The 69,318-nt window shown below is 40.7% G+C and overlaps 1 protein-coding gene across 5 annotated transcripts; it reads right to left on the bottom strand.

The window, feature by feature from the left end:
- Positions 1–23,349: 23,349 nt before the first annotated feature.
- Positions 23,350–68,487, bottom strand: CD47 (CD47 molecule). Of its 5 annotated transcripts, none has more exons than XR_013998862.1 (11): positions 68,243–68,487; positions 54,431–54,781; positions 48,495–48,584; positions 36,018–36,125; positions 34,802–34,894; positions 33,669–33,767; positions 32,269–32,361; positions 30,313–30,359; positions 27,277–27,308; positions 26,038–26,062; positions 23,350–23,522 (listed from the first exon to the last, which is right to left on the bottom strand). XR_013998862.1 is itself a non-coding variant. In XM_081138217.1 (11 exons), the coding sequence occupies exons 1-11, from the start codon at positions 68,286–68,288 to the stop codon at positions 23,518–23,520; spliced, it is 975 nt and encodes a 324-aa protein (XP_080994343.1). In that variant the 5' UTR covers positions 68,289–68,487; the 3' UTR covers positions 23,350–23,517. The 5 variants fall into 5 exon arrangements, 4 of the variants coding, with proteins under 4 accessions (XP_080994343.1, XP_080994344.1, XP_080994345.1 ...); XM_081138217.1 differs by lacking the exon at positions 30,313–30,359 and adding an exon at positions 25,355–25,387; XM_081138218.1 differs by lacking the exon at positions 30,313–30,359.
- Between the last annotated feature and the right edge of the window lie 831 nt (positions 68,488–69,318).

The raw sequence follows: 69,318 nt of genomic DNA, 5'->3' as shown, positions 1-69,318 counted from the left end.
CCCTTGGAAAGCTTCATCAAAGAACAATTCAGGAATTACTGCTGAGTTAGTTGTTAATTGCCCATCTCCCTCATTGGATGAAAGCTTTAAAAAAAAATCAGATATTTGCTGGGTACCTACTGTATGCACGGTGATGTGCTGGCTATTGGGGATTCAATGGTGAACTAGACAGATTTGGTCTCCATCTTCATGGATTTTCTTTAAAGCTAACAAATTAAAAAGTGAAAATAACCTTTTGGGAGCTCTCATGAACTGGAAATAGCTAAAGAAAATGAACAGTATTGGAAATTGTATCCCCACTAAACTGAGACAGAATAGTGAAGTTATTTTTACAACCAAACATAAGCTAACACAAGTATTTCAAGTGCTCCAGGTAACATACCAAAGAAAAAGGTTTTCAACACGAAATACCACTTTCTTTAAGCTAGATTCTTCTTTCAAAGGCCAAGAGTCAACATTTACTCATCTTAGTTGTCTAAACCACTCTAATGCTTTGTTTTTTCCAGCTGTTTGTTTCATAAGAACAACCTAGCTCCCTGTTACACAAGAGGCATGAACCCTGAGCACCTGAGCGGTTACTTTCTTTTGTAAACCAATCTGAGAGCAAACAAAACCCTTCATTTGAAGGTCAAGACTATCCTTCATCCTTTACTTAAAAAGAAATCAAGTCTTGTGAAATGACACTAAATTATAAGCACACAAACCACTTAGAGTGAGACTAGTAATTTTATAGGCTTCTGATTGTCCACTTACAGAAACCACCTTCTGCTGGTCTGTTTGAAAATACTCTCCTTAGAGATTACCATGTTTATACCATCCTTTGAAAGTTAGGTTTCAGTTGGCATTTCTGCTTAGTATCTTGTAGGCAACTTAACATCAACAAGCCCCAAATTCGCCCAGCCGGGTGTGGCTCAGCGGTTGAGCATCGACCTGGGATCCAGGCGATCAGGGTTCGATTCCTGGTCAGAGCACATGCCCGGGTTGCCAGCTCTATCAATGACTCTCACATCGTTGATGTTTCTATCTCTCTCTCTCCCTCTCCCTCTCCTTTCCTCTCTCTGAAGTCAATAAAGATGTATTAAAACAAAGCAAAAACAAAAAAAGCCCCCAATTCACTTATGACCCAGTAACTCTTTCTATTCTTACTGTTAATGACACCTCTAAACCAGAAATCTGAGATTCAGTCTCTTATTCAAATACAAATCCCTGCATTTTTAACCAGTCATTGTGACAACCAGTCATTGTGACACACATTCTCAGACATACTCAAGTGCCGCTCCAGCTGACGATCCCCACTAAGAGAAAAGTCCATACTTCTTAATATGGTCTACAAAGTCTTCCTTACCTCTACCTAGACTGCTGGCCTTCTGCCCTCCTCCCACACACTTGGTTCTCTGTCAACAGTTACTGCTGAGCTGTGACATCTCCTCCAACTTCCTCACCCAACGAACTTCTCATCCTTCAAGATTCCCTTCAGGGTCTCCTCCTTCCAGAAGCCTTCCTCGGATATCCTTCACTTTGTCTCTCTTTGCCCCCTCCTCTTGCCCGCGCTTACTCCAGCACTGATTGGACCAGTGCTTCTCCTCTGTGCACATCGCAACCTGGAACACTATCCTAAGACTGATCAAATTACAATGACCTGTGCATTCTTTGCCGCTCCACTAATGTTCCTTGAGGACAGTGTGGAAGAGACAGACAGCTGTACTTCTCAGGTCTCCCTTCAGGTAAAACTTGCTGTCTATAGTAGTGTATTAAGGCTGCTGAAACAAATTCCCAGGAACCAGTTGGCTAGACAACAGAAAGTTCTTGTCTCATAGTTCTGGAGGCTAGAAGTCTGAAGTCAAGGGGTCAGCAGGTGATGCTCTCTCCAAAGGCTCTAGGGTAGGATCCTCCTTGCCTCTTCCAGCTTCTGGTGGCTCCAGGTGTTTCTTGGTTTGTAGCTGTGTAACTCCAATCTCTGTTTCTGTCTTCACATGGCCTTCTCTTCTTCTCTGTCCCTTCAGCTCTTTTGTCCCTTATTTGGACACTTGCCATTGGATTTAGAGTTTACCTGGGTAATCCAGGATGATCTCACCTCAAAACCTTTAATTATATCTACAAAGACCCTTTTTCCAAACAAGGCCATAACCACAGGTTGTGGGGTCTAGGGGGTGGGTGTACCTTTTGGGGGGCCATTGGTCAACCCACTTTACTGTCCAACTGTGAAGAGTAGATTCAGCAAGTAAGTAGACTCTGGCCGTCAGCTGCTTCAGGGGCCGAGGGATCAGCTCCATGAAAGAGCCTCATTAGACTGATTGTAGAAAACTGGGGTGGGTCACTGAGAATTAGGTCACCTGGCCTATGACAGGATGACTGGAAATATCCACAGCTAAATTCTATCTCCTTTACTTTCATTCCTTCATACTCACCACGACCCACTTTCTCTAGTTTCTTTCCATGCAAGGATTTGTCCAGAGCCTTTTAAACTCCTCACTGAATGAGACGTTGAGGCTGCTATAGGAGAAGACTAATAGATTCCCTTGTCCTTCGGGAACCAACCCTCCTAATAAAGAAGATGGAGCAGTAAGAACCAGGCAGGGACAATTAAGTGCCAAGATGAATGGTAAGGAGAGGTGACAGCTTCAGAGAAGAAGCAAGGCTAGGCTCTGTCAGCCTCAATTTCCTGAGCTGTAAAGAGGGCTGCACTGAGGCCTAAGTCTTTTCAACACACCGTTGTGCTCTGTGAGTCTCCACATGTGGGCTGAAATTACCCAGGAAATTCTAAGAAGGCCTAGGGACTTAAACTGGGATGCGAGGGACAGATGGAGCTTAAATAGGGGGAAGAAAGTGGGAACAGTCCAGCCTGAACTAAAGCATGGGGGCAGCAGGGGCATGGGCATCCTGAGGGAGACGGAGAGGATTTGCTGCCCTTAATGGCTCAGGATTAACAGAAAGACAGTCAGGGTCTGGGTGGGAAACAGGAGATGAGGTAAAGCGGGCGGGTGTGCAGGCCCTCAGCTGAGGCCCGTCTGTTAACAGTGTGGTCACGGAGCCATCGAAGGAGCTTCAGAAAAGGGAGGCATGGGGGTTATAAAAGTGGTATTTGTTTTTTAAGAAAAGTATTGGAGACACAGTATAGGTACAGAAAGGTGAGTGACCAGAAACTGGACATCAACACAGGCCACTGTGGCGGTTGCCCAGGTGTGTGGCGTGATGGGACTTGGAATGAAGGCAGCAGTCGTATTAGAGACCCATCTGAGTTGTTGGGTTATTAATGTGAACTTTGAAGAGAGAGAGGAATCTTAAATAACCCCGGAGTTAAGATCCTGGGAAACACCTGGAAGTAGAAACACTTGGGAGTCAAGATTAAAAAGACCATGAGCCTGCTTTGGGACACTGAGTTGCAGTAATGTCAGGACATTCAAACAGAAATGTCCAGCTGTTTGTTAGAGATGCCTCATTGCGGCCTGTCACTGCCGCGGCATTGTCCTGTCACAGTCTGTCCTAATGGGCTCTCTCCATCGCTGCTGGGAAGACAGCTCCAGTTAACTCCACAAAGGCCTTCTCTGTCTTATCTTGAAGGTGACCTTTTCCTTAATTTACGATATCTACTCCTGCATCTTTTGGTGTGTTAGCATCCATTTCCCACTCTCTAGTGGCTGAGAGCCATGAGGGGCGCAGGACAGCATCTGATTGTTCACTGAGCACCAACTTTGTGCCAGGCACTGTGCTGGGCACTGGGCATCTACAGTGAGTAAAATAAACTTGATCCACTTCGTGGTGGGGAAGATAGCTGCCAAATGAGGGTGAGAGGAGTGTAAGAAAGGGCAAGACTCTTAGGATATAAAACAGGAAGGTCTGAAGAAACCTGAGGGGCTATGGGAGGCTTTAAAAGAAACCACTTTGAAGTGAAGCCCTGAAGACACTTGGGAGTAATCCAGGGCAGGGCTGCAGGGCTGCATGACCCCAGGGACACCTTTCCCACTGCACTCTGGAGATGTGGAAGGAAAGGATCCAAAGGCTGGCTGGGAAATGTGGTGGGGGTGGGAGGCAGATGGTGGGAGGAACCCCTGAGCCGATCAGAGTTTAGATAGTGACTCATGCTAACTAAACTCATAAGGCATTAATAAATATAAACCAGCATAGCTGTTTGCTAATTTCATGAGAAATTAGAGTGTATGTCTGTCACACAGACTAGAGATTGACAGCCTTGAGGTGCTGACTCATGCTAACTAAGTTCCCAAGGCATTAATATATGCAGGCCAGCATGCCAGTTTGTTAAATTTCTATGAGAAACAGTGTCAATGTGTCAGGCAGACCACAGATTGACAGCCCATCCTCTCCCTGCGTGGGGGCTCCCTGGGAAGCCAATTATCCCAGGGTTTCATGGTGAGCCTGGAATCAGAGGAAAGAGCAGTCAGTTACACAACCTGAGGACTCAAGGACTTTGGGCTCTGTGTCTGATGTGTCCAGCTCTTGTTGGGGACAGGCTCAGTGGATCTGTCAGGGGAAAGAGGCAAGGTGAGGGTCAGCCCACCATGACCTCTTTAGACTTCTCTGCTCCAAAGCTTATTAACATTCCCGATTCTCATTCCCTTCCTTTAAATTGTGAATGCTACCTGCAGTTTGGGATTAACCCATTTATTGCGCAGCTTCATGCAATCATCCGTATGTGTTGATTTTGGTCATTGAACTCAAAGGGCACTCCCATTGTTCAGGTTCTTGGCGTCACCCTTCTGCTGTGCTCTACCCACTTTTACAAGCTAACTTGGTATCTTGGGTCATTGTAGTAACAGGTATATCTATGGTTTTAGGGCTAGCTGAATGTAAATCACCCTTCAACCAGGTAAAAAGCAGGATAGCTGTGGGGTATAAGTTAAGTCGTCTTGCCAACATACGAACTCACACCTCTTGACTTCTGTTTCACCCTCTCCCTGGTCCCTGTGCAGCCCTGGCTAAATGCTGCCTTGCCACCAGGCCTGACCTTCACTGATTCCTTTCAGTCTGGATACTTAGCATGGAAGGCAGAGTAATGCCTCCCCCTGGAACTCGTGGATATGAGCCTTCCATAGATGTGTGCAGTTAAGGATTTTGAAATGGGAAGACTGTTGTGGATTATCTGATCCCAGTGTATCACAAGGGTCCTTATCAGGAAAACAGACAGGACAGTGAGAGAAAGAGATGCAATGACAGAAGCAAGAGGCCAGAGAGAGATTTAAAGATGTTATTCTGCTGACTCTGAAGCTGGAGGAAGGAGATACACGCCAAGGAATGGGCAGCCTCTAGAAGCTGGAGAAGGCAAGGAAACAGACTGTTCCCTAGAGCCCTTAGAAGGAACACAGCCCTGCTGACATCTTGATTTGAGGACTTCTGGCATATAAAACCAGAAGGTGATAAATTTGTCTTGTTTAAAACCATTAAATTTTTATAATATGTTACAGCAGCAGTAAGAAACTGATACACTCAGTTTCTCCTACTTGGCAATGCCCATCTTGCTCTCTAGAGCCTCACCACTCCAGACACACCAGAGAGCCTATTGGTGGGAGACAAAGTACCCAGTGTTTATGCAGGGTGAGAGTTATGTTTGTCACAAGCAGTGCAGCATTAAAATCTTTCTTCAGCTCCTGGCTGCATACGCATATATGGTGATTCCACGCCCTACGCCCAAATACAGGTGCATTGTCGCTGCCTGCGCTGGTGCACAGCCCTCCTAGGGTGCTGATGAAGGTGCTGGCTTACTTGGAAGCTAGTCATTCAGATCAGCTCTATAGGGGCCTCGAGCAAGATGGGAAATAAGTCCAAGATTCTCATCATGATGCAGGTTTCGTATGAAAAATGCACAATCAACCGACTGGAACAGGAAATAATTAATCAGAACATTACAGAGCAGTTAAGTATAATTAATTCATACAAAAGAATGTGAGTGTGCAGTTTTAGCTGCCAGAGTGATTTTATTCCCCTGCAAATTTAGTTCAAGATAAACAAACATCAGAATAATCTTTTCAGGTTTTCATGACTCATAGGTTATTTCCTCCTTTCTAGTTACAAAAAATATCATTAAGTGTATGAACTAACAACTCTAAGTTGATCATATTCTTGAGAGAGACCTCCTTGCTCCCGAGAAATGGGAAATTAACTCTGTCATATGTCGCTTTCTACTATGTGTGTGTGTGTGTGTGTGTGTGTGTGTAAGGAGGTGGTGCTGAATGAAAGCTAAAGGGAAATTTTATTTCTGCCCAAATATCTTTTTAAAAAAAATATTATTGATTTCAGAAAGAGGAAAGGAGAGAGAGATAGAAACATCGGTGATGAGAGTCATTGTTTGTCTGCCCCTTGCACGCCCCCTGCTGGGGATCAAGCCTGCATCCCGGGCATGAACCCTGATTGGGAATCGAACCGTCATCTCCCGGATCACAGGTCAATGCTCAACTGCTGAACCACTTTAGCTGGGCCTGCCCAAATATGTTAAAATCTAAGCAAAATGCATAAAAATTATATTGTGAAAACACCATCTGAGAGAGGGACTTAACTCAAGGGTAAACTCATTGATACTGGTGGGTTTTCCTTTCCTCTTACCTTTTTTCCCTAGAGCTGGGAGCTCTTTATAAGGAAAGAGGTGGAAAATGTAAGGCCACCTGAGCTGGCTGCAGCAGCGGTGTTATTGCTCTTCTCTCAGTTCCCCCACCAGAGTTGGGATATTCAAAAGGCCAAAACTACAGGCCCCTTATGTTGAGGTGGAAAAAGTCATCACGCAACAGTGGTGGGGAAATATTTTCTCCCCTTTGTGGTTCCACAGAGCACAGTGTGCCCTGCCAAGCTAGACAAACAGAGCTGGGCTCATGTGATGGATGCTTATTGTTTTGAAGTCCAGATCCATCATGAAAACAATGGGAGAGGAAGGGCTCCCCATGGCCTGCAGAGGCCGCTGGGCTTCTGTCTCTCCTGTTAAATTTCCTCCCCAGATAAACCTGATCACAAATTACAACCATAGGGCTGTCTGATCACCTAACATTGACATCGTTCTGTCCTACTATGTGGCAGATATAAACATGCTTCGATTTCTGATCGAATTCCCAGCGTAATGACACTGCCGTCTCTTAAGAGTTGCAGTTCTTGCATTTGGAATCGGTCTAGCTCCCAGGACTGATACTCCTCAATCTCCCGCCTTCACTGCAGGGCATGGTTTTCAAGATGAACGTTATGACCCGCCACTGGGGTTTGAAATAAATTTAGTGGCTCACAACCAACATTTTCTGTTTTTACAAAAAAATAAAATAGAAAAGAAAATATCAGGATATGTCACATGAAGCAGGATGATAGTGCATGAGACTCAGTCTGAATGACAACCTGTCTGTGTGTCTGTGTGACCGCGCACAGGCCCACCAGCACATCTCCATGCTCGTGTGTACTTGGTTATGATGAAACTTTATCAGATGGGAGCCAAAAGTGTCTGGAAGCCTCTGCTGTGTGTATTGGGCTTTCTAATGCCTGACACACCCACAGAGGCAGGCAGAGTAAAGCGTAATGAAGCTGGTCTATACTGGAGGAGAAGTGAACAGAGCCAAACAGGTGGATGCACGCCAATAGTGGCTACCCTGGTCCCTGCCCCTGCCTCGGACCCAGCTGAGGTCTCCGGGAGGTCTGCTCACACCCGTGGCTCTTTCTCCGAATGCCCATGAGACCCGTATGTCCCTTGTTACTATGCGTGCACACAGCGTGAGTAGATAAATGAGACCTAACATGATGGATTAACTAGGGCACATGTGCAGACTCTTACGATCAATACAGAAGTGGATTGTGTGGGCAGTGAGTGGGAGAGACCTGTTGCGTAAGTGTCCCAGCCCCTTCGTTCTGCTAAAAGTAATGAGATGTGTGGGAGGTGCTGTGCCGGTGACGGCCTAGGACATGACTCTTGAGCGAGGGCGAGGCGGACTCACAGCGGCATGGTACCGTGTACGTTTAAGCATTCCACTCTACTCTTCAAACTATGAACAATGATTTTGTGATAGCCTTTCTTACAGCCCTCATCCTCCCTTTTTTACTGAAACACAAGTTTGTATAATGCTGTTTGTTTAAGGGTAGGTTACCTGGATACATAACTCATATCACTGTAGACGACTATACTAAAGCTTCCTGTTATGGGGAAATCCAGGGGAATCACGCTTCCTTGTAACCAAAAGACCTATAACTGAACAGTTACCATTTCCAACATCTCAGATTTATTATTCTTTATGTATTTTTTGGTAGTTTCGTTCAATGGGGCAGTCATTTCAAAAGTATTGGTTATGGCCTAAGCAGTCATCATCAACAGCTAGTAACATTCAAAGACAGAGAAAACCAAGCATTGTTTAGCTCCTGACAGAAGTTGGAGGGGAAAATCCAAACTAAGTTTGCAGAAAAACCTCCAGCTTTAATTACCACTTTACTGGAAATAGAGGGGGATAGGAGTCATATTAAACAATGTCAACAATGTCATGGGGATGCCATCAGCAGAAGCCAAACTATGGGAAACTCTACCACACAAAGAGGTCTGGTTCCTTCAACAACATAACAAACAGGGGGAAAGAGTATAAACCTTATTTGGATCCTAAGGCAAAAGAAAAGGGGAGGGAGGAGAGAGAGAGAAATAGAGAGAGGAAGGTTATTTATAAGATGATCAGGGAAATGTAAATACTAAATGGATATTGGACGATATTAAAGAATTATTAGATTGATATTAAGGAGGTATGATAATGGTTTCATTGTTTTTAAAAAGGGTAAAAATAAAAATAAAAAAAATAAAAAGGGTGGTTTCTGTTTTTATAAGTATACACTGAAACACTTAGCAGTGAAATGCCCTGGCATCTGGGATTGGCTTTCAAATGATCTGGGGCAGGGAGGAAATGAGGGAAGAAACAGATAGTCCTTGAGCTGAATATACTGAAGCTGGGTAATGGGAGTTCATTATAATAGACTCTGTACTTAGGGATGTGTTTGAAATTTTCCCTAATAAAAAAAAATCATATTTATTTTATTGAAGTATTTGTCCTTTTAACAAACATATTGAAATCATATTGCTCTTACACGCTAGGTGTTGGGGATATAAAAACAAATTAGTGTTTTCTGGTCAGATTTCTGTTTTTAACTTTTTTATTTTAGAGAGAGAGAGAGAAAGATCAATATGTTCCACTTCTTTATGCATTCATCGATTGATTATTGTGTGTGCCCTGACCAGGGATCGAACTGGAAACCTGGGTATATTGGGTCAACACTCTAACCAACTGAGCTGCCCTGACAGGGCCAGGCTTCTTTGAATTTCTTCATATTTCTTCTTTCTAAGATGCCATTGATTTTCAGATACACCGTCGTTTTAGCTGCACTTTTTGATGCTTCCTGATTTGAAGGTCAGAGCTCCAAGCTCACTTGGGGTGGGGGAGAAGAAGAGAAAGACTGCCATATTCAAGTCGCACATTGATTTTTAAACACATCCTGATTTCAGGCTATCCAAACTATATCTTAATATCAAGGAAAAATGGCAATTCTTATTTTCTTTTGGATCTATAGTAAATATTTGGTTGCAAAACCTGAGGGTTTCCTAAGAGGAAATATTATTACATTCAGTGGAACTGTGGGGTTTGTCCTTTATGTACTTTTTTTTCCAGGTGTCAGAATCCAGTCATCAAGTTGAAATAGGTTAATCTGGTCACCAGCAAACCTTTCTCAGTCATCTGGAAGAAGATACTGACACAAGAAGGAACTATGGGTACAGTCCTTAGAAACTATGTCTGCAGCTTGTTTAAAATGCTTCCAAGGGTTCAAGGTGAATTCAACAGTCCGAGACCCAGAAAGCTTTCTCTAGCAGAGCCTCCCTGGGCACAGCTGCAGAGAAAGGAACTGGGGCTTTAAGCCAGAGGAACTGGGTTGAAACCTGGCTGTATCAGTTACCAGCTGGTGAACTTGGATGTGTTTCTTACCTTCATGGATAAAATCTCTAGAGAAACCTACTGTAGAGTGTTCTGAGATTTAAATGAAATAATGACATACTTAAAAGCCCCTAATGTCATGTTAGGTAGGACGTAGTAGAAACTCGAGTTCTTCTTACCATTTTTTTCTGGAATCCAGGCCAAGCACATACTCTGGATGGAAGTTTTTAGCCCAACCTTCTGACTGGTACCTGCGGTTAACTGGTCATTCTATGAAGTGGTCATTTGCCAAAGGATTGAGTTTGGGCGATATCTTAGCTTGGCTGGGTGGCTTGAACGTTTATTTCTTAGAGTTCTGGAGGCTGGAAGTCCAAGATCAAAGTGCCTGAAGATTCGGTGTCTGGTAGGAGCCCACTGGCTGGTTTGCAGATGGTTGCTGCCTTCCTCTTTTAAAAGGTCATTGACCCCATCAGGAGGGCTCCATCCTCATTACCTAACCTAACCTTAGTCACCTCCCAAAGACCCCAAACACCATCACATTGGGATTAGGGCTTAAATACAGGGTGGGGCAAAAGTAGTTTTACAGGTGTTCCTAGGGAAAACAATACAAGAATTAATAAACAATAATACAAGACTAAACTGTGTTTTGCGTACTCACAACAGTTAACCTACTTTTGCCCCACCCTGTATATGAATTTTGGGGAGACACGTTCAGTCCATAGCAGGTGAACTGGCGGCTTTCACACTCACTCGGAACCTCAAACACAGAAGCCTCGAAGCTTTCTCAGGATTTTCTCCAGATCTCACTCAGGCTCAGCAGACAAATTCCTCTGTGGGTTACGTGGTCTTAGCCAAAGATGCAGAGGAAACTATGTGTTGTCTAGGTACCTGCCACATAGCAGGTGCTCATCAAATTGGGGTTGAGTGAGTGTGGCCAGAGAGAGGTCCCCCTGAGTCCATATCCCAGGCTGTGCTTTTGCCCCACCAACACCAGCATCCTTTTTCTAGGATGTTTATATAGCCCCCATGCTTCCTGTTCTTACTGATCTTGCTTCCCTGCATCTTGGCAGACGGGTCTCAGTTCCATTTCAGAGCTAGTATGAGAGTTTAACCCCTTCCGCATGCCCTCCCTCCTGAGAACCAGGCAGCACTGGGCAGCTGTGGGTAGAAAACTGGGAGAGCTGCTGGCCCATTCTTACTGAGGGGCCAGGGGCCCTGCTGAGGACTCCAGGAGCCAGCTCTTTGTGATCAGCCTGGGCTGACAGTGGCTGGCAGCAGCCGTACCATGGGCAGCAGGCCCACAGCATGCAGACGCCAACTGGCTCCTCTCCCTGCACCACCCCATCTGCTACGGGCTGGGAGGAGCTGGCCAGCTTACAACCTGAGGGCTCCTGTGTGCACATATTGCTCGTGTGCTGGGAGAAGAGGAAGGGTGCTGTGGGGGAAGGGCACCTTGCTTTTCCCAGGGAAAGAAGCAAGAAAATGTTCCCTTCCGAATCTCCTTTCTACACCAGGTGTGCTGGAATTTCACCTCCTAGTCACCTGTCTGAGCCTGAATTTCTCCATCTATATGAAAGACAGAGATCATAATAGAAATTCATCTTATTAGTACTCCAAGGAAACAAGCTCAAGGTTAGTTTCCCAAATTCCTACCTGCCTGAGGACTGATGGATGAGATTTGTTAAGTTTGCTGCAGGTGATGAAGGCAAAGGGCCAAAGACAACAGAGATCCTGCCAAGGTCAGGTGCCAAGGCAATCCCACTGTGACCTTGGGTAGCTCTGGAGGAGGAAGGGCTGGACAAAAGTTACAGACTAGCTGCAGATTTCCAGCCTTCCAGTTTTCCAGGGAGAGGAAATAAAATTCAATGCCTTTAAGAGCCAGGCAGGTAATGCAAATGAGTGGCGCATGCCAGGGGTTTGCATAGCCAACATTAGCCATGTCCCACCCTTCCAGAAAGATGCTTTCCCTACTTGTTGGTACAACAAGCACTCTGCTGGATGTGTGATCTGCTTTCTCACTTTTTGTGGATTCATGAGCACAGAGAAATTATTTCTCTACCGCAAACAAAATACTAAAATACAGGCTTAAGTAGCAACCGTGGAAGGAGCTATGGAGACCTGGGGAGCGTGTGCTCCACCCAGAGACTGCAGAAGCTGTGCAACCCCAGCTGGTCACTGCGGGGTGGATGTGGGCCCAGGGTGGCCAGACCTCCTACCTTTCTTTACCTAACAGAAGCTTATGATGGGGATGGGGAAGGAACATTTATTAAACATCTAGTTATCTTTCACTAGACATTTTTACATTCCTTATTTCATGTAGTTCTCAAAACATTTCTGGAAGCAGTGATTACTTTATTTATTTATTTATTTATTTATTTATTTATTTATTGTGACAAATGAGGGGACCAAGGCTCAGAGAAAGCAAGAAACTTACTAAATATATGCACCAGCTCGTAGTGTCTGGTGCTGGCTGTGTTCTTACGCCCTGGTACAGTGCCTAGCACGGAACAAGTGCTCAATAAATAACTGCTGATAACGTTATTTCCCAGGGTGAAGGAGCCAGTGAGTGATGAGACCTTCACGAAAGATGAAAAAAGACCTTGTGGGATGAAGAAGAGGCTTGCATAATTAATAGTGAACTAAGAATGATTGGTATGTCACACCATCTTTCTTCCACGCGTTTGGAGGTGTTTGACAGTTAGCTCACTTGTCTTGTTACCATCCTGGCAGTATTCCTGCCAAGTGAGGGGACATGTGGCACAGAATGATTCAGTAAGGGCCAGACTCACTGTCCACTCGTTCTGCACCCCTGGAGACTTCAGGGCGCGCTCTCTCTCTCTGCAGGCACTTCTAGGGAGAGGGCCTCCCCCCACCCGTCCCCATCACTTAGGAGGGACTATCATTAAACTCCTCAAGGACGATTAAGTAGAATATCACCTTGGGCTTTTAGTAACTGCTGGAGTATTTAGACAGCTTCTCCCTGCGTGGGGGGCTCCCTGGGAAGCCAATTATCCCAGGGTTTCATGGCGAGCCTGGAATCAGAGGAAAGAGCAGTCAGTTACACAACCTGAGGACTCAGGGACTTTGGGCTCTGTGTCTGATGTGTCCATCTCTTGTCGGACACAGGCTCAGTGGGTTTGTCAGGGGAAAGAGGCAAGGTGGGGGTTAGCCCACCATGACCTCTTTAGACCTCTCTGCTCCAAAGTTTATTAACATTCCCGATTCTCATTCCCTTCCTTTAAATGTGTGAATGCTACCTGTAGTTTGGGATTAACCCATTTATTGCGAAGCTTCATGTAATTATCTGTATGTGTTGATTTTGGTCATTGAACTCTAAGGGCACTCCCATTGTTCAGGTTCAGTAGGAGGTGCACAAAAGACTCCTAAATACAGCTTTGCCACCACCTGTCTTAAAAGCTTGTATGGGACACAGAAGTCTTGATTAAATGCTGATAACAAGATGTCCTGGGCTGATTTTTCTCATTTAACGTTAGACTTTCTTGATATAAGCAGCTCAGTAAGAAATGAGACATAAATGGGTCTTGCTTTTAATTAAACAGATGTATATTTATCTACTAGATCCACTGAGAAATTGCTTAATTTTCATCCATGCTATTGAATCCCCCCTCCCCCGTAGAACAGCATTCTTGTTAACCTTGCTTGGATGCAATTAGTTGTGCTGCGTTTATCTTCCTGTTTCCACAGTTAATTCCAGTGTAAAGCCAATTTATTTGTAGTTTTCACTGCTCAGAACATCCTTCCCACTGAAAATTCATCGACAAAGCCACGATTCACGGCGTACTTTTACATTGGGTGGAAGGAAGCAAGGGATTGGTTTGGAGAAAGAAAAGAGAGGGAGGTGTCCATAAAATGCTCTTCATTAGGTAGCATGTCTTAATGAAGGATACAAGTGCCCACACTTTTTGATATAATCAGTGCTGTGATTGGCTCTCTGCATCTCTTTCTGTGCCTCAGGAACAGGTGACAGGCTAAAAAAAGACTGGTATAGCTGCGGCATCTCCAGGCTCCCAACAAAGACAAACAGTGAATCATCTTTGAATGGCCCGTGACTTACTGATTCGCCGTGCACCCCTGGATAAGCTGGGAGTCAGGAGTTAGAACACCCACATATTGGACAGTTCAGATTTCCTCTCTATGAAAAATATATAGAATTGTAAGCATTAAGGCTTAATAGAAAACCATGCCTTCAGAGGAATTCGAGGCTTTCAATCAGCACCCTCTACTGCGGGCCCGGCACCAGCTGGGAGGCCTGAGGCCAGGCAGCCCCGCTTGCCGTTTGATTCCCGCTCGAACCCGCATCAGCGGGGCCACATGAGCAGGTGGGCAAGAAGTAGATAGAAGCCACTTCCAACTCCCAGCATGTCTCCTACTGCCTTCCCCCCACACACATCCACCCAGGAGGACTGATGGAGCAAAGACTCATTTTAGAGAAGAGAGCAGCCTGATTATAACTTAAGCAAAACCCCTCGACTGAAATACTTCCATTTGTGAAATATTTACCGGGCCTCAATATATTAAATATCCATCTTCACTCCCATATACTTGAATTTAGTTTCTGCTGGTTATTAGCCTAACGACAGCGATACCTTCATAATCGAATTCTCTCTAGAGTGATTGGAGGGCCTGCTCTTAACACAGTTTGGAAGTTTTAATAATCAGTCGCTGACACGAATGAGTCAATAGGTGAGCTGAGTGATGCTGGCTGGAGAAGTGAGGATCCGGAGACCAGCCCTTTCGCTTCCATCTTCTTTGCCTTCCAGGAAAGGGTAAATAGGGTTACTCAGTGCCTTTCTCTAATGTCAGCCCCTGTCCTCTGGTGTCACTGAGGGAACCAGAGGGTGTCCTAACAAGAATAGTGTGCTTGGAGTTAGTGAGTCTCCAGTGTAGCTGCCCTTGTCATACTATTTTACACTCCAAGCCATTTTATGTTCTGCTTGCTGCTTTGGCAATAACCTAGCACAGGAAAATACGTATTCGAGTATATGTCATGCTTATCTCTAGATGGCCACACTAAGGTTTTCCCTCCTTTGCCAATGTTTAATAAGAATTAAAAAAAGAGAGAGAAAAAGCTTACAGTTCCCAAGTGTTTACACTGGGCCAGCCAGGCTCTGTGCTAAATACTTTGCATGTATTATCTCATTTAATCTTCCTATTTAATCTGCATTTTACAGACACAGATGGGAGGCACACAGAGGTCAGGTTATTTGCACAGGGTCACACAGCTGGTGAAGCGCAGGTGCAGGCGCTCCGACCCTGCGAGGGCCTCTCCTCGGAGCCCTGCACGGAGCCAGCTCCTGGTCTGCTTGGTGCAAGGAAGAGCTGGTATCTAGAAGCGCATGCAGCATCTCTACTCCATAGAAACTATTATCAGAAAACAGTGAATCTCTGTGCCTTCTTCCCAGGGTAAGAATGAATTCGCTCAGCTAGCCTTTAGGGCACTAATGACGGCTATTATTGTTTTCCGTCTGACACTTAGCGGGTTCTTTCTCTTCTTTACTTTCAGGCTAATAATTAGATTTAAATCCCTGACAGAACTCTAACCATCACCCCAGGGGGCTCTAGGTTTCTTTACGATTGCTTGCAAAGATTTTATTTTTAAAAAAGCCCTGTGAAACTATAAGTAAGTTACACTCAGCAACAGCTTTTAAAAAATCTATTATCTTGTGGAGTCTTTTGAAGAACACACGCTGCTCTCTCTCATCTCCCCTTGAGATATCAGCTCTTATTTTATCTCCAATTTGAAGAATAAAAATGCCCAGGAGGACCAGAGAAGGTAGACTCATAAAATGTTGTTTTCGCCAGCACCTGTGTCACGGCCAGGTTCATTTGGGCAGCATCCAGGCACCTGAAATGTGTCGATGCTGGAATTTTGTTTTGTTTTCTTTTTTTTTCCCCTAAATTCGTTTTCTACATATAGTGAAAATTATTGTGGTGGTTTTGCTTCTCAGGGGGAAAAAAATAAAGAACTGTTCTGTCTATGAATAAATTAATCTCGGCCTCCGTGCCGAGCTGCTTTCAGCAAGGCATTCTGAGGCAAGGTTTTGCATAGAGATGTTTACCCACCATAGCTCCACTGTCCTTGGACACCCAGACCTATTTGTGACAGCATTAAAGTGGCTGTAATCATGGAAAGCAGATTTTCTCTGTGTGAGAAAACTCAAAACGGGCACTTTAAATCCTTTGAGGAGCAAGACAGAGTGGTATAAATAAGTACCTGGCTCAGGTGGAGATGCCGGCCTCATTAACACCTGCTAAAGCACCTGAGTGGCCTCCCAGGGGACTCGGTCACTCAGGAAAAATCTTCTCTGAGCACTTCTCATCCCTTTACATGATGAATCCTCTGGCGAATCCCAGTTGCTTTTGAGGAGGGAGGCCAAGAGCTTGCTGGTCTCTCTACTAAGTCTAGTCTATTCATGAAGAAAACAATGCTGGCCAGAAGGTCCAAGGATAGGATTTGGTAACTCTTCCATGCAAAACCTTTAGCTAAATGATTTCCAGGAGATTGTATTTAATATTTTTCCAGGGACATAAAAATAATACAAGAGTATTTTATTTTACTAAATGTAATGCTTTTGAAAAAGCTGAAGAAAATATTTTTTTTGTATAATTTCAAACAACTCCTTCAGGCAATTATGCCCTACAGTCTACCAATTAGCTTAAAGCATAAAGAAAGATTCCATCACTTTCTGATAGATTTCTTTGAATACAGGTGAGAAAAATGGATATATGTTGATGTTTTCAAATATACTCCTACCTAGAATCCAGAGCAATATTTTCTCTTCCATTTAGTAATAGTTGTTACCAGAACAATCCTTGTTGATAGCTTGGCATATAGCTCAAGATAGGAGACTTGGGCCCTATTGAATCCATGATAACCAAATCTTTAAAAATCCAAGATATATACCTAACCAATTCAACTGTGAGAATTGAACACTTGATAACCCTGTAATAAAGAAAGGTTTTTTCGGGTAACCAAATATATGTATCCTCTCACTTGTAAAAAATGAGGCTTATGAACATTACATTCTAAAAATGTCTAGAGACTCCCTGGGGAGTGAGAAGCGTTCCTAGAAGAGCTGCCTGGGAGGTGGGGTTGGAGGTGCTTCGCCATGGGGCTCTCCCCCAGGTGCCTGGGCAGCTAGTCCTACTAATGCTAGAGAAGGTGGGGGGAGAGAGAAAGTTCCAGCGAAGGTTTCGCACATGTAAACTTAGTGCTCAGAGGGAAATGAAGTTTGTTACCCTGAGTTATGGATAATTGGACTGAAGATAATGTTGAAGACGGCTCTGTGTACTGCATAGCAGTGAGTGGACCTAATGATCAGAACTCGACTTAATAGTCATTTATTTGGCCATTGGACCAGGAGGCAGCAGCTTTTCAGCTCTGATAATAGGCAGCTGGGGAAGAACAGGTATCTTTTCCCAATTTGTACTTTAAGAAATGCTTGGTAAGGAGCCCAGTTTGGAGAGAAATGGTTGGTAAGTGCACACTGCAATCTGGAGTCAGCATGCGAGAGACATCTCCCCACAGAATGTATTACATAGACGATGGTGGGTTTGTACGTGAAAGTTCATTTCACCTATCCTGCAGCTTACCTACATCATCCCCAAACAACGCTTTTAATAAAAATGACTAAGAAATCCTTTATGGATTGATTGAAAGAGCTAAATTACTATTTTAAAAATAAGTAAGTAGGTAACTAAATAAATAAAATAAATAAAAAGTAGAGCATTTCCATGGAAGATACTCTCCATGTGTTGAACAAATACACTTAAACTTGGCAAATAATCCATTTGTTTAGGAACACCATCAGCTTACTGTTGTCAGTTTAACCTTGAGGAATTTCGCAGGCAACTCACAGAATATTAGAAAGCAGAATGATAGTTGTCCTTTTTTGGAAGGCAGGCCTATGATCAAACAGGACTATTTTAAGAGGAGGATCCCAGAGCCAGTGCCTTGGCATGGTGTGGGAAGGTCTGTAAGAGAACCATGGCCACAGTGTGGCACATCTGCAAATCAGCATTAGGACTGTGTGCACACTTACCAACTGTTTCTCTCCAAACCGGACTCCTTACCAAGCATTTCTTAAAGTACAAATTGGGAAAAGATACCTGTTCTTACCCAGCTGCCTATTATCAGAGTTGCAAAGCTGCTGCCTCCTGGTCCAATGGCCAAATAAATAAATGGCTGTTAAATCGAGTTCTGATCATTAGGTCCACTCACTGCTATGCAGTCCATAGAGCCGTCTTCAACATTATCCTCAGTCCAATTATCCATAACTCAGGGTAAAAAACTTCATTTCCCTCTGAGCACGAAGCTTACACATGCGAAATAAACACTGGGCATCGCGTTCCAGCAGTCTCACTCCTCACACCAAATACTGTCAGTGGTGCTTAAATCTCGGAGCCACCGGTGAAATCATGTCATACATGGATGGTGTTACTATAATCCATTATTTTCTAAAGGTGTCAGGCTTGAAGCCTTGGGCTGGAAAGGTGCCGCAAAGAAATGAAATCCAGTTGCATTTGGAAGCCTGCACCATCATGGGAGCTCTCATAAGACAGAGGAAGGTACTGTGGCACATGGAACAGCTTTCTATGCGGGAGGTGGGCCATTAAATGCTTTCTGAACTCCATTAGTTCCTCCTACTCAGGCTGAAAAAGTCCTCATAAATGCGTGAAAATTAAATTGCCTATGAGTAAGGAATGAGATAGTACTTGACTGTCAAAGATTATTTTCTGTTCAAATGGTCTACAATCACTCATACGATGCAGAATCCGAGCCCATACCTGCAAGGAATGCAGCACTGACTAGGAATTCCGTGCCCCCCAATCTAATGACATCTCAGCATCTGGTAGTAATCCCTCGATTTGGCCTCAGGTTAACTTCGCCTCAGTGGCCCAGCACCACTCCAGGTGGAACCCACCACCTCCATTCTAGGCTAGACCCAGGCCTCAGGTGGGCTCAGTCACAGCATCGGAGATGCCTGGGCTCGGTGATCGAGTGGGGGAAGCACATGCCCCAGTCGAGGTGCAATCCCGGGTGGATGGGACTCCTGAGAAAGGGAGAGCCACTTTCTTCTCCCCTCTCCTCTCCCTGAACTCGGGAGAGAATGGGTCTGGGATTGCAGTGAGCCCTTTGCCCTCAAACACAATCTGGGAAGAGAGCAACAGGGGGGAGAGGAAAGCTGAAAGCTAGTGAGACACTGAGTCCCCTGAATCCAGTCGTACATCTGAATTTTCAGTTGTATTAGCCAGTAAGTCCCTTTTTTCTTAGAGTTTCTTTCACTTGCAATCAAAATGGTCCTAATTGATAACCAACTAAAATGGAGATGCGTTTGGGTTTACAGTTGTTTTGGAAGAGGCTTATCTCCTCCTACAGAGGGACACTGAGACGAGGGTAGGTGGCTCGTCTTACCTGCCGAGCTCCTCTGCTCGTGAGCACCATAGCCAGGACTAGGGTCCAGTCTCTCGCTTTCTTATGTGATGTTTTCACGCTACTGTGGGAAAAACCAACAAGTTGGACTTGTTTAAAACTTTCAATTAAAACTCTGCTCCAATTAAAAGTATATTTATTGTATATTATACTTTTAAAAAAAATTATAAATTAATATTTTTAAGTCGTCCTTTTCATTGTTACTAGGAAATGAACTTGAAAATACATTGATAAATAAAATTTCTCAGAAATGTAGTGTGTGTGGTCTGTTGTAGCAGCAATAGAAATAGACCAACAAAATAGCTTAAAGTGTTTTATTAAGTATATGTAATATTACAGGGTAATATTTACAAAGTTATGCTTTTTTAAATAAAAAAGTAACCTTGGCAAAGATTGCAGATATTCAAAGCTTCAACAGTGATAAATTGATTTAATACATATTTAAAAAAAACAAAAACTTTAACGGTAACACAGCTGTAAAACAACTTTGGTCTTTAAATCACTGCGAAAAACGGCTACTGACAAACAGCACACCTTTAATTGCTATGGAAAAAAGCCCCCAAGAGAGGATCTCGCACATAGCAACACTGGAGTTTTCTGTACTTAGAATGGTTAATGGATATTCATCTGGTATGGGATCTAATTCTCAACAATGGCTTCTTGTAAATAATGCTCCATTTAATAAAAACAAAAATGTTTCCCTCTCTCGCCAACCCTAAAAACAACATGACTAAGATTCCACTGATGTTACCTTACAGAGAAGCTTATTACAAATGCTCTCCTTTTTTCAAAAGGCTACATTTATGGGAAAGCTGGTCTTAAATAAGTAGGAGCTGTCACAAACCAAAGGCAGGAAAACTGCCCACTCACTGCTCATCTCTTGAAAGTTACCTGGGTTATCCCCGTTAGCCATGGAAAATGACAAAGGACCCCAGTGGCAGATGGCAGTTACTGATTTTGAAAATATGACACATGTAAAACTGTTTCTCAACATACCATCAAATAAAACACAGTAAGAAAATAAAGGATTGCCCAACAATCATTTCTCTAGTTTCCAAGAGTAGGTAGACAAGGAGCTATGTATTACCATACGTAACACCGCAGATACCCATTTTTGAGTACTCGTTTTAGAACAAGAGAAATCTAGAAGTGGTATACAGCTTAATTCTTTTTGAGATGGAGGAGTAAACTTATCACTTTTGAGCTTTATTAATTAAGCCACAATTTGTTTGGTCACTTACTAAACTGACTACAGCTTTCCTAAAAACAACCATCCTTCCAATGATGGGATAGCCTCATCATTTGAATTCTGACATTCTCAGAAGTTTTAACAGATTGAACCTGGAGTTTCCAGGTGAAAAATTATCTCCTTTGAGGGTTTTCAGAGTATGTGAAATTTGTCAAAGAAAGAGAAAACTCTCTAGCTCACCCTATTAAAAATAGTGGGAAGTCTACATACAGCCAACTCGCAGTCATCAAACATATACTGAGTATCTAATGTATGCAAAACACTGCAGGAAGAGACAGGAACAAAATAAAGGCTCTTGCTATGGAGGACTTTTCAAATTGAGTGACAGAAAGCATGACAACCAACAGGGCTCAGCAGAGACACATGACGTACCAGGAAAGGTGAGTCGAGATGAAAGTGGCAGCGAGGCGGGTGGGGGCGGACTGCAAAGGGGAGCCAGCGGGGAAGGGAGAGCTGAAGGATAATGTTTTGAGGCAGAGGGAAAATTTGATTTGGCCAGGAAGGTTGAAACGGTTGTTGCAAAAATGACAAATGGCATCACTCTGAGGACACACAATAAATAAAATTGAATAGAAGAGTCAATGGCAAAAAATCAGATCAGTGAGTAAAAAGCAGATTATGGAGGGGGGGGAATGATATGTGATGCCCAAAACAATTTTAATTAGGTGTGACAGAAAGTTGGGAGCCATTACAAGTCTGACTGAATGAGAAAAAACTGGCCCAATGATGCCCAAGCAAGAGGGTTGCTCCCGCTGTGGTCCCATTACCAGAGAAGCTGACAACTAGGAAGAGCAGGAGTTGGTGTCGTCTGGCCTCTTTCCTGCTCCCTCCGTTGTCCCGTGCAGTGAGTGCCTCAAAAGATAGGCAGCATGGAACAAAAGGATGGGTAAGTCCCAAGACTGCACCCACATAAAGGGGAGCTTACTGCGTATTAAGGGCACGACATTGGTTTATAAAAAAGTTCAGTACAGAGATTTTCATGCCTGACTCTTAATAGAGAAGAAGAGTTTGGATGTTTTATTTCAAGCCCATCTGCTTTTTCCCTTTCATCAAGTATGAACAGTAACAAACGATATTACTAAAATATAAATATTTTCAGAAGGAAGAAAGAGCAGCAGGAGCCATGCGATTTGTATAAAGGAATACAGCTCCCTCTACATATGATAATATTTTGGACAGCAACACAAACAGGGAAATACTAATTTCCTTTTACTTATTTTTTTCCAAGAAGCGCTGTCTTCATAGTGTGTTCGGTTTTCTGAGAGGCATCCGAAGATCATAAATTCTGGTTTGCCCTGGGCAAACCGCTTGGTCCCAACATGAAATATGACAATCAATTTGGCATAAAAGAGGCACATGGGCACACTCAGTGGACTGAGAAATAACTATTCATAATATAACTACAAATATGCAAGTCTTATTATTACACAAGCAGGGCAAACCACTAGTATTTTTAGAGGGTATTGGTGAGCAGTCAAAAGATTGGACAAATTACCTAGAAGTTTTAAAAGTTTTAAGTGATCAAATATTCTCATCCAACATAATCCCACCCAATAAAGATCTTTGTTTTTAAATGTTTTTGCACACAGCATATATGAGCATTTTCTCTCCTGCAGGTACCCCACTATCGTCCGTACAGAAGATGCATGTGCCTACCTTATACATGTGCACACACACACACACCCACAAAGGAGGAAACAAGTGCTAAGAATCTAAAAGTACTCCAGGCGATCACAGCTGTCAGAATGTTAATTTTCTTCTAACGGGGTACAAAACGTGGGGGTTGTGTTTTTTCAATCTTGGAGTCAGGGGAATACGAGGCAGGACTACAGGAGGAAGATGATGAGTGTTCATCATGCAACATAGATACAATAGCGATAAAACCACCCTTTCGAGGGCCGGCCTATTGGCCTGACAGTGACACACAGAATGTTGCCATGCAGGGGACACATAGTTAAAAACCTCAATCTTGGTTTTTCATGCCCCAAATCAGAAAAGAAGTGAAGAAACACCGTAGATTGTGCCTTCAAATCCGAGGAAGGGAATACATATGTTACAACCATAGCTATTTTTGCTGAAAAGTGTGAACAGAGTTCTCTGAGAACAAGTCTGGCTCCTTTCTGCAATGATGCTAACCATGTCACTAGACCATGTTCAAAGAGGAGAAAAGGTGCTACATCTTGCACAGCAGAAGCAAATAACAGGAGGACAAGACAGGGTTTAAAGGGTTGTGTGAGTAAAAAGAAAAAGACATCCATCAATAAAATTACCCTAAATCCGCTGAAGGAAGAATGTGTGAATGGCAACCTCCAAGAATGAACACCATGATTTCCATCAGTATCACATCACATATAAGCAAAATACAACATGTTTCCAACCAAATTCCTATCCCTACTTAATTTTTGCTATTCCCTTGACCTAGAAGTGGCAGACACATTATTCAGCTAACACCATAACTGGCAAAGTGGCTGTGAACTTGAGCTTGCTAAGGTTCAGTGGAAGCCACTGTTTTTCAGCGATATCTCTGAGTAACCAACAGGTTAGTGCCAGGTAATTCTCACGTTGAACCAATTTACACTGGTGGGACCTAGAGTCAAGAAGTCCTAGGATCTGAAAGGCATCATTCTTGGAAGTTGACCACTCTACTTTTGCCCTTAATTGAAGAAAAGTAACAATAAAAAACTGGATCTCCATTGGGCGCACAACACATCATGATTCTTTTATTAACTAAATCACAAAGGGTTTGAATAAAAACTTAGCCATAATAACCATTTAAAAGTCCATGATTTATTTTCTCTTATGATGACAGTCAATTGCTTTTCTTGTTTTCTTCTCTTGAACAGTGGGTGAATCAAGGCCATGATGCTTAAACACAAGTGCATTCCTTTCTTGTTTTACTACTCTCTGAATCAGAGTCCATCTCTTCAATTTAGTTACTCTGAAAAATGGAAAAATGAACATTTAATTACTATGTGTCTATTTTTCTATGCATTAACAAGTTGATGTATCTTAAAAATTTGGAATTGTTTCAGATATATAATATCTAAAAGTAAAGTATTTAATCTTAAATTTGCAGAGGTCACAGACATAAAGCAGGCAAATCATCAGCCGTCTTTGTTGCGGTAAGGAAAAGGGCAATGCCAAGGGAAAGGAAAGATCAGCCAAGTCTGATCATTTCCATTTGCTCGATCAGCTGAGAAGCCAAGGGATGCTGATTTTATAAAGCAAAACACACTGCTCACAGACTAATACTTCATCGCATTCACTTTAGATCTGCATCATTCACTTCATGTCAGTGAAATAAACATGTGATTAGGTAAAAGTCAGAGGAAATGGTACTAAGGTCCCTAGGAGGGCGCTCTGAGCCTCACTCACGGATGCAGCAGACACGCTGTGAGCATTATGCTGTTAGATGTCAGCTGGAGGATCCCACCAGACAGACATTTAAAAATAACTGACAAATCCTGAACAGCGAAATATTAGCAAAATTAAGGACATTTCAAAGGTCATTATAGATTTTATGTGCTATGAACAAACAAAAACTGTTGTATCTCCTGGATACAGTGGTTCAAAAAAAGTCATGTCCCAGGGGAAAGTAACAAAGCAGGAGGTACTCAAGGTTCTTATACTGGTTTTCTGACCATGGGGAAAAGGAGTTCTGTTTCTCTACCCATCTACAGAAGAATGACTCCACAGGAGGAAAAGGGGAGAACAACAAAATTGAAAAATAGAACACGAGAATGAACACATGACCAAACCATGCCACAGTCCCAGGCACCAGTTCCTTGTTTCATACCATTTGGTTCATTCCTACTAACTACGATTTTTTTAGTATAATAAAACATGCACTTTTGTAATAAAGGCTGTGACACAAACCTAAAAAAGTGGGGCCATCTGTGCCTCCTTGCTGAACACAGCCTAAACATTGTTTTAAACTTAATCCACCAACACACAATCGGCATGTTTTTACTCTGATGCCAACGTTCACTGTGCTCGGGAATATAGCCTTCTTGAGTTAAATGATGTGCTTTGCTACAGAGGGGAGCAGGTAGGTCACAGACTTTAAAACAGAAAAATGGAACGTAAACTATTTACATTATCAAGGCACGACAGTAAATACCAAAGGTATGAAGAAGTTTTTGATAAGATAAAAACACATTAAGATGAATGAATACTTAAAGCATTCAATATCTCTGACTTCTTTAACAAATGTATGTGTTTGAAATATTTAATAAAAATTTTAAGTTGTTAGCCCGGAGTCCCCCCAGAAAAGCAAAAGTTGGAGTGACCAACCATTTTTTCTCTCTCTCTCTTTTTAAATCCTCTCCCTAAAGATCAGAACCAAGTTCCTTCATGGAAAAGCAGAGATATTAAGCCTCTGTGGGTTAAATGCAACAAAATCACCAACACAAGCACAAAAAGAAACTGTCAAGATTATAAAGATTTGTGCCAGGTTATCTATGTGTCATATAAAAACCATTTTGAAGTTACAGTCACTGGATCTGAAACATGTTTTTAAAAAGCAGTAGTCTCTCTTTGCTGTGAGCAATATGACTGAGGAGTCTGATTGGTGACACCCTACAACTTTTATGTTACTAGTTTTGCAATTTTAACATAGTAGATTCAGGTTTTATAAATCAAGACATGTAAACCTTTATGATTTGACAGTGTCCCTTTTATTTAAAAAGCCTAATTTTCAAGAAGCAATTTTATTTCTTTTCAATGTCTGTATTTTAATCAATCTATAATTCAGGTGCATTTTAGACTTACCATCATTCATCATTCCTTTTGATTCTTTAAATGCTAAGAATTAGTAATAAGCCAAGCAAGCAGTTAGTAAGGTTCCACAATGAAAAATCACTTCTAAATAGACAGATTTACAGTAACATCATGCCAACTATACCACAGTGGTAAATCCAAATTAACTTTAAGGCATTTGATTACGATGCCTTTCTGTGAACAATATCCACAGCCCCCACAAAGGAAACAGAGTCAGACTGTTCAGAATACAGATCTAGATTTAGGGAGAAAGAAAGCGAAGTGTTTTGGTCGTACTCCACAATGAGAGACTGTCTCTTTCTAGAGTTTATAAACCAGAAATTAAAATCAACTGAGATTCTTCTATCCTGGGGGTGCTACAGCACTTCATTTTGGCCAATATAAAAAGGCAGTAGTCCCCTCCCCCAATATCACTTGGCCAATGCATGCAACTACTTGGGAGACACAGAGCAGCGCAGTTTTCTCAGAGGTGAGAACATTACAAAGGCAATACTCTTAATTCTTGGTTAATAATTTTTAAAAAAAGAAAGGTCAAAGAAGGAAAAACAAACAAACAAAAAAACCTAGATTCTTCCCAAGGCACAGACAGAACATTTAACTGCTTTTGGGGCCAGTTCAAATTATGATCTGGTAACGGATCAAGAAAAATATATAAGTCTGTAATAATCACATACCATTAAGGGGTTCCTCTACAGCTTTCTGGAAAATATTTAAAATATATTTATATAAAAGTGGAATTTATTTCATGTCCTTCGTACTAAAATTTATATATGCTAACATTTAAAGCTATGCAGTTAAACAGTGAATCTAAAAGCAAGACAATAAAGTCTAAAAAGCAAAGCTTGCCAAGTCTCACTAATGGTTTAATAATAACTCTTATTCTCTTTAACATTCTTTTTCTATGCAGAATTTCCCACCCCACCCAAGTCTCTCTCAGTTCAAGAAATCTTGACTTCTTGAAAAAATTATTAAAGTTCAAAATAAATAGCAACATAATAAATAATACCATTAAACAAGAGATGAGAGCAAAACAATCATTTTTAAGTCATGCAAAGAAAATGCATTAGGATTTAAGGGTTTAATGGCTGGATTATCTCTAATAAAGGAACAGGAAGAACTGCTGTGTGTTTGTGACCAAGGCAGCTACGGCACCAATCTTTTTCGAATAAACGCCATGGCAGAGCACCCCTACTCCCCCCTGCCTTTCGGGCAGGTCTGCTGAGGCTTATCCGATTTAGCAGCATATGCAGTCTCCACTTCCTGCCACACACAGGAGTCTCACTTTAGCATTCCAGGCACAGTGTCATTAAATCCTTTATGGGAAACTGATTACAACATAGCCCTTTCTTGGAATCTTCTCAGATAGCTTAGTAAGATATCCAAGATATAGTGAAAACTACAGTACAGTTTGGAGGAAGAAAAATGCTTACAAAATGAGGGAAATGAATCATACTTCAGAACAGATATTTTAAAGCAATATTTCCATTTATTTTACAGATTATTTTAAATAAAATCAATTTAATATTAATTTCTCCCTCAGTTCAAGCCTGAAGTCATGTTTTGTATATGCACAGCAAAAAAAATCCAACAGATGAGGCAACAGATTGGAATCAGCTTTCCTTCAGCAGAGACAACCACCATCATTCTTACACATAAACTTTCCAGTTCTAGGTACGAGAAGTCAGCATCTTCTTACGGAACTATTTATTCTATCCCATTGCTACTAAATGACCAAACATGGGTTTTAAAATAGAATTGGATCTATTTATGCAAAGATCATGAAAGGACTCCTACGTTCTCTTAATCTGATGTTACACTAAACAGACAGCAAAAGGGTCAGTATCTCAGTTACCATCCCTCAGTCAAAATCATCAAGTGATCAGACCCAATTCATTTAAGAAACATTAACTTACCCTAGGAGGCTGTATAGTCCTCTGATTGGAAGCTGATAAAATTTAAAAAATAAGAAAATGAATTTAATAAATGAAAGAAATTAAGCCAATACACTGTTTAATTTTAAAATAAAATGTTCAGTGCTAAAGCTAGAGGTGCCAGAAAGTCCAGTGAAAGAATTCCAGCTCTGACAATCTATTAAAAAGTACAGAACATTCTTGAGTATACGAAATAACAGAATAAAATGATGGAAATAATCCACCTACATCAAGTAACAAACATATCCCCCTGCTCACTTGTGCATGCCCTACCTCCTGACTTTGTGGTGGGCAAACACTGTCATCTGCTCACCCCACTGTAGACTCTCCATCCCTCCCTGCCAAGCAGACAGAATGTGGCAATGACCAATCTCCGCCTCTGCTCCATCGCCCACCCAGAGCTCACGGCTCTGGTTCCTTGCAGCCTAGTCTTTCTCCTTTCTTTCATCTTTCCAGTTTTCAAAGCTCCAGATAGGTACCAAACGAAAGCAAATATTCAGATCCCTCCGAGTTTAAGGAATTATGCTAGACGCCTGGTTTTAGCTACAGTCAAGCCCTTCTTGATTGTACACAAGTGTGTTCCTTCTTAGCTCACCTTTCCCTGCTCCTAAACGGATTGGTTAATGAAGATGAAGGCATGCAGGGCATCGTGAATGTGCCAAAGGAAAGAGAACTGCTCTGGTGGCATAGGGAAGAAGGGAGAACTTCCTTACAAAAACCAAGTGAGGAGGACCCAGAGCAGCTAAAACCAGTCCTAAATACAGAACCAGAGTCCTGCAGATACGGAAGCCTCGAGCAGCAACATCCTGTGAATGACCCTCAATCCCACTGCTCTCTGGGTTGGACGACAGCACCGGATTTGCTTATGAGCGGGCTGAGGCAGGCCCCAGAACTGCTCTCGTTTTCTGTGCTCTTTACTGACTACCACTCCTCCAGACCCACTTTATCAAGCTTCCGAAGCTGATGGGAAATGGGGGGGGTAAGACCCGACCCGAGGGCAGCCGCTCTTTAGGCGAGCCAGAGATGATGAGGCTCTGAAACAGGGACAGTGACAATCGACTGGCCGGGAGTTTCTTTCTGCCACTGAAATCTGAAGGGAGCGAAACAATGAAGACTAGAAAGTTGGTGACGGTAAAGGAAGGTGACAAGGAAAGTGAGCCAGGAGAAGCTCAAAGCTTAGAGCTCTCTCTGGGGAAGATAAGCTGTGAGCGAGAAGACATAAATGGGATGAAAACACAAGGCCATAAGAGGAGGGGACGAGCTAGCTGACTGGCAGGTAAAGAACCAGAGAGAAAGGAACTACGTGACTATAACTGGCCGAAGGGCTGACTGACTCTTGTTCCTGAGAGGGTGACATGAGGACTCGGTTCTTTGAGATGTGCTGGATCCTTCAGATCCCTAAACTACTTCCTGTTACGCTCTGAGGCCCAGCTATGTATCTGCAGCCTCACGAGACTCCCATCTCTGTGACTGTCACGTGTGGCTTGAAAGTTCCCTCACTGCAGGTACATGGACAGTGGTCTGGTCCTTGCAACCAAACGAGAAGTAACCCTTGTTTTAAAGTACTACGGAGTGAAATGGGTTTAGGAATGCGCGAATTCACATTTAGTAACCTTCCACATAAGCCGGGCAGAATTACAGAACTTTATTAGGCACCGTTACGATTGATACACGAACATGACTCACTTCAGCTAAGCCATGCCCTCTATATTCGATCAAGGGAAAGAGAACCGAACAGCTGTGTAAATTATTGACTGCTAATGTGAAGAGGCAGAGGTAAGATTTTAGAGTTATATTTCTGAGCTCAGGAGTTTATTCATCAGAATTAGGATTAAGAACTGCCACGTCGCTCCTTTTCTATCCTAATCATGTGTAAAGAATAGTTTCTGAGCTCCGATTCTCAGGCACAAGGAACGTCACATTTGGCTAGCCCATTATGAAAAAAGGGATCTATAAAGAACAGGGAGTAAGGTCAGCTGTGATCCCTCTAATATTATAAAACCAAACAATGGAGAAGTTAATTTCGCTTCGAGTTAATCCTCTCCAATAAGCGTATGACCTATGTAACAAGAGAATGACTGTAATTTACGTTGCCGCCACAGGCCTAAGCTTCCACAGCCGTAGCTACACATTCATAAAAGCGCAAAGCCTTAAGCATTTCATATGAGCTCACTTGCACTGTTTCTTGATATGGTCTTCTCTCCCTGAAACACTTGACACGTCATAAATATATTTCTAGATCATGAATTTTCAGGAATACTTTTTCTAGCGATACCAGATTCACCTCTCCTCAACAATGAGTAAGACAATATCGCTGAATTTTTTATAACTTTCTATATTCCACGTCATTCTCATATATCTGAGATGTGGTAAATATGTTTTCTGACTGCTAGTAGGTTGATTTGTATCAAAACACAATTATATGTCCTTATACTGGTAATGACCTTAAAAAAATTAAACAAGTATATAAATACCCTATGTAAATAACAAGCCTAACTTGACCCAGTTGAGTTAGTTCCTTTTAACTTTCTATATGCTCTCACATTGTTCTTGTTCCCAGCCCCTAATTTCATTTTATACAGCTTAAATGCTTCCATTAAAAAAAAATTTTAAAAATCCAACGTAGTTTTAAAAAAGACCAGAAAAAATGAAAGTTAAAATCTTACTCCTTAAAGTAACAGGTAAGGCTACAAATTTAAACTTGGAAATAATGAAAATGATAAAAGTTGAACTTCTCATAGGGACATTAACTTAATCTTAAAAAGACAGCTTGGATTTTCTTTTAACTATCTGAGTATTTTATTGCATTTAAGTCGAGACATATTCCTTACGCTTTTCCAAAACAGAGTATTTGCAATGAGTAAAAGTTATTTTAAAAACATTTACAATTTTCACTTCCTGATTCAAATGCTCAAATTTGCAACCTTAATATTACATAAGTCAGATTTACAGACTATAGAAGAAAACCACACCCATTTTCCTAGTTCATGATAGTATATAAAGAGCATTTTCCTGTACCTTTGCTCTTCTTGCCCTTCAATTGAAGGCAGATGTGTCACTGAGCTCTGGCGTTAGGCAAGTCGATGTGAAAAGTTAATGTAGAATATTCTCACCATGTCAATAAAAGTGGGCTAAATTCTTAACTTACATATGGTATATTTATATGTTAAACTATGATAAAGAAAAAATAGCCTGGGGAAAGGGTCATAATTTCACCTTCACTTTGATCTTAATGTGAGAACAGTACGTTTGCAATTACACTGGTTTCGTAGGCTTCTCAGGGATGCTGGCAGTGGAGAAGCGGGGAGAGCAAGGCCAAGGGGTGGCAGCCAGGCAATGCCCATTTCCACTTGAGTCGGCATCGCCAGACCTACTGGCAATGGTGCCAAACATCATTCTTTGTTAGACATGGAAGGCGTGGGGACGTGTGGCAAACCAGATAATAAGGGAAGAGCAGAACAAAGACTGACCATCAGTCAGTGACACCTAATACTACATAAGATGTACGGATATTGTAGCTCACACTGTTCTCAGGCACTCATAGGAAGCGATTTAATCAGACGTGTCATCTTCGAGAACCACACAAATGGCCATTAGAAGAAAGACTCAACAAAAATAGAATTATGTATCAGCATTCACAAAGTGATGCTCACGATAGCTACCCAATGGATGCCATTCAGCTTTAGAAGTCTTAATTGTATTTTAGGAACTTCGGAGGCATGAATAGAGAAAATCTCAGTGACAAAGCCACTCTGACTATGAACACATAAACTAAAGATAGGTACATTTTATTTAAGTACTGTATTTTAATTGTTTACTGAATAAGCATTAAGTAAAGGGAAACAGAACATATAATGGAATTGAACTCAGCAACCAGTCAGCAAAAGCTGATGTTAAAAAATAGAGATAAAATTTCTTTGAAAGTCCTGTGCAAGTCACGTGGAAAATTAACTATCTGAATTTGATAAATTCAAAAATTATTTGAATTTAACAATTCAAGGTTTGTATAAAGTTTTAGAAACATACAGTCAAGTTCGCCTAAAGCAAAGCAGAAAGACTGAAGTTTTTACTCTATCAGTTTGTAACTTTTGATTATTTTGACAAATATTTGTTTGTTTTACTTCATAAGCAAAACAAAGAGTTTTTTAAGAGACACTATATTAGTTCCCATATTGTAAGAAACATCTTTAGACACTATTAAAAGCATCTCTCTCTTTCTCTCTCTATATATATACATATTAAAAATAACATACAGAAACCTATCAACTGAAAATTGTCAGATTAAATACAAAGTTTAAAAACAATAAGTTGATTCCATATTTAGTAACAATTAATTTTAAAGTAATAAAAGCCTAAATTTTAAAACTCAATGTTTTTGTTATAGTGTATTGCTTTTAACTAAAAATGTTTTAAAGTCAAGTACCAGAGAACACTGCTCTTTAATTAGCAAAAGTGACAGATTTTGAATTTCAATTCCTGTCCACTTAGGGGTGTCAAGGTCTATAAACAGTCTGTAAGAAGAGCAAGTGACAAATGGTTCTCTGTGAAAGAGCTCTACCATAGAAACAATGGGCCAATTAAAAATCATTTTCTAGTTATTAAAATGAATCCTCAACCTGCTCTCCTTTTCCATAGCATAAAAAGGTTTATACATTCTAAAACATAAAGCCATTTTCTTCTAAACTAGTCTATAATCTAAACTTTTCATTAATTCATATGATATCTACCCTCTTTAATTAGTTACCAATACATTTCTTTGCTCCTAAGCTGTAAGAACCAACCAAAAGCATTTCCCAAACTGTACAGGGTGGGGGCAAAAGTGGGTTTACAGTTGTTCATATGGGAAATAGTTAATAAATAATAATATAAGAATAAACTCTGTGTTTTGTGTACTCACAACTGTAACCTTACTTTTGCCACACCCTGTATATTTGAAATTCTAGGCATAGACTAACAAAAATAAAGTTTACTTACCAATAAATTTCATATAAACTAATCCAAGTAATTCTGCTAAAGCTATAATACCCAAACCTGAAATCAGAAGAGGGCCGTGCATTGGTGTACACTCTGTAAAAACAAATAAAATTTTATATTAGAAATTCACATGAAATAACCGAACCTCTTAAAAGAAACAATAATAGTAATAATATCAAGTTTTAAGGAGAATAATTATTTTTCTCATTATCAAGAAACAAAAAAATACCTACACATGGTCATCCATTATTAACTCAGTCAATGAAATAATTCCAAATTATTAAAATAAAAAAGCGTTTGTTCATATAACATCTTCCTTATCACATCAAGACTAATGGGAAATAGTCTGTAAAGCCTGAGCCTCCAACCAATTGAAGCCTGTTGTTTTTTTTAAAAGCTCTCCCACAAATACAGGCATTGCAGTTTGGCTGCTAGAACCATCAGCCCATAAGCCACACACAGCCAATGTGGAAAGCATGATCTCAGGGGGGGCAAAATGAGAATTAAAAAACAAAAGCTCACAACACTAAATGCTGGAAAGAATGCAGAGCAACAGAAATGTTCATTCATTGCTGGTGGGAACACAAAATGTGTACAGCCAGGTTGGAAGACAGTTTGGTAATTTGTTACACACCCTTAAGAAACAATCTAGCAGTTGCACTCCTTAGTATTTACCCAAATGAAGTTGAAAATTGTGTCCACTGTGATTTTATAACAAATCAATACCTTTCCAATGTACTGAAAGCAACCAAGATGTCTCTCAGCAGGTGAATGAGCAAACTATGATCCATTCGCACAATGGAATATTACTCGGTGCTAAAAAGAAATGAGTTATCAAGCCAAAAAAACATGGAGGAGCCTTAAATGCACACTACTAAGTAAAAGAAGCCAATCTGAAAAAGCTAGATGCTGTACGATTCCAAGGATAAGACATTTTAGGAAATGCAAAACTATGGAAACAGTGAAAAGATCAGTGGTGGCGAGGGTTTCAGGATATGGGAGATGAGCAGGCGGAGCACAAAGGATTTTTAGGGCAGTTAAACTTTTCTGCATGATATTCTACACCTGCGATCCAAGTCATTATACATTTATCAGAATCACAGAACACACAGCACCAAGACGGATATAAACTATGGACTTTGGGTAATAATGATGTGCCAGTGTTGGTTCAACAGGCTGTAACAAATGTAGCGCTCTGATGGGGGCTGTTGACAGTGGAGGCGGCTTTGAGTAGATGGGGTACAGGGGACCTCTGTACTTTCCACTCAATTTTTGCTGTGAACCTAAAATGCTCTAAAAAAAAAAATAAAGTCTATGTATTTTAAAAAGAATAAGAAAAATAAAAGAGCTCTGTCCAAGAGAAATTCCCGGTAAGAAGGGACTAGAAACGTGACCCTTACCTGAGACACAGAGGCTTAGTCCAACCACAGAGAGCACGAAGCCCAGCAGCTGCAGGATCAGTATGGCAATGCTGAAGGACGACATCCCGATAGCTGGAGCTTCGAGGAGAAAGCATGTTGAGAGTGCTTAAGAAGCAATCCCACCGACCTGTATTTTGCACAATCGAGGACACTATCCTATAACCAAAGACTGACTCGGGAGTTCCTTGTCAGACGGTAGATGCTTTCCCAGAGATCTAAACCACAGTTTCCCACTCAAGTAGTCAGCTCCACATTCACACACTCAGCAGCCTTTTATTTCTGCAGCGAGCTGAGCTGAACTGGCAGTTTTTAACCAAAACCTTAGAACAATGCTGCTTTTACCACCCTTGCAGGCCTGACAATAGGAACGGCCGTTATGCAGGGCTTTGCCCCGTGCACACAAAACTGCTCTCGTGGAGAGCCACTCTGCAGGCCTGCCACTGAGACACCATAACCTCTACCTGGGCTACACCTGTGTTTTCACAGCAGATGAATACCCTCAATGTACTGCAACCCAGACACGGGTTAACACCAAGAGTTCAATGAGCAAATGGGGGGGAAGATTCTTTAATAACAACAAAAATATTTAGTGATTTACTTCCAAAATGCAGTGAAAATGTTACCAATTATAGGTTGGATATCTATATCATCTTTGAAAGCTACAATGTTAAGATTTGCCAATAACTTATATATATATTTATATATTTCCACTCTTTATGATTTACAACCCTATTTTGTAGAACTAGTTTTTTTTACAAGAGAGGCTGAGCAAAAGAAGAGAACGAGAATATTTAATAGCTACTTATAACTTCAAAAACTTAAAGAAGTATATGAAGGTAATCATTAAGAAATTATATAGCATAATTTTAAAAATCCACTGACTGGCATTAAATATATCTCGAAAATCACTTTTTAGAAAATAAATACCTTGGAAACCTAATATAACCTTAAAATTAATCCATACGGGGAAAAATTTCACCAAGAACAGCTAGGGAGATAAACCAACTTTTATTGCATTATTAAAAAACACACCCATATAAGAGTATTTTAATCAAAAATGCTGTTTTTTAAATGAAAAAGCTGGGGACGATCATACTAAAACAAATACTTACATATCATAAACACAGAGTACTGAAGCAATATCAATATCACAGTAGGAACGACAATTAAACCAAGTCCACTGGCCCTCTTTGTTGAATATTCACCTGTAAATAAATAAAAATAATATTTAAAATATTTTCCTATACACTTCCTGCGAAGTTAAAATAATATATTAAATGTATTCATCTCAATACTGTTCTTATAAAGTGCAAAGCGTTTAAAAATATATACTTCCCCCAAAAGTTCACACAAAATACGTGACTTTTTTAAATTTAAGACTGAACATAAGACATCTAAATGTCAACATCTAAGTCCAAACATGTTGAAACCTTGAATTGGCTTTGCCTCCTTCTTAACTACCTTGGAACCTCTCTTACCAATCCCTTCATTTGCTAATATTCAATCTGCCCCAAAATCAAAATAGTTATTCTTTCTGTCTTCTGAATTCATCTCCTTCCTCCCCACATCCTAAATCCAGCTGCAAACAGAGCTGCCAAATTTCTGTTCCTAAGCATTACACCCATACTGTATTCTGCTAAAAAAAAACAAAACACCACAGTGGCTTTCTACAGTCTACACTTTGAGTCCCAGCCTGTCCTTGCTGTTCCTTCCATGTGCTTGGGCAAAGCCTATTTCCCATCCTCCAAATGCAAACAGTTTCAGATCAATTTGTTTCCCACATTCACTCCCACTTCCGTGTCTTGGCTGATGAAGTTGGCCTTCAACAGGAGGTTGAATGGTGGCCCTAAAGATCTGTCTACCTCCTAGACCCAGGGGTCTGTGAATATTCATTTATACAGCCAAAGAGTAAGTATTACATTATATGGCAAAATACGTGAATAAATTTAGGATCTTGAAAGAAGGCACGTATCCTGGATTAACCAGGTGGGCCCTAAACCCAGTGATAAGTGTCTCTGGAAGAGAAAGGCGGGTGGAGATTTAACACAGAGGAATTGGAGTTATGCGGCCACCAGCCAAGGAGGGGCAAAGATTGCCAGCAAACACCCGACAGCAGAGGAGACCAGGACTGGGTTCTCCCCTAGAGCCTTGGGAGGGAGCACAGTCATGAGACAGCTTGATCTCAGAGCTGAGAGAACTGCGATTGTTTCAAGACCCCCGGTTTGTGGTCGTTGGTTACAGCAGCCCTAGGAAACCAGAAGGCCCTCCCCCCGCAATGGTCTTAAACTTATCCAACTTGACTTCCCTCAGAGTAACCGTCCTTCTCACCAGGCACGAAGAGAATGGCTCCCACAATGACGAACGTAGTGAGCAGCAGCCCAGTGACGAACAGAAGGATGGTTTTCTCCTTCGCAACACTGGAGGCATATTTAAGTGCTTAAAAAACACACACACACACACAAAGAAAGAATCCCATTAATTCAGTCTCAAGAAGTGAAGCCATTTCTGTAACTTAAAAAGTGCAGAGACAAATTGGTAACGTGCTATAACTGAAAACCTTGGAGGAATAGCTCGGTCATACCACGGAGAGCCACCTCAAATCCTCCTCGTAGCGAGTCAACGGCTACGCAGTGTCCTGGCAGCACAAATACTTACCGGTGATGCTTTCATTCCCCTGCACTTGAAAGATGAGGTCACATCCATCAGGCCTCCTCAACTGAGGCATTATTAACATTTAGGGCCAGCTAAGCCTTGGTGGGGGAAGGGGGCTGTTCTGCACATTTAGTAGCATCCCTGCCTCCCTCCAAACTGCCTGCTAGTAACAGCCCCTGAGTTGTATCGACCAACAAGGTCTCTAGACATTGCACAATGTCCCTGGGAGGAATAAAACTGCCTCGGGCTTACAACTGATATAGATAATGCTGATGGGAAATAATTGGCTAATTAGTAATACTGAGAGGAAGAGAACTTTGTTTCACTATATATAAAATTAGTAAAGCATCTGGAAATCTAGATATTTTGTTTTGAAAAAGTAGAATAAAATTGGACAAATCACACCCACCTGAAGTCCTGAGGGGAGGAAATGCTTAAATTGTTCAACTAAAATAATTTCATAAAAAATAAACTATACTCAATAGGACTCTTTATACAGATTACTGTCAGCTCTATTGTCAAATATCTGGTACCTTCCTGAAAGAACAATGTAATGGATATGCCTAAAAATACATATATTTTTAACTATATCTTCACCTTTTGGGTTTTGTTTTGGTTAATATTAGCATTAATGTTTTTACCAAGAAAGCTGTTAAAGGTAACCTAAAAGCAGACTGAGTAACAGAGAAACAGTGCATGATTGAAATTGTTTTGTTTTGTCCAGGTCATTAATCAAGGTCCCGAGGGGGAAATTTTTAAAAATGATATATTTAGCATTACATTTGCTTCCACTAAAGTGACAAACAGATCAAACAAAGTAAGGACAACAAATAACCCCCTAAATGACCACGCTAAAATCTATTTTTAAGGTATTATTACCCAGGGTTATATGATAACCTATGGTTAAGGTATTTGAGGTATGATACAGGCACGTGAAGACTTTTAAAAATCACCACCTACTCATACTTTAGATTGTAAACCTCAACTTTATTCTCTTTAGGGGGAGATGGAGAGCTAATCAATCATCAATCCTGAAGCTGAGTGACTGAAATCCACATTAATCAGGAAAGAATGAAAAACAATATGGCAAGTTCCCCAGGCTTTCATTGATCCATCCAGCCTGGGAACTCAGCCCTTGGTCACCAAGTCATGACTATGACTCAGTCATGTCCCTGCCTTCTACGAGGGCACAGATTTTCACAGATTCCCTATTTTCTAGACTCGAAAGGTCTACTGAGGATAAAATTCAGTGTATAGGTTACAAAAAGCACAGACATCGATAGGAAAATAAACTTTCTCTAGACAAATGTCAAGTTTTCCACTTAATTCATTGCATATTGTTATCTAAATAGAGCTTGAAAGTTCTACAAAAGGGTTATGAAACAGAAGCTGTTTCAAATGCGCCTCACAATTAATCTAACGTTCCACAGACACTCTTCCAGGTTTAACTGAATACATAAAAGAGCTGCTGAGATCAAGCAGCAAGAATTCACCTTTAGAGTATAGTAGAAGTGCATGCAAAAAGGCTGGCTTAATAAGAATTTGATTCTCATATTAAATTCAACTTCTTCAGGCTTAGAAGAGTTATAGGAGAAAAATAATGCCAACTATAGCAACAAAAATAAAACACCATAAAACACTCCGATTAACAGAGTTTTACCACAGAGTGACCTTTTCAAAACCTTTGCATATAGATACTGGAGGTAGCTTTAGTTTCTGTTGATTGGTTCAACTACTATTTCTTTTCAAAGCTACCTCCAACTCTTCCTTACATTAATCAACCATGTCTAACAAATGCATTAGTGAGATCTACTTAAGTAACCACAGGCAATGAAAAGTATCTATCTCCATGTTTTCTTTAGTGACTCTTTTTAAAAGAGTTTCTTTTGACTCATTTCCTTTGCCACAGTGGCCACATTTTAGCACATCCCACAGCAAGAGGGGAGAAGGCATTTTGTAGCCCAGCTGTCAGTTTTTGCAGTGTAGCTAAAGGGTTTAGAATCTGATATAGATGCTATAAAACTCAGTAATCACAAGGATCCTTTTTTGGTGATCTTTTTTTGGTCCTTTAATAGGTAGATTTATCCTTATTTATCAAATCTATAAAAATTTTAAATGTAAACAAAGACAATAAATTCAAGTAACTCCACAAACACTTAGCATTAAGATAAAGATAATTTAATGTGTTCTTAGCAGGCTCCTATCAAACCTCCCGGTATGATTTTCTGGCTTTTTGACAAGGCAATCTATATAATTTTAAAAATCTGCATGCTTTAAAAGATCGCCCTCAACTAAAAGTACTGAAATCAATACACAAAATAAAATATGAGAACTAACAGTATTTACACATTTACTTTTCAAGCACTGTTTCAGATTTATAACAAGATTTAGAGGGAGGTACAGAGCACCCCCCTATACTCCCTGCCCCCACACATGCATCACTACCCCATTATCAAAATCACTTACCAGAATGGTACAATTTTTACCGAGATGAACCTACACTGACACCTCATAATTACCCAAAGTCCATAGTTTGCCTTAGGTGTTGTACATTCCTTGGAAAAATGCAAAATGACATTTATCTGTCATCATGGTATCACGGCAGTGAAAATCCTCTGCGCTCTCCCTGAACCCACTCCTAGCAGGGACTGATCTTTTCATTGTTTCCACAGTTTTGACTTTTCCGGAATGTCTTGTAGTTGGAATCATACAGCATGTAGCCTTTTCAGATTGGATTCTTTCAGTTAGTAATATGCATTTCAGGCTTCTCTGTGTCTTTTCATGGCTTGATAGCTCATTTCTTTTAATCTGGATGTATCACAGTGCATTTAGCCACTCACTTGCTGAAAAACATCTTGGTTGCTTCCAAGTTTTGACAATCATGTTTAGGCTGCTATAAATATCCATGTGCAGGTTTCTATGTGGACATGTTTTCCACTCCATTTGGATCAATACCAAGGAGCACAATTGCTGGATCATCATATAAAAGAGTGTTTAATTTTGCAACAAGTTGCCACACTGTCTTCCAGAGTGGCTGTACCATGTGTGTTCCCACCAGCAGTTTTGTGAGAGGTTCCTGCTGCTCCATTGTCATCAGCATGTGGTGTTGTCAGCGTCTACATTTTTAAACAAAACTTATAACCTTAGTGCTACCTGACACAGGAATACCAAAAATTCTGGGAGACAGTATTACATTTTTGTCAAAAAATTAGGAATTCTAAAGTTTTCTAGCTAGCTACTTCTCAGCAGGAACTAGGTTGCTTCAGTCATTTGTTCTACAAATATTTGCTGTGTAGATACAACGTAGCAGGCCCTTTTATTAGTCCACCTCAACTAAATCCAGGTACGAGGAGATTGCTTTATTCAAGTATCGACTGAGCACCTACTATGTGCTGATCACGATTCCAGGTGCTGCCTCAAGACCCTTGGGTTCTAATGTATGAATGAGGGGGTATGTTTGGTAATGGATGGGGGTGAGTGCCGAGAAGTGTTAGTCCCAGATCTTCGTCCCCAGTTAAATAAAAGGTGTGGGTCTACTCTAACCTAAGAAAGTCCCTTTAAGTAATTTTTCAAATTCATGTGAATGAAGAAACGGCACGTCCCTCTAGTCACCTGAAGAAACAGCTAATAGTTAGAAACATACTCCAGTTGGGTTTTCCTGTCTCCTTGTCACCGATATAAAGCACATATAAGAGAATTCAGGTTGTGGTTGATGAAATCTAGTGCCATTAGCAGGTCAATTTGGAGATCAAGTAATATCTATCATCTTTATTTTCATGGTACTCCAAAGACAGAATTTGATAAGCCCATGTAGGCCCACACAGACCACAGTCTAGGGACAAAACCCAAAAATCCACGAATTGAAAGCCTACTCAAAGACATGACCTTTAGATACTCACTTACTAAGTGATTAGCGACTTGGTAATAATCCAAGGCAGTTAACCAGTGAGGTATAATGCTGATCGGATTAGCAATAAATCATAAAGGGTTGATGTGGCTGATTTTACTATCATAGTGCAATTTCCTGATAACTTTAGGAAAGTAATTTTAGGATATTTTTGGTATCTGTTGAGCTGAAAGTCAATATTGTCGTCAATGCAAAGTAAAGCCTGTATGATAACTTTAAAAATAAAATTACAATTTCAAATTTAAAAACTATTTAATTAAATTTAAAATACTATTTTAAAAATACTTAAAACACTCATAAAAAAGAAGAGAGGAGGAGGAAGGGCGGGGAGGAGATGAAGGTGTGAAACTGGTGCCGGGAAAAAGGAATATTAATGCCAATGACAAACTAGTTACTTGCCAGAAGGAAGGTAAAATTATTTCGTAATTAACTCCATACACTGTCCAGCTTGCTTCGATGACACAATTCTGTCAAAATAAATCATAACCAGAAATCACATTCTCGGTCTACAGGACCCAGGAATGAAAGAGCCCACGCTTTGCGCAGCCAATACTTTGAATATAAAAGGTTAAAGAACAGCTGCCCAACACACTAACTTCCTTTTCTTGGTTCCAAACGTCCCCTGATCTGTGGACGATGCCGTATCTTCAGAGCATGTACAGGAAATTGGGGTGTTTGAGTTTGGAAAAGGTCAAAAGAATAAGTACCTAATGTCTACGGGGAGAGTATACAGCTGAGCTACAGTTCTGTTCTGTTCCTCCTACAATAGAAGTGGTGCATAAAACATTATTTAATAACAGAATGTGATAACTATGAGGACAGGACCAAGAAGCAGCACTGGGAGTTCAGTATTATTTAATAGAATTCAGAGTAAACTTAATAACAAAATTCTATTAATAGAGGCCATCAAGCAGGTCACAGAATGATTCTTTGTAATAATATTTATGATGATGATATTTTACCTTCTTGGATAGAAATTTCCCAGAGCAGGTTAATGTACAGTATGTCCTCATTTCTTCAGAATGATTTTTCTAATCTACAACGACATTCCCTGTCCCACTACTTCTTTAAAATGTGCTTTCACGGCCTAATTACTTTCAATATTAAGCTAGTCCTCAAGACTGAACTCAAGGACTTTGCAGGATCTCAAGGCTGTTGAGACAGAGAATGTTTTCCCTTGAATTTCCCAACAATGATTTCTACAGGGACAGCTACTCAAATACCTCTGAGCAGTATCCAAAATCCTTGCAGAATAATTTTGTGCAGGAACTAGAAAGTGAGGGAATGAAATAAAAGATGACTAGATTGCACAAGTTTGGAATAAATCACAGCAGTCTTGGCTTTGCCCAGTTCTGACATGCATGAATTTCAGATACCACGATGCAGTTAAACCAAAAAAGTCCCCTAAAATCATAGTTCAAGCTTCACTACCACAATATAATAATTGAGTGACTGCATAAAGCGCAAACTCCACTGCCATCTGTTCAGTCCCCAAATCACTACCTAAATAACAGATATGCATCATGACCAGTGACCAATCCTGTCACTTCTTTCAAAGACCGTTGGGGACTGGTCACTACACATCTGCTATTCACCTCACGCACGGATGGCAAAGCATATGCTGTGCTGCCTCCTGTTTCCCAATGATAAACCACTGTGACATTTTACAATGGATAATCAAAAGAGGAAACTGGGCAATAAAGATGAAAGAGCAAAGAAATGAAAAGTGATAATGCTGAAAGTGAAATTCGAATAGAACATAAATGACATTATAGAAGAAAGAGCTGACTGTGGGGATGTCAACACTACTGCTATTCAAGGAACTCTAGATATGCAGCCAGGGAAACTTAGTAAATGTGAGCTTATTGGCATAACTTAGGACAGTGAGGAGGTTGTGACACAAAGAAGAAAGATATCCCATAAGAAGTGACTCTGGCAAAAAAACTTTGGGCACATGTCTGGTTTGTGGGCTCGATCCCCACTCGGGGGCGTGCAGGAGGCAGCCGATCAAGGACGACTCTCTCATCATTGATGTTTCTCTCTCTCTATCTCCCTCCCTCTCCATTCCTGTCTCTGAAATCAATAAAGCTATATTTAAAAAAAAAGAAAGGAACTCTTAAAGAGACAGTTCATGACACTGAAAATGCAAAGGATAAGATGCTGGGAGCTGATCGGAACTTAGAAGGAGTATGACCATTCACCGGAGCATAGAAACGATGCCTGCTCTGTATTCAAAGTTACACGACAGGACAAGCAATGTTAAAACTACTCTTGATAAAACACTTTCATTTTCAATGTTTGTAACGTTTTAATTTACCATGTACTAAATATTCATTTTATTATTTTTTTCATTTCCTAATGCAGTTATTACTGACAGCAAGAAAGCTTAAAATTTTTTGTTCAATTACAGTTGACATACAATATTATATTAGTTTCAGGTGTATAGGTAGTTTTTAATCTTTTTTTTTTTTTTAAATCACCTGAGGAGATTTTTTTCCCATTGCTTTTTCAAAGACAGTGGAAGAAAGAGGGGGGTGGGGGGGAGAGAGAGAGAGAGAGAGAAACGTCTATGTGAGACGGACACATCGATTGGTTGCCTCCCGCATGCACCCTGACTGGGGCCAGGGATCGAGCCCGCAACCAAGGTACGTGCCCTTGGTCGGAATCAAACCCAGGACCCTTCAGTCTGAGGGCCGACGCTCTAACTACTAAGTCAAATCAGCTAGGGCAAGTTTTTAATCTTTTGACAAACATTTTAGAGGTCATGGAGCAACAGAAATTTTTCATATTTGTTATCGATTTTTTCATATTTGTTATCATATTTGTTACAGAGTTTCAGCTCACAGGGTCATGCCTACGGTCTCGCAGGTCTGTGTAAAGCGAAGATGACTCGTATACAATAGAAGTTCCAAGAAGGGAAAAGTAAGCCTGGATATACCTATCTCAAAGAATTTCAAAGCGTTAGCCAGTTCTCAATGTGGAGGTGAACCTTAATCTTACAGGAACAAGAGGTCTAGATAAGCAGTGCTTGAAATCATTTCCCAATATCTCAATGGTCACAAGTACCTGTTATATTATCAAAGAATGAGGAAGAAAAACAGTGAAAACCAACAAGGACCTTAATTGTCAGTGGAATGGAAAACTATGAGTCAGAACAAAGTACCTGAAAGGCAGCACTGTTAGAGATTTGTTACTTTGGTTAAAGCTCAGTGTTTGATTCCAGTAATCGCCAAGTTGTTTGCTAAGCATAAGGCTCAGCTTACAAATTCACAAGTTAAAGCCAAAGGTGAAGGTATGTAGGAACACTTCCCTATAAGAGACCTTTGTCCTCAAAAGGTGGTCTAGGAATCACTGTATGAGAGCCCCTGGCTTGGCTTCAGGAGTTCAGGAGTCTCTTCAGGCTTCTTCCTCAAGGATCCATGGCCTCCTGAGATCAGTTCAAGATGCCATTCTGGTATAAAGATACCCTTTCTCCTCAAAGTGAAGGCATACACTGCTGACTCTGCTGAATGTTTAGCCTACAGAAGGCCCAGGGTTTATTTTGAACCACCCAAAGACTGACATGCAGGGTTAGAAAAACCACTGAAACCTCCTGTTGTCAAGTACAGACCATAAAGGGTCATCGGAAGAAGGCAAGGAGAACTAGAAATCGATATATAAAGTAAAAGTCATGAGGCACAGTTACTATTTATAGTTCAGGGGCTACAAGATACCACACTCTACAAAGTGTACAAGTTACAGTCAAGATGGCAGATAGGTAAACATAGTACTCACCTCCTTCCACAACCACATCAAAACTATAGAAACTAAAGTATAAAACAACCATTACTGAAAAATCTAGCCGAACGGAAGTCCTACAACTAAGGATATAAAGAAAAAGCCACTGGTAGAAGGGGCAGAGATGCAGAATGGGCTGGTCCCACACTCACACGTGGTGAATAAATGTCAAGAGGAGTGAGGTGTCCCAGCTCCACCAGGCCCCCAGCCCAGGGTCCCAGTGCCAGGAAGAGAAGTCCCCATAACTTCGGGCTGTGGAAACCAGCGGGGATTGTGACTGAGGGACACGAAGGGCTGCTGGAGTTCCAGGCGTTCATCTCAAAGAACCCATCCATGGACTTACTCATAGGTTCTGAACCCCAGCTCTGGGGCCAAAGCTTCAAAGACATGTCAGGGACGTATAGGGAGAAACTGAATTGTCTAGCTTTCGGGGCAAGGGCTGAAAGGCCAGCTTTCTCCAAGACAGAAGGGCTGGTAAAAACCCTTGTTCCTTTGCTGAGACCTCCTCTTACAGAGCCAGCAGCCCCGTATCTGAGTATCCACCAACCTGGCTCACACTGTTAGTCCCACCCTGAGACCCTGATTCCCTGAGACCCCCATCCCACTCAACTTGCATGCTCACCCAAGCCCTTTTCAGTGGCTTTTCCAAACAAACAACCTGTCTTGGCTCATGCTTCAAACTTTCCTAAACTCTCTCAATGATTCACAAACCCCAAACAAGCAGCACCTGGCCTCAGTGTGCCCCATCCTCTTGCTAAGTGGCCCCAGGCCTGGCACTAGTGGTAGCTGGCCTTGGTTCGCAGCTTGGCCTCTCCTGGGCACCTCCAACCCCAGCACAACTAACAACCATCACTTTGTAGCTCATGCCAGGTGGCCCTGGGAAGGGCACAGGCAAAAGCTGATCTCAGCCTGCACCTCCTGAGAGGCACCAGAGCCAGTGTACCTGGTGGCCAACTTCAGACTCTGGAGCACCACCAAACCACCTCCACCAAAGACACACTCAAGAGGCAGGTTCATTGGGTACCAGAGCCCTGCTGAAATGAGTGTTGCTCTATAGGATCCTCTGCTGTGGCTGCAGCCAGTCCTCATAGCCAGTTGGCCTGGGGGTAAATCCCTTCCAATGGCTTTCCAACAGCAATCAAGGCTCAACTACAACAGGAGGGTGCACACAGCCCACACAGGGGGCACACCTGGATGACTGGGCAGGCTGTGCCACTGGGCCCTACAAGACACCTACTACATAGGGCTACTCTACCAAGACTGGGAGACCTAGCAGATCTACCTAATACAAAGAAACAAACACAGGGAGGCTACCAAAATGAGGAAGAAAGAAACATGTCTCAAATGAAAGAACAGAACAAAACTCCACAAAAAAACTAAACAAAACAGAGACAAGCAATCTACCAGATGCAGAATTCAAAACACTGGTTATAAAGATGCTCAACCATTTCAGTGAGAACTTCAACAAAGAGATAGGAAACATAAAGAACCAATCAGAAATGAAGAATACAATAACTGAAATGAAGAATACGTTACAGGGAATTAACAGTAAAGTAGATGAAGCAGAGAATCAAATCAGGGATTTGGAAGACAAGGAGTAGAAAACACCCACTCAGAACAGCAAAAAGAAAAAAGAATCCAAAAAACGAAGACACTGTATGAAGCCTCTGGGACAATTTCAAGTGTACCAATATTAACATCATGGGGGTGACAGAAGGAGAAGAGAGAGAGCAAGAAATTGAAAACCTATTTGAAAAAATAATGAAAAAATTCCCTAACCTGGTGAAGGAAAGAGACATACAAGTCAAGATGAATAGTACTTTACACAGAGCCCATCACACAGCACAAGAACTCCACAAATGTTTACGGGCTATCTTTATAAACAACTTCAAATCTGAGTCTAGGCTGAGTGAATCAAATATATATGTGTCTTACACACACACGCACACCCCCCCCCCACAGCTATTTGTTCTAAGATGAGCCTAAATAAAATATTGCCACCAAAGTATTTAGGTTATAAGCACATTCCTTAAAATATGACCAGTAGAATAAATATAAAAAAGAACATTCACTTCATCAAAACAAACATGAAAATTAAAACAGGAAGTCTTTTCATCCATCAAATTAGCAAAGATTTTAGAATTATAATGGTGTCAGGATTGTGAGTGAAAGGCAGGTATTCTCATCTGTAGTAGTTGTTGATACAACATTTCTGGGAAACACTTGGGAGTATGTATCAAAAGTCTTAAAATATCTCTGTCATTTACAGTCTTACATATCTTTAGCAAAGTTACTTTCCTAGTATCAAAAAAACAACAGCCTGGAAACATCCTTAATATCCATCAAGATGAGAGTTAAGTAAATTATAGTGTATCATGAAAGCAGAACACAGGCAGCTATAAAAAGATTTCTGAAAACATGGCAGGGGGAGGGATCAGGATGTACAGGTATATAAGCTTTATGAGTCTATTTACAGTTTTTCTTTAAGAGAGGTAACAAAAATACATAGGAAAAATAAAAGGAACCAGAAAATTCACTAGACTAAACCAACAGTTTATTTCTAGGTTGTGGGATTCTAGATTTTTTTTCTCTCTCTATAACTTCCTATATTGTATAAGGTACTCTACAGTGATATGTATTACTTTTTTAAGTCAGAAAAAAAAATTGTAAATCTTACTTTGTCAAAATATGGCTGACAGGAACAGCCTCATTCCTGGTTCAGTCCACTAAAAATAATGTTGCTAATGAGAATGCCATGATCATCAATCTGCAGTCAATCCAAATGCAACAAATCACACTCTGAAATAATTTCATGATCTTAAAAAAAGGCAATTTCCTACCTAAATTATATGACTTAGGCCCTAACGCCTGGGTGTGCCACTAGGGTTCAAAGCCTTCCCAAATATCAGTGAAGACTGATGAGGTCTTGGTGCTATGCCAGTCTCCTGCTTGATAAAAGGCTTCTCAAAATTCTAAGAAAAATTTCCGTAGGAATTCTAGACACCGTTTTGAAAGTGAGAGTTGTGAAATGCCTTGACAGTTGTCACTGTTAGCCCTTTCCTTCCCCTTTTTGGCTTTTCAAACAAAAATTGAGAACGGCTTTGAAATCACAAAGCATTTCCAGAGAGCCATCCATAGAGAAAAGCCCTTAATATATATATCCAGTCATCTCTCTTTCCATTTTTATATAATCAGTTTAGATACATATGCCTTACACTTCCGAGTAAAAGTAAAATTTATGAAACATATGACAGGCCAATCCTCTATAATATTTTACTAATTTTCATTTTTTTTAAAGGTTGCCGAATGAAATAAATAAATGAAATCAGCATTATTTACTCCTTGCCTTGCATAAATGTTAACTGGCCTTCAATGACTGACTATTTCAGTGCACTATGGGGGGTAATACCTAAATCTTACATGTTAAAAGTTTAAAAGTTTAGACCAGCAGCTTAAAACTTCACTAATTTAGTAAATTTCCTTTACCAAATCGATGTGGAAATACAGCTGACCTTTAAATAACACAGGGGTTCAGAAAGCTGATACCCCCACCCCACGTAATCAAAAATCCACATATGACTTTAAACTCCCCAAAACTTAACCACTAATAGCCTACTGTTGATGAGAAGCCTTACCTATAAAATGAACACATATTTTGTATGTTACATGTATTATAGACTGTTTTCTTACAACAAAGTAAGCTAGAATACAAAAAATGTTATTAAGAAAGCCATAAGGAATGCATGTACAGTATTTCCTGAAAAAAAAAATCCATACACGATAAATGGACCCGCACAGTCTAACCCTGTGCTGTTTAGGGTCAACTGTAAGGTTGAGTATAGTCATTAACCAGAATGCACAGCTTTCTTACTTAGCAGTAACAATTCTACATTGTTGATGCTACATCTGATGGAGCACCAAGATCTGCCCTGAGAAGTCTGGTCACAAAGTTATCACAGCAAAACATGATCAAAGCACACAAGCCTCCTCTGGCTGCCTCCTGAGAGGCTGTAGACTTGCACAGTGAGGATGGTGAACACAGCTTTCCAAGGATGAACACATGTATACAGAGATGTTCAAACTGGGAAAATAAAGGAAGGGAAGTCCCAGCACTCAGAAGTGCAAAATCCTATCTGAACACTGTCATGTAGGCTGTGACCATCTTCTCACCAAAAAGAATGTGTGTAAATGTTCTGTGAACATGAACATCAGCATGAGTTTTAGGTATGTTGTTATTAGGAGTTCCATTATTCATCCTTTTAAAAAAAATACTCCTTAGAAACTGCAGCAAATTACGGGGACTTCATAATATACACTTCGTGGAGAATATTAATATTAAGACTGTATCTTATTTATAACATTATCACACTTCCTGATAACAATTTAAATAGAATGTTTCACTAATATTGCCTCCTGGAAATAACAATTGCATCACTAAGACATAAAAGAAAATAGAATTAAGTACTTACTCACTATACCAAACTGTCCCCAGAACAGAAGTACAGCCAACATTGGGAAAATGACAATAAGGATATTTTCATTTGGAGAAAACCATGAAACTGGGAAGAAAAAAACACACACAAAAATCACAATTAATATTTACTATAATAACTTTCAGTCCTGCCAATGAATGGTCAACAATATATTTTATTATGGAGATGGAAAATAAAAATAATTAAAACTGTGGCCTTAATCAATATATAAATAATTACATATAACTTACTTATATAACAAATATTTATGAAACAAAAAAACTAGTTATTTGTTTTCCATCACATTCTCCATAGCCTGTGATTTATGGAAGGAGGTATATATGCCCAGGAGCTGAGAACAAGGCTTCACAGCCACACTCCCTGGGTTTGAAACTCAATTCTAACAATCTTTGTGACCTTGGACAGTCTAACACCTCTCTATTCTTCCATTGTTACACCCTTACGAGTACCTACACCTTGAAGGACTGTTGTGACTGTTAACAAAGTCTAGGAATGGAAAAGGCGTAAAACAAAGCTTGGCACTTGAAGTGCTCGGTAATCATTAACTACAATTATTATCAAGTGCTCCTGTCTCTGGTGAATACCGGCAAGTGTAACGTGCCAAGAATTTACCTTAAAGCAAGAGTTAATTTCCTGTAAAGACTGACTCAGGGGAGAAGTGAGAATGGTGTACCCTCCCCTTACTGTGTCTTAAGACCAAGACAGATGGGAGCTCCAGCTTTGGAAGGGAAGATGTATTAGCAAATAATTAAGCTAAAAAATGACTGCTTCCATAAAAAGTAACATGAGAAGCTTTAGGTAGTAAGGAAGCTCCTATTAAGTGGGTCACTTGTTACTTAAACAGTGAAAATGCTGCCACCCATTCTACAGAAAGGAAGTTGTGATATTAAGACTTCAAATGAAATTTGTCGAGAATTTTTAAAAATTAAGTCTAATTGCATCTGATCAACGCTTAAGACCTTATTTTTATCTATGAGATTCCTCCTGTAACAATAAAGCCAAATAAATGCACTGAAAGCATTTCAGAGTTTGTCTGTATGCGAGGACTAGCGGGGTGAGGAACACTTTGGAATCCTGCACAAGGCAAGCAGTGGTGTGGCTCTGAAATCAACCTTTCCAAGTCCTCCACTGTATCAGCATGTGAGGAACCCTGTGGGCTTTCAAACCATAATGCTAGCCACGCATTGCTTGTGTTAAGCTTATAATGTTAAAGTCTGGTAAATGTTGCATTATTTGTTTTGTTTTGTTTTGTTTTGTTTTACCAATTGAAGGCCAAACCCTCCACCAGCAAAAAGATTACAATTTGCTTTACTGCAATATTTGTTTTATTGTGGTGGTCTGGAACCAAACCCACAATGTCTTTGAGGTAAGCCTGTACATGGTAAGCCTCCACAAACACAGGGAACATAGTTTCCACAAAAGAAGATCGCAATAAAATTTACACTAAAATTCAAGCCGAATTTTTGCTTGATGTTTAAGGATTGTGATGGCGATAGCCTGTTATTTGATCAAATCCAGAATTCTAAGGTGGTTCCCCGAATCCCTGGCCCCTACAGTCAGCCTTTTATAATTTCTTCCCCTTGGAGGAGAGGTGGGACTGTGAATAGGATGAATTTCATTTCTGTGATTATTGTGTCATATGGCAAAAGGGATTTTGCTGATGTAATTTAGGTCTTCAATCAGCTGACTTTAAGAAAAGGGACTGTCCTTGGGAGAGGGCTGACCTAATCAAGTGAGCCCTTAAAAGGGTCTGTGCTCAAGAAATCCTATGTGAGAGGGGTTCAACAAGAGAACCGTTTTCCTTGCTGGTTTTAAGTATGGAAGAGTCTGTGCGGCAAGGAATAGAGGCAACCTCTAGGATCTGAGAAAAGCTCTTAGCAGACATCCAGCATAGAACAGGGACCTCAGTCCTACAACCACAAGGAACTGAATTCTGCCACAATCAGGTGAGCTTGGAACAGGACTCCAAACTCCATATGAGAATACAGCTTGGTCAACACCTTGATTTTACAACCCAGTCATGCCATGACCAAAATTGTGACCAACAAACCTGTAAGCTAATAAACGGGTGTTGTTTGAATCTATGATACTTGTGGTTATTTGTTATATGGCACTAGAAAACTAATACAAGAATCTTGCAATGCCTTCATGTCAACATTATGAACATAATGTATATTATGTTGACAATGATGGGAGCAACAACTTTGCTGAACTTGAACTGACCTTTTAAAACAAAATCCTAATAGCTTACTCAGAAAAATGTAAAATCTTAAGCTTCCAAGTTTTTGTATAATTAATAATATAAATATAGAATTAATAACATTTTATAACTGTTATTTACATTTAGCATCTGGCTGTTTATAAGGTGTTTTAACAGAAACTATATACCATGGGGATAAAAAGAAAACACTGGGTTTTGAAGACAGATCTAGACTTAAATCCTGGCTATGGCTCTTACTTTGAACAAGTACCCTAAATCTCTCTTCTGTTAAGTGGTAAGACCTATATCTATCTCCTAGAGTTCCTGAGCTCATAGGACTCAATATAAAGTATCTGGCACATGCTCAAATAAATGTTGTTATTTTACTGCTCTTATGTGTACTGTTATCACTTCATTGAAAGCAGGGATCAATGTCTTAGTCACCACTAAATCCAAAGTACCTAATACAGTGCCTAGCACATAGTAGACCCTCAATAAATCTTTTTAAAGTAAGAGAGAGATTACATATTTACATCTCAAACAATCCTGTGATGATGATGGTATCCTCATTTCACAGATAAAAACTGAGGGCCAGATAGGTTGAGTTTCTTATCTAAGTTTTCTTAAATTAAAAAATTGTGAAGTACAGAAAAAAGCTTTCTAAATTCAAGTTCTGTGCCCCTTCCATAGTATTATAGTCTACACAGGCACCAGAGGGATATAAAACTATATCTCAGTGATAATTTTTCCACATATTCAGTCCTTGTGCTCCTCAAAAGGGAACAAAGAATGGCCACCATTAATCCACATCCTACCAAGTGGAATTCTCTATTAAGTAATTTCTAGTCCTCATATGCCTATATCTGCAAAAAAAAAAAAAAAGCACAGCATAGTAAAAATGGGATAGTCTGGCAGTTTCTTTTAAAACTAAGCCTATACTACATACAACCCAGTAATCGTACTTCTGAGCATTTATCCAGAGAAATGAAGACTTTGTCCACATAAAAACCTGCACACGATTGTCTGTAGCAGTTTCATTTGCAACAGCCAAAAACAACTGGAAACAGCCAAGATGCCCTATAGTAGGTGGATGGTTCAACAGCGATACCCCCAGACCATGGACTGTTACTCAGTGGGAGAGAGGTAGGGCAGGGGAGAAGTATTGACACATGATGCTGCAGCATGGATAGATCTCAAGGGCATTGTGCTGAGTGGGGGGAAAAAAAGTCAATCTCAAAAGGTTAGATACTTTTACATAACATTTTTGAAATGACAAAAGTATCGACATGGAGAACAAATTGTGCTTGCCAGGTTAGGGAGAGTAAGGGGGGATGACTATAAAGGGGTTGCATGGGGGAGATATTTGTGTTAATGAAATAGTTCTATATCCTGATTTTGGTGGTGATTACATAAATGTACACATGTGATAAAAAAACAAAGAAATATATACACATTGTACCATTGTGAACTGGCTGGTTTTGACATTGAACTACTGTTACATAAAATGTAATCACTGGGGGGAGCTGCACTGGGTAAGAAAAGCACCTCTCTGTCCTATCTTTGAAACTCCCTATGATTCTATAATTATTTCAAAAAAATAAAAATGGGTGCAAAGACGAATGTCTAACTCTGGTAGATTTTTCTACATTCTCTACAACAAAATACCACCTTCTCATTTTAATGGCCTCAAAAAGTAAGCATAGCTCATTTTTGGGGGGGTACTTTGATAACAAAGATAAAACAATCACACATAAAATTATCGACTTTGGCCCTGGCCAGTGTTCTCAGTGGTTACAGCATCATTCAGTGCACCAGACGGTCACAGGTTCAATTCTCGGTCGAGGGCATGTACCTAGATTGCAGGTTCGATCCCGGGCCCCCGGTCAGGGACCTGTGGGAGGCCGCCAATTAATGTGTCTCTGTCATATCAGTGTTTCTCCTTTCTCTCTCTCTCCTCCCCCCCCTTCTTTCCTTCCATTCTCTCTAAGAAATCAATGGAAGAAGTATCCTCGAGTGAGGATTTACCAAAAAAAATTGTATACTTGGTATTTATCCCAGATACTGGCATTCCTTTCCCATCCATCTTCATTCCATCTTCTGGCCTTTCAAGCCTCTTGAGTGTACCATTTTCCCTCTCAGTGACCTACACTATACTCCAAAATTACTATTCCCCCATGTCTTTTTCTTCTTCATTTCCATGGAACTGTACATTCCCTCAGAAAAATTTCAACTGGGTATTAGGTTATCTCATTCTAGTCACTCACAGTGCATGTGACTGAATGATTAGACCCCTGCTGAAACGTATACTTCAAAAAAAAGCTCAGGGGCCCAATTTAATATCAAATTAATGAAATTCACAATGTAGGAGAGATTTTTCAGCAGAAATGCCTTCCATGTTCTGCTGGGCTGCTCTAAGCCATCTCCTGTCCATGCTGCACTGCCCTGACACTCTTCTGCTAACATCCCAGCTTCAACACCCCGATACCTCACTGGATAAAATGAACAGCCCAGGAAGACAACTAACATTTGCAAAGTACTTTGGTTTACAAAGGACTTGTACACAAAGGATCTCATTTGGTGCTCATTCGACTGCAGAATACATAAAAGCAGGAATCTATTTTCATCCCCACTTTAGAGATGAGGTAACTCGGACTCACTGAAGTGACTTCTCAAGTTCAATAGAGGAAAAGTTAAGTTGCAGAATAGGGAATATACTCAGATCTCCTGATTCCTAACCCTAAGCAATGTCAAAATATTCCATCAAACTAAACACCCATTCCCAATCTGGTAATAGACATTTTATAACCAAAAAAAAAAATTATAAACTTTGTCTAGGGAACACTAGAAGAATTGGAGGCAAAGAGTTGATTCAACTGAACTGATTCCTGATTCCATCTAAAGCAGAGGTTCTCAAAGGCTTGTCTAATCCTGCGATCAGTAATATGTCTAGTGGTTCTAAATAGAGCTTTCAAAAGAGAAAGTCAGCATGCACCTGTATGTGGTTAAAGCAATCAGCTGGCACAGCAAGGAACAGAAAAGAAAGCAGACTGTTTACTTCAGCTAACTTGACTGTTTTATGCAACTCACCAGCCCAAGTTTGTGAAGAAAGGGCAGAATCAGGGTGCTATAACCAAGGCTGAATTCAAATTAATTAAATTGGATCCCTAGCTCTCCCCCATCTTGGCCAAGAAAAAGAACAGTATAGCAAGACTAAGCACAGGACACCTCAAGGAAACATCACTAGAACCTGATTTTTAATCTCTTGACTCTCCTTCTAATCTTACCACCTGGAGCATGGCTGAGCTTGTCAGCCCTTGACCAAAGTGTAGGTAATATATATATATTTTTTTAAAGCTACATAACTGGAAGGAGCATGGAAAATTAATCACATGAAAGAAAGTACTTTTGATAGCAGCAAGCAGAAATGCAGAATAGATGACCCCAGGACCCCTCACTCATCCCAAAAGACTAGTTATCAGACCAAAAGTTTGAGAACCACACAATACACAAGTAACAAACTACAAAAGAGTTGTATTATGAAAAGGAGAAGAGCAAATAAAACTCATGGTCTCAAAGCTGCTAAACATTACATAATCATTTATTATTAAGAGCCTACTTTTTGATTCAAAGGAGTTCCTAGCCCCATTGTGCCCCATTTCTAATAAGATTAGGTTGCTGCAGGACAAAAAAGGGAATTCCATAGAATTCTTACCAACACGATATTTTAGTTCTATGGTGGTATCGCCTTCTCTGCTTAATTCTGTTACTTCACACGTGTAGTTTCCTGGGATAGCCTCCTTCGGATCCAACTTCAATGAGGCAATGCCATTTAGTAGTGCTTCTGGTACGATTTCTGCACTCGAAAAGTTGGTGTTGGTGTGGGTGATAATATTTGTCTCTCCTTCATAGACGAAAAATTGTTTTCCTCCATATTTCCACTTTACAAACATTTCTTTAAGGCTTAATGCCCCCACATTAATAACAACGCATGGGATGACCACAGTTGTATTGCAGTTGGTGTATTCTACAGATTTAGTTATATTAAATATGAGCTGAGCTGAACCTGGAAAAGAAAAAAGTTTCATTTTATTATAGAATTCTATACCATAAGATCTTAGGTATGTTACAAATCCTTAAGATAAAAGAGCAATGTTTCAATTATTTACTTAAGCAGTCAGCTACAGAGAGAACACAGGCAAGGTGAAAAAGAGAAACAAATTATTTTAATATTAACATACGCAGATGGTAGATACCACTGTAACTTTTCCTTATTCATTTTCAGTAATACAAAGTATACATTACCATGGCCGTGGGAATAAATTCAGCAACCTGTGTTGGAACATGCAGGTATAGTATCTGGCTTCAGAAGCTCTGAAGTAATCATTATTGCTCATTGATGTATGTAGAAGAATACTGTCCTTACCATGGGAAAGTTTTGAACAGAAAATCAAACCAAATATTATATTCAGTCTCAACTTCGATATACTTCCTCTAAATAGAACTTGCTAAACCGATATGTTTATCTTTATGTTGCATTTCCAAGAAATGTGGTGAGCTACAGTGTACTTTAATATAAAAAGTAAATCCAATGAATCACATCACATCTTTTCTCTAAGATGGAAAGTCTTAGAATACTAAGGAGAAAAAATATTCTCTGTGGCTATTTCCCCATTGCAAAATACAGACAGCAATAGACATTTTGTATGCAAATATTATAAAGAATTATATACAATTGAAAGGCATTTTCTCTACTTCCACATTCCATTGAAGCTATAGAACAATTTCCAAATGTATATTACAGGTATTCCTTCCTCCTAGAAACCATAAATCACTCAAAGTAAAGCTAAGAAACAAGTTGAAACCAAGAACAGATACTGCCAATAAGTAGGGTATATTCTATCAAACACTTCTCAGTAGGATAAACTAACAGTTGTCTTACAAAACAGGAATTGGGAAAGTAAATGCAATCACTCATCTTTCATCTAAAATGTGCAAGACTGTGGAGAAATTGTAGTTGTCTTCCATATTTTTCAGCCATTTATCAACTTTTTAAAAAATTTCTTTATTGTTGAAAGTATTACAGATATCCCCTTTTCCCCCCATTGACCCCCTCCACCCCGCATCCACCCCTCACCCTTTAGGCCTTCACCACACTATATTGTCTGTGTCCATGGGTTATGCATACAAGCATGTAAGTTCTTTGATTAATCTCTCCCCACCCACTCCCCCACCCCCGCCTTCCCACTGAGATTCATCAGTCTGTTCCATGCTTCTATGTCTCTGGATCTATTTTGTTCCTCAGTCTATTTTGTTTATTAGATTCCACATATGAGTAAGATCATGTAAAAGTGAATCAGGAAAAATCAGAAAACCTGAATAGGCTAATAACAACTGATGAAATCGAAGCAACAATAAAAAAACCTCCCAGCAAGCACAAGCCCTGGTCTAGACAGCCTCACAGGGGAGCTTTCTAATTCTTTAAGTTGCAGGGTTAGATAGTTGACTGAAAATTTTTCTTGCTTTTTGAGATAGGCCTGCGGTGCTATGAACTTACCTCAGGACTGCTTTCGCTGTGTCCCATCGATTTGGGGTTGTTGTGTGTTCATTTTCATTTGTTTCCAGGAAGTTCTTGATTTCTTTCTTGATCTTATTGGTAACCCATTCATTGCTTAATAACATGTTATTTAGCCTCCATGTGTTTGAATGTTTTTGAGTGTTTTTACTGTAGTTGGTTTCTAATTTCATGCCCTTGTGATCTAAGATGCTTATGATTTCAATCTTCTTGAACTTGTAGAGACTTGTTCTGTGTCCTAACACGTAGTCTATCTTTCAGCATGATCCATGTGCACTTGAGAGGAATGTATATTCTGCAGCTTTGGGGTAAAATGTTCTGTAAATATCAATTAAATCCATCTGATCTAGTGTGCCATTTAGAGTCACTGTTTCAGTGTTGACTTTTTGTCTGAAAGGTCTATCCAGTGAAGTCAGTGGGGTGTTAAAATCTACAACTATGACTGTACTGCTGTTGATCTCTCCCTTAAAGTCCTTAAGGTTATTGGTAGGTCCTTATTTATTGCCATTTTAATTCTTTATCTTTCTCTCTCTATTTCTTCTTATTATTACAGCAGTCCCCTAACATTTCTTGCAATGCTTCTATTTCTACTTCTAATTACAGCAGTCCCTTTAACATTTCCTGAAATGCTGGTTTGGTGATGATAAACTCCTTTAGCCTTTTTTTGTCTAAGAAGCTCAGTATTTCACCATCTATTTTGAATGATGGCCTTGCTGGATATAGTAGTCTTGGTTTCAGATCTTTGTTTTGCATTACCTTGAATACTTCATGCCATTCCCTTCTGGCCTGGAGAGTTTCTGATGAGAAGTCAGCTGACAATCTTATGGGCATTCCTTTTTAGGTAACAGGTTGCGTTTCTCTTGCTGCCTTTAAGATTCTCTCATTGTCTTGAATTTTTGGCATTTTAATTATGATGTGTCTGGGCGTGGGCCTCTTTGGGTTCTACTTGCTTGGAACTCTCTGTGCTTCTTGAACTTGTGTGACTTTTTCCTTCACCAGGTTAGAAAAGTTTTCTGCCATTATTCTTCAAACAGGTTATCTGACCCTTGCTTACTTTTTACCTCTTCTGACATTCTTATGATGCGAATATTGTTATGTTTCACGTTGTCCCACAGCTCCCTTAGACTGTCCTGTTTTTCAACTGTTTTTTTCCTTTTGGATCTCTGAATGGCTTTTTCTACCCTGTCTTCTAATTCGCTGATCCGATCCTCAGCTTCTTCTAATCTGCTGTTTATTCCTTCCAACGTATTCTCTATTTCTGCTATGTCATTCTTCGCTTCTGACTGTTCATTCATAGTTTCCATATCTATTTTCATGCTGTTGCGTATCCTTACAATCAATGTTCTGAACTCTATATCTGATAGACTGCTTATATCCATTTCATTTAGCTCTTTTTCTGGAGACTTCTCTTGTTCATTTGGGGCTTGCTTTTTTGTCTCCCCATTTTGGCTGCCTATTTGGGTTTGTTTCTATGCATTAGGTAGGGCTCCCAGTCTTTCTGGAAGGTCTCTGGTGCAGGCCAATTTCAGACACTGTTTGTGACTGGCCTTGAGTACCCCATTTGAAGCTATCAACAACCCACAGCTTGAGGTCCCCTATGTAGAGGTTGGGTGCATTTGGACAGGGCCCACTTATCAACTCTTTTATCTAAGTAGCTAGTTGGCTTTTCCCTGAAAAAAGAAAGCACTATATAAATATAAGTAAAATGTCAACTTTAATAGTTCATCCTTATGATTTCTTCCTTCTATATACACTGGGAATAAAAATCAAAGGCATAGAATGCTATTATTCTAGGGACATATTATTCAGTAGCTGCCCATTGAATTGAATGCTAGGATGTGTAGTGAAATATGAACAGGACAATGTTCAGAAAGCCTGAGTATAAACCCTGTTACTTTTCAGTACATGACCTCAAGCAATCCACTTAACTTTTCTATGCCTTGGTTTACTCTCTGTAAATAAGAGGATCAAAAATGAACACTGGAGCTGGGCCAGCATGGCTTAGCGGTTGAGCATCAACCTAGGATCCAGGAGATCGTGGTTTGATTCTTAGTCAGGGCACATGCCCAGGTTGCAGGCTTGATCCCCAGTGGGGTGCATGCAGGAGGCAGCTGATCAATGACTCTCTCATCATTGATGTTTCTATCTCTCCCTCTCCCGCTCCCTTCCTCTCTCAGAAGTCAGTAAAGATATATTTTTAAAAAACCAAAACACTAGAGCCCCAGCCAGTTTTGCTCAGTGGTTAGAGCATCAGCCCTCGGACTGAAGGGTCTTGGGTTCAATTCTGGTCAAGGGCATGTACCAGAGGTAACCAATCAATGTGTCTCTCTCACATCAATATGTCTCTCTCTCTCCCTTCCACTCTCTCTGAAAAGAATGGAAAAAATATCCTCGGTTGAGGATTAAAAAACAAAACAAAAAAAGGACACAGGACTACTTCACAGAATTGTGGTGATTATCGAAGGAGAAAATATATGGGCAAGTGCCCTCTAAACAATACTGTGCTATAAATATGCAGGATAATACTCTAAAAACTAGGCAAAACAGCATTTTTGTGTAATGATCTAGACCTTCTCTAACTAGAAGGTGCAAATTGTTGTATTTCTGGGAATTTGCTGCTTGAACCAAGTTTGTGGGCATTCACAGCTCGCTTCTTCCCAGTTCTCTACATTTCTAGCCATCCAAATATTAGGAAGCCCCAGGCAAAACCTGGACTTCCAATTGCAATTTTTAAAACCTTGGGGCTCTAAATTATTTCCCCTGAGAAAGAAGCATTGAGAGGAACTCTGTAGTGTAAAACAAGGAGAGAAGAAAGTGGCTGTGATGTTGGAATTAGAAAAGAAGGAAAGTGTCAGAAAATATGGGGACTAACTTTGAAAAGGATTACTGAGTGTCCTTTCAATGGAGCTCTGGGCATTGTCTGACAGATCCTTTGGGAATATCCGATTCTATAGGGGCCTGTGCCTCTCACTGTATTTGACTGAGCTATTTTACAATTCTGTAAGATGTAGAAAACTGATACTAATGCAAATGATTTATGTCCACAGAGATAGAAATAAACTTTGTTCTGCAATTTATTTCCGCCTGGTAGAAGAGAGGATTTAAAAAAAACTACGTTTATTGCCCTAAGGACGTTGACCAATTTGCATATATTCACAAATTCATTTTAGCATTCCTGATTGCCTATACACGTGTCTGATCTTCCAATTGTTTTTAAAAACCAAGACGGTCTTACCATCTTGCTAGTTTGCGTATTAATGCGTGAAATAAAATCTTTGACACATGTTCATTTTATATTTGTTTGAGTCAGGATATTACTTTCTAAAAATTGTCTTTTAATAAAAGAGATAAGAGTGAAGAGCTCAGTTATCCTAGTGAACTTTTTTAGAATGCTCTAGGTAAGTAAAAAGTAGTCGGCAAACACTCTGCAATTTCATAACTTATGCTTAAAGAATAAATTTCCTGCGGAATACAGGAAGTATTAATTGCACTGCATTATTTGTTGTAATATAAAAAATATCTTATAACTGAATTAATTTAAATAGAATTAATGCTGTCAATAAAATTCAAGTAAAATTAACCTGGATAAACCATAACTTGAACAACCCTTGCACTAATAATAAATAAGGGTAGTCCAAAAATGCCAGCTGTTAACCACAACTTTATCTTCTATAAACACTTAATAAGAAACTATTAAATTGTAAAATTATCTGATTTGGGTGTTCTCTCTTTTGCCTACTACCTTCTGATGGAACAGTAAAATGAAGAAAAGATCTGAAATAGAGCCAATAAAGGAAGAGAGATAATTAACACAAGTAAAATTCTGAATCATCAAGATATGCCTATAGCAGTCTAAATCAGATAGAAAGGTATAAATATAACCATCAGTGATGCCAGGGTCACCAATAGACTAAAAATGAAATGGGAAAATTATTTTATGTTGACAGCCAAAAATATTGGACTTTACAATCTCTGTGAATGCAAACCACCAACCTAAACCATCTCGTCCCCCAGCCCTAAAAACAGCCAACATGTAGTTGCAGAGAAGGCTCAATAAATGGCAGTCACAGTACACAAGTCAAACTCAGAAATTTAAAATGCAGCAAACATTTATTGAGAATTACCTGATCTGAAGCATTGTGATAGGATGTGTGGATACAATGATGGGGAAAAAGTATGAATTATCGTTTCAAAGCTTGCAATTCTCACTTGGGGGAATGATACGTACTTTTTATAGCACAAGGTTATGTAAGTGCTATCCTTCCTGTATGAACAACGTGCTCTGGAGGGGCAGGAGAAGAATCAGTCTTACAGATTTCTAAGAAAATGTGTGTTGCTACCAGGGGAACAATAGAAACTTGTCATAGTTCCCACCCACTTGGGTGGTCCTCTACCTTTTTAAACATGCTCCATGTAAATTTTCTCTCCTTTGTAATGGCTCTTAAATCACAACTTCATCTCCTTCTGCAAGAGCTTATCCCATACTCTCCAAAGCAGCCCTTTCTCCTTATTTCGTAATTCAAACTGAGTCCTTCACATGAGAAGCCAGAAGCTTTAAATACTCTCCACCTATAAATTTACCTGGAACCCCAACAATCCACAGCTCTTCCCCCACACACACACACCCTCTTCTCCTCCAGAAATGAATCCCTTCACTTGAGAGCTAGTTTCCATTTCTGCCTCCACACCCATCAATCTCCTCAAGGACTTTCCCTAGTTGATCACCAGCCTCCCACATGCCCCTATTCCATCTACTTAGGATTGGGGGCGGGGGGTGGATAAACATTTTTTAAAAATGCTTGACTATTCACCAGCTTAAAAAAAAAAAAAATCCCCCATATTTGTCTCTCACTTCCCTAGCATCCTAAAATAACAAACTAAAAGCATTTCTTCACTTCCATTTCGTTTCTTAAATCTCTGCCACCTGGCTGCCACCTCTCCACCTCTACTTCATGGCAACAGCTCTTGCCAAAGCCACCAATAATCCCTTGTGGAAAATGGAGTATGTATGGCTCACTTTCTATCTTAACTTCCCTACAGTTCTTGAGCCAGTGTGTAGGTTCTTTCTTGCTCTCTTCCCTTGACCTCTGTATCTCTGGATTCTGAATTTCCTTCTACTGCATTGGTCACCCATCCCAGCTTCTGTTCTTTACTGAAACTTATTCCTTGCCTCACAATAAGTGTACCTAAGGCCTTCCTATTCAGCACTACCTCCCCCTCCCCAGTACTCTCCCATACTTCATCGTTTTAACTACCTACAGTTTTTATTTAACCAGGTCCCACCTTCCTCCTTAAGATCCGGGAAAGCCAACTGCTGCACATTTCTACTTAGACTACTGCTACATTAAAGTCAACATGTCTAAAAGTCAATTTACCCTCTCCCTACCCTTCTCCAAAACTCTCACCTCCATAAACTATTTTCTACCATCTACCAGTCAACAAGACCTGACCTAAAGACCATGCTGGATTCTTCCCTCTTTTTAGCCATGTAGGATTTTTGGTAGACTCAGCCTATTGAATAGTTCCTAAATCTAAAGTCTGTATGAATAAATTAGGCATTCATCATTTCTCCCTTGGACTACTGCCATTTAAGTAGCTCTTTGACTCCAGCCTCAACATTTCCCCATCCCAGCCCCAATGTATTTCCCACAGTTCCCGAAATAAATGTTCTAAATGCAAATGTGTACTCTTGCTTAACATACTTTAACAACACCCTCCCTTCCCTCTTTTCAGGCTAAATTCTAAGTGTATTAGCATGGAATACAAACGAGGTCCTTCAGGGCCTTGTCCAGCCCCACCTCCTGTCCTTCTTCATTTCCAAACTAAGGTCCAATCAAAATGACCTTCTTAAAATCCCATGAATAGGCATAGGTACTCTCACATCTATGCCTTTGCATATGTTCCCTCAGCCTAAAGAGGCCCCATACCCTTCACTGGGTGTACAGGTAAGAGCACACACTTTGGAGTCAGACCTTGGGCTCAAGACTTAACCCTTCCTAGAGATATAACCTCAAGCAAATTATTTAACCTCTACACCTCAGTCTCATCTATATAATGTGAACTGACAGAATATACTTCATAGAGATTTCATTAAGATTTAATGAGATAAGGAACGTGAAGTTATCTCAGTGTCTCACATAGATAGCAAATGCTCAGTAAATGGCAGCTAGCGTTGACTAACTTTGGCTCCTCCTGCTAAAGCACAGCTGAGATGTTTAATCCTGTTCCTCTTCCCTGCACGGCTCAACTATATTCATCCTCTCCTTATTGCTCCCATCATCCCCTACTCTTGTTATTGAATCTTCTAATTAATGCTTGATTTAACTGCTCTCCCCATTAAGCTCAAAAGGCAGAAAGGCAAGGGCAATCTCTTCATTTGGTATCCTATGGATTTAACCCAGGGTCCAGCAAGTAAGACTCAATACATTCCTTATGAATGTAAAAAATTTAAAGTATAAATTCCTAAGAAAGGAATATCTAAAAATTATATCAGAGAGAATTCACTCCTCTCCCATATTTCAAGAGAGAATTCTCCACTTCTTCTTACTTTTTTAGACCTGATTATGGAATCATGAAGCTACATATTTCAATGGAAAATCTCAAGTCAATTGCAGGTGAGGTGGAAGAGTTCCTTAAAAAATTACATGAGCCCGGTTGGGCCTGGCTCAGCAGTTGAGCATCGACCTAGGATCCAGGAGATCAAGGTTCGATTCCCGGTCAGGGTACATGCCCAGGTTTCAGGCTCGATCACCAGCAGGGAAAATGCAAGAGGCAGTTAATCAGTGAGGAGTCTCTCATCATTGATGTTTCTATCTCTCCCTCTTCCTCTGTCTTCCTCTCTCTGAAATCAATAAAGATATATTTTTTAAAAATTACATGAATATAAAGAATGATCTTCTTAGAGGGTGATGTCTAAACTGGGTCTTGAAGGATGAGTAGGAATGTTATGGAAAAGAAAGGGCCTTCCAGGCAGAGTAGTAACATGTACAGAGGAATGAAGAAAATTAATAACTGGAAGCAGATTATTCAGGTGAGCTCTAGAAAAGGGGACTAGAAAAGATCATTAAGAAATACTGAAAGGCTTCCTTAAATATAACTCTGAGGAGTTTGGACTTGATAAAACAAGCAATAGTGAACCACTCAGATTCACTTGCATCTAAAAAAAATACTACGGCAATGTGTACGGTGAACTGAGGGCAGGCATGGTGGTGAGGCTGGGAGGTCCATTCAGAGATCACTACAACAGTCCAGGTAAACGACAACTGGAGAGGACAAAAATTATAGCAAAAAAAAAACAAAGAAATAAAGTCAACGTAAGTCAGACGTGGGACATGTGGGGAGAAAAATTAAAGTTGTTAACCAAAATAGTGTGTGTAACCAGTTAGACTGTGGACTTAACTATAAAGAGATTTAGGAGATGCAGGGGGAGTATCTTTTTAATATTTAATAGGCTGAGTGTTAAAGTATCTGTGGTACAATGAAATGAAGATATCCAGTAGATCCCAGGATAGGTGGATCCAGATTTAAGGAGAAAGGCTGGAGCTACAAAGACTTGGGAATCACCAAGACTATAGCTGATAATTAAAATCATGAGCATACACAAGATTGCCCAAGACAGTCCTTATAAAGCAAGAGAGCAGACACCAGAGAATTAAATGTTGGAGAATTCCAATGTTAATGAAACAAACAGTTAAAAAGGAACAAACTAAGGAAGTGAGAAACAGAGAACTCCACTGTAGACACCAAGAAAGGGTCTTGATATGGACAAAAAAGATGTTAAGTGGGAGAAGTACAAATAGCCTCCGGATTAAAAATTACATCATTAGCTTCTTTATCTGCCGCACTGTCAACAGACTAGTGGGCTCAGAAGTCAGACTGTATTTGGCAAGTAAATGGGAGGGGAGAAAGGAGAGGCAAGATACTTTTTCAAGAACTTTGGCAGTCTAAGGGAGCAGAGAGAAGGCGATCAGTGGAAGGAGTGCGGAGACGACAAGGGCAGGATATTTTTGGGTTCTTCTTGCTTGTTTGCTTTTATTTATTTATTGTTTGTTTTCAATATGGGGTAAAACTTAAGGCATGTCTGCAAGCTAAGGTGAAAGAACCAACGGAAAAGGGAAGACCTGAGATACAAGACTGAAGAATTAAATGGATTGGGTAGGTCTCCAAGGTGGTGGAAGTGAAAGAGCTGTAGACAGGTAATTTTTTCCTTAAAAAAACAGTGAACAGGTATACTTCTGAAACTGGGTGAGAAAGGAGAAAGAGATGAAGGTTGCCTAAGATATTATAGATAAGTTTAGAAATGGTGGGAGGGAAGTGGAGAGAGCTTAGAGTGGGGAGTTAATTATCTACTTGGGGATGGATGTTCAGGAACGGGGTAAGAGGTCCCAGCAGTCACTAAGGTAAAGGAAACAAAGCTCATGAGTAAAGGTACCTGCTAGAAATGAATCCTTTTTGCCATCAGACTTTGACCCTGGTATGAAAACCAGAGCCTCAAACTGAATTGGGCTAGAATTAGGGTCAAAAATGAGGCTTTAGTCAGATCTGTCCTCAATAAAGATCCAATAAGGCCTTGGGTTAAGTGGGGATGGCCACAAAGTGTTTAGTTCTGACTCAAAGTAGTCCCCCACTAGATTGTAAAGGGGCCTTACAAGAATTGAAGTGGTTGGCCTAGACTTACAAGGCGAGGGCAGTTTAAAGTCAGCAACATCCAGAATTAAGGCCTGATTAAGCACCTAAAATATATTAAGTACCACTGAAGGATTGAAACCAAAAATCCCTACTATCTATAAACTACATTTTACGTTATTAAGAGGCATAGAGCCTGAAATTTGTCTCTAAGTCCAAGAAGGCCTTGCAAAGTGCTCAGAGCATAGCAAGGGCTCATACTTGGCTTGAAACAGGAAAAGCAATTTTGACAGACCCTGCACCTTGCCAAATTCCCTACCCTGTCTTTTAACACATAAGTGTGATACCTATTCAAATATGCACAAATATTCTCAAACCCTGGGGATGTCCAGGTTCTGAGTCAGATACAACTGGTCCATGGATATGGAATGAAGTAAAGGAGGGTGTTGCCTCTAATTCCTGTTTCACCTCCCCATAACCACACAGAGGGAAAGTCCAGGTTCTGTTGTTTTAGTCTAGGTCTGTCAGAGTCAAATTGCCTGAGTTCTTTATATTTCTTAGTTTAGTATTACAATGAGTTCAGCAAAATTGATCCTACACTATTATTCTTGTTCTTTTATCATAGAAAAAAAATACCTGCATTAGTACAAGTGAAAGTAGCTTTATGACCACCCAAGAGTGCATTATATTAGGCTAAGACACAAGATATAAAAACATAGAATTTTTAAATCTTTTATAAAAAGCTGTAACAGCAAAAACTTAAAATATGGGTAAATGGCTTTATAAAAATTGTGTCACAAAAATAACATTAATGTATTAAAAGCAACGCTTATACTAGCAATAGCTGAATTGACATTAAGGAATACAAAATTCGTTTTAATAATATGAGTGGTAATTTTGGATTTAGAATATTTATCAGTTTTGAAGAAAAACACCTATTTTTCATCTTTAGAATCTAGCCTTTCAAATCTCCATTAACAACTCAGTGGCAAAGATAAAACATCTGCCAAAATATAGATGACAGCATGAGCAAATGTCCTAATGGTAGGCATTTAGTATAATGCTTTAACACACTGCCTCTAGACTGCTGGGGCAGCCCCGTAAATAAGTACTTTTAAATAGGCAGTTACTTCCTTAAAATGGCAACTTGTGTTTCAAATATATTTTTTAGGAGAAAACATTTTCTTTTAAGCAAGCCAAATTACTACTAGCCTTGCCCAATTAACATGTTTTTTAATCATGTGCACCCTTGATTTTTAAAATTCACTTTGGAAAGTCATTCGACTACTGACAGATCATATACTGTCATTATTTGAGTAAGGTTTTATTTCCCAGTTTGTGAAGACCAGTGAGGCAACCGAAACTGTAGCGGCTACCAGGAAACGGCCTTCATTACCAGTAATTTATAAGTGAAACTGAGAGCAAAATCGATGTTTAAAGACAAATGAACACACAAATCCATAGACTTTCTTACTCATTCTAGATTCTAAATTCTGTCTCTCCAATACCCTGGTTTATAACCACTTGTGTTCTAAAACTGTTCGCATCTCTTCACACATGCCCTTTTAAAACTAAATATTAAACACACAAAAATCCATTGGTTTACATTCAACACTTAACAGAATTCAAATGCATAATGTCTCTATGCTGGTTTTTTAAAATCAGATTATTAACTAAGTACAATAAAATACCATAAATTCTGAATCCTATGACTCCATAGGGACTTGAGCACATTAATATTATAGATAAATGAGTGCTAATTATACATGATCTTAACTATTGCTAAAGGAGGCCTAAAGAGAATTCCCATCCCCCGAAGTACCATTCTAGCCGTTCTTTCTAACCTACTTGAAAACAGGAACCTTGTTTTTAAAACAGTACATGATTTATAATTTTTATTCTCCAGTATAGCTTTTGATGCCTACAGTATGAATTAGTGACATTTTATCACAAGTTTAGATTCTGGTTCAATATGCTTTCTTATCAGAAACAAATTTCTGAAAGCAGTATTATTTTAGCTATTTTGATAGTAACAGCAACAAGCCATCGACGACAATGACAGGGAACACTACTTTATCTAATATCAACCCTTTAAATAATAGATATAGTGATTATTAACATGTCCAGCATCCCAGGATATACGCGGAGGGTGGGGAAAGTGGTAAGCCTGGTCTTAAGAGAGCATCCTGAAAATAGCTGAAGTCACAAGCCTTTAGGAACCGCACAGTGAGGCTGTTCTGATGCTAATTTAGCTTTCTACAACTAAATATAACAATTGCTACTGTTACTCAAACTCGATTTGAATCTTAGGAAAAGTTCACAAAAGGCTCTATAGATGTGCAATGTGACAGGCACTGCCTATAGAGCCACAAAAAAAAAAAAAAAAAAATCCCATTCCTTCCTCAGTTTTTACGAAGCACACGTTTTTGAAAAACAACCACCACCAAATAGGTTTCAAAAGCTTGGGGCCAAAACGCCTTTGGCTTGGAAAAACATCAAATCCCACTTAGCTGCAAATATGTTTTGACTAGGAGTTGCTGTCTTCATTTTCAAGCGAAATCTGCATTACTGTTAACCCGTTCCCCAAACACAGTGGGGAAACTTGAATGTGCAATTTGGACGGTATTAAACGGGTTGGTGGGGCGTGGAGGTAGCGCGAGTTTTCAGGAAGCCTATTTCTAGGGTTTCATAAATAAATAAAAAATTTAAAAAAAAAAAAAAAAAGGCGGCCAGAAGATCCTTTTGATTACATGGTGGGTTGGAAATAAAACTTAACTATATCCGTTCTTTCCCCTTAACTCCTATGTTCATGTGGGAGAGCAAAGAGGGGAAAAAAAAACAAAAAAAAACAAAAAACCCGTCTTGCAGACTTCGCCAAAATGCGCACTTACAGCGCAAGAGGCCAGGGCTCTGCCACTCTCCCCGCTCTCCCCGGTGCATTTAAGCACTGAGGAGGGAAGAGGGGTGCGAAAGAGGGGGCACCCTAACGGCTGCCACCCACTCGCCTCCGAGCTCGCCCTTTCTCCAGCTAATTTCTGCGCGAGGCGCACGGTTCGGAGCCTTCCTCGGTCTGCGCGTCTGGAGGCGGAGGACGGGGGAAGGCGGTGAGCCCCGCTGGCTACCCAGGGAAAGACGAAGAGGAGGGAAGAAAGGGAGGAAGGGGGCGCCTGATCACCCGCGGGGCCCTCCCACGTCCGCACCCGCCGGGCAGGGCCCGCGCGTCCCGCACCCCGCCACCCTCTCCAGGGAGCCGCGGGCCAGCCCCCACGCCCGCGGAGGTGCGGCGCAGGCGGCCAGCCGCAGAGCCAGCACCGAGGGGCCACTCACCGCAGCACGCCGAGCCCAGCAGCAGCAGCCCCACCAGGGGCCACATCGCGCGCGCCGCGGGGCCGCCGCCGCCGCCGCCGCCGCCCGCGTCTGGAACAGCCACTGCGGTCACAATCAGGACCCTGCACTGCCTCCGTCACCAGCAGGACCCACCGCCCAGGCTGCCTGCCGCGCGCTCCCGAGCTCCCGCCGCCGCACACCCGCTCCCGGCCCGCGCCCGCCGCGCACGCGCCCGCGCCCGCCGCGCCCGCGCCCGCGCCCGCCTCCCCGCCCCGACGCCGAGACGCTGACGCGAGTCCTCCGGATTCGTGGACTGGAGTCCACGTTCCCTCGGGCTCCGCCGAGACCCGGAGCCCGAGCCCAGGCCTCCCGGGCCCGCCCCGCCACGCCACGCCCGCCACCATCCCCGCGCCTGGGTCCGTGTCCCCGCTCGCCACGAGAGGGTGGGCATGTGTTCCCACGCTCACTGGGGACTTCACCGCGCCCGCCCTCCGCGCCTCCCTTTCTGCTTCTCGCGCCGCCGCCAGCCCCACGCTCCTCCCTCCGCTGTCCTCGCCTGCTTGAAAAAATAATGGATTTGAAAGTGTGGCTCCAAGCCACAGTATGAATAAGGATTTTTTTTAATTGAATTTATTAGGGTGACGTTGGTTCACAAAACCATACAGGTTTCAAGTGTACAACTCAATGAGCACGTTGCATCATGCTCCCAAATCGCCCCAAGGTCTCTTTCTGTCCTCATTCTCCGACCCCGCACCCCCCCCACCCCTACCCGCACCCCCTCACTCCACTCCCCACCCCCTCCTTGGCCCACTTCCACCTAGCCCCTGACTCCCTTTCCCTCTGGATATCACCACACTGGTGTCTGTGTTATGTACACACACACACACACACACACACGCACGCACATCTTTGTTGACTAATCCCTTCACCTTCTTTCAATATCTCATTGAATTACACAGGCCACATCATTCAAACTGAAGCAAAAGCCCTTTTGAAACTACCAGTAACATTTATCCTCAATGATGAACTCTCTTGTCACAAAGTCAGGCTCTAGTGGCTACTCTAATGGGCTGTGC

This window comes from Miniopterus schreibersii (genome assembly GCF_964146895.1).
Source record: "Miniopterus schreibersii genome assembly, chromosome: 5".
In the NCBI taxonomy this organism is placed as follows: Eukaryota; Metazoa; Chordata; class Mammalia; order Chiroptera; family Miniopteridae; genus Miniopterus; species Miniopterus schreibersii.
This window is presented reverse-complemented; position numbering and strand designations above follow the sequence as displayed.

What these genes read in the sequence shown, in the direction of transcription:
- CD47 (XM_081138216.1), bottom strand. Translation starts at nt 68,288, where the DNA reads ATGTGGCCCCTGGTGGGGCTGCTGCTGCTGGGCTCGGCGTGCTGCG. An exon ending in GCTGGGCTCGGCGTGCTGCG is followed by an intron (nt 54,782 to 68,242) that starts GTGAGTGGCCCC and finishes TTTCTTTTCCAG; the next exon opens with GTTCAGCTCAGCTCATATTT. An exon ending in GGACTATACAGCCTCCTAGG is followed by an intron (nt 26,063 to 27,276) that starts GTAAGTTAATGT and finishes AATATTTTCCAG; the next exon opens with AAAGCTGTAGAGGAACCCCT.